This window comes from Emydura macquarii, unplaced genomic scaffold (genome assembly GCF_026122565.2).
Source record: "Emydura macquarii macquarii isolate MOO-44397 ecotype Brisbane River unplaced genomic scaffold, CSIRO-AGI_Emac_v2 contig_1043, whole genome shotgun sequence".
NCBI classification, from domain to species: domain Eukaryota; kingdom Metazoa; phylum Chordata; order Testudines; family Chelidae; genus Emydura; species Emydura macquarii.
This window is the reverse complement of record NW_027131180.1, coordinates 2858160-2930248: the sequence shown is the minus strand read 5'-3', so window position 1 is coordinate 2930248 and position 72089 is coordinate 2858160. Positions and strand designations below refer to the sequence as shown.

General features: G+C 40.3%; 1 protein-coding gene across 3 annotated transcripts; it reads right to left on the bottom strand.

The window, feature by feature from the left end:
* Nucleotides 1–36063: 36063 nt before the first annotated feature.
* PTCHD1 (patched domain containing 1) lies at nt 36064–70840 on the bottom strand. Of its 3 annotated transcripts, XM_067545031.1 has the most exons (4): nt 70155–70840; nt 68475–68939; nt 54411–55071; nt 36064–37783 (listed from the first exon to the last, which is right to left on the bottom strand). In XM_067545031.1, exons 2-4 carry the CDS (start codon nt 68901–68903, stop codon nt 36129–36131), a joined length of 2745 nt encoding a protein of 914 aa, XP_067401132.1. In that variant the 5' UTR covers nt 68904–68939; nt 70155–70840; the 3' UTR covers nt 36064–36128. The 3 variants fall into 3 exon arrangements, with proteins under 3 accessions (XP_067401132.1, XP_067401131.1, XP_067401133.1); XM_067545030.1 differs by lacking the exon at nt 70155–70840 and having other exon boundaries at nt 68475–69908; XM_067545032.1 differs by lacking the exon at nt 70155–70840 and having other exon boundaries at nt 54411–54879; nt 68475–69908.
* Between the last annotated feature and the right edge of the window lie 1249 nt (nt 70841–72089).

Here is a 72089-nt window from a genome sequence, read left to right as displayed (position 1 = left end):
TTTATAATAAAAGGTTAAAATTTAAGTTATAAACCAATGTGTATAAACACCTTGGTTCAAAATAATCTTCAGATTTCTAAAAACTATGTTCCCTTATCAATTGCATTTAAATGGTCCCTGAGCATTATTGTAAGGATCAAGTCTTTGAAGGGATTTTCCACACTATGTTCTCGTTTTTGTTGTGTTTGTGTGTGGAGCTCCATGTGTAGGAGGCTCATTTCCTGACAGAGTACCAGCAAGTCCCAAATCCTCTCTTCATTGCACTGAGAAACATTGAAGATGAACCCGATTCCTCCTGAGAAGTCTTTTTGGAGTCTCCACGAGGAAGGATCTAGGTGTTCCTGCCAAGTTCCAAGCAGTTCCAAATCTCTGGGAGCTTTTGAGCCAAACTTTATTCCCTAGTCTCAGTTTAGGTAGTGCTTTTTTTCTGTGCTGAACATTAAACTTTTATTGCTGAAATTTTATTTCAGCATCCTGTTTTCAAAAGTCTTTCAGGTTGGGCCACTTAGGTTAAAGCTGTAGAGGTGCCACAGGTAAAGGTGTCCTTAGTTGTCTTCCTATCAGAAATTTTGCTGGAGATACTCGAGACACAAGTGGTATGATGCAAAGAGTGCTTCATATGGTTTTTTTTGCAGAAACAAAGTCTGCTCTGTTTTCTCCACCTCCCTGTTGCTTTGGAGGTAATGTAGACTACTAGTACAATGATCAAAATCAAAATCCTGTGCAAATGCTAGGAATATTACAGAGGTAAACTGAGGCCTATTGTCAGATATGTGGACTTCAGGAACTCCATGTCTTGCAAATATTCACTTTATTTTCTGGATGACCCATGCAGATGAAATCTGAGTAGGTATAGTTAAGTCTATATATCTGGAGAAGTAATTGACTACAGTAATGTATGTGTGTTTCTTCCAGAAAAATGTGACTACCTGCTGCCAAAATCTGTTGGGTAGTTTTGTAGACAGCAATTGTTCTGGTGATGGGTTTCCCCCCCCTTGTTACATAGCTTGCAGATGTCTACTAAGGTGGGAATTTGCCTACTCAGACCAGGCCACCATACGGATTGTTTTGCTTGTGTCCTGCACTTGTTTATACCTTGGTGTCTCTCAGGGATTTTGAAGAGTATCTTTTTCTGAAGTACCATAGGGATTAGAATGCGCTGTCCTTTCAGAAGCAGGCCATCAGCCACGTGACGGTCATTTCGGTCCTGCCAATATGTTAGTAGATCAGTTCGAAGTTGACTCCTTCGAACCCACCCTCTTTGGCAGAGTTGAGTCAGTTTCTGCCAGGTCTCATCCTTTAGTTGTTCATCTCTAATATGCTGAAGTTGAATGGCAGATCCTGGAATTGTTGCCAGAACAAAGTCAGTGTAGATTTTGATATCTTTCTCTAGAGCCTTTTCTTCTCCCATTGGTGGCATCTCAGTTGGGGCTCTCAATAGATGAGATGAGGCTTTGCTGCTATGAGTACTTTCCCTGGTATATGTTCAGTGTTGAAAGAAAATTATATCAGCTATAGTCAAAATGTTTGTATCCTAGGTGGAAGGTCACCCAGTGGTTCTGAACCCAGTAATGCCCCTAAGGGCCTGTAGTCTGTTTCTATGTCAATATTCAAGCCAAACAGATATGCACTGAGCTGTTCACAGGGCCAAGTGACTGCTAGAGTTTCCTTTTGGACTGAGCATACTGTTGCTTAGTTTCTGTGAGGCTTCTGGATATGAATGCAACTGGTCTTTGGTCTCCTTCTGGCTGCTTTTGTGTGAGCACTGCTCCTAAACCATATGAAGATGTCTGCTTCTACTGTTGTTGGATGCTTTACCGACTATTATGCCAAAACAGGTGGAGATGTCATTAATTTTTTACTTTATTAAATGCTTTTTGTTGTGGGCTGATGTAGATTCACATATTGTGACCATTAAGGAGTTCTCTTAAAGGTTTTGTTAGACGCGCCACGGTAGGTAAGAATTTCCCAAAATGATTTGTTATATCCAGGAATCTTCTTTCAGCAGGAATATCTTTGGGTTCTGATAAAGTGAGTAATGTCTTCAGTTTGTCTGTATCTGGCTGAATTTCCTGTTTGCTAATTATGTGTCCTATGCATTTTATCTGATCCTTTCCAAATTCACATTTCTCATTCAGAGTGAGGACAGTTTGTTGGCAGAGTCTCAGTACTGCGTTTAGTCACCCATCATGATAATTCTTATCTCTACCATTTATCTACCAACATATCTGCTTTTGCCAGGCCAACTTGATAGATTCCAATCTGATAGATTCTGTTTTGGAAATGTTCTGGTGCTGAAGATATGCCAAATGGAAGATGACTGAAATAGTATCTTCCACAGAAGCTGATGAATGTAGTTAATGCTATGAATTCTTTAGCAAAGGAGATTTGCCAGAAGCCTGCTGTAGTATCTAACTTTGCGAAGACTTTGACTTCTGATAATTGAGCTAATGTTTGGTCAACTGCAGGAAGCATGTCTTTCTCTGCACATGCTTTTATTAGTTGTATAAGGGCCACAGAATCCAGATTTTGCCATTGGGCTTTGGTACTACAACTGTCTCCCACACCAGTCAGTGGGTTCTTCTATATGGGAAATAATTCTCATATCATCCATTCTCTTTAATTCTTCTTTGACTTTCCCTAGCAAGTATGTAGGGATGTGGCGTGGGTCTGTGACAACAAAGGGAGTCAGTTGTTGATTACACAAGTTTTATTTTGTACTCCCCTGCTAGCTTTCCTAGACCTGTGAAGATGTGTGTGGCTATATCTCCTGTATAGTTCACTTTTTGCCATTAATTAATTTTCAGTTTCTCTGCTAGGTATAGCCCTTGTATTGCTGGTAACCCTAGTGGGGAAGTTGTCAGTCCTTGTCTTACATATATTATTTGTTGAAGAACATTCCATCTTTTCTCCAGTTTCCCATGGAACTGGCTGCAAACATCCAATGTAGTGTTTTTAGCCTGATGTAGAATCTTATTTGGTCTTTGCAGATCTTCATCGTGAGATCATTTATAATTCTTTTTTGGAATTGTTGCCGTATCAATTTTAAATTTAAGGTTTCAACCATTTAGATTCATGCATGTGTACCAAACTGTTGTCTTACTGAGGTTATAGTCCCTAGAAATATGGACTCATTGTCATCTGATGATAACACTCCCTCTTGGATTATTTCCACAGTTCTTGGCAACCCACTTGCTGTTGCAAAATGTCCTGTTTTGTGGCATCTCCTACACCTTGCCTCTTTAGCTGGACACTGTTGCCAGCTGTGGCTTGGGGTCTTGCCACATCTTCCACAGATTTTCCATGCTTCCCTTCTATTAAGGTTCTTTGGTCTCCCACTTTCTAATTGAGAACTATTCTCATGTTGTAAATTTTGTCTGACTGCTCCTTTCAGTTTCTGTATTTCTCTTTACCACGTCAATATTATCTGATGCAGTCTTGCCTATGCTGCTAGCATGTAAATCACATTGCAGTTTCTTTATGGTTTCTTGCATTCTTTTGCTATAGCTTTTGCTAGTGTGACATCTTGGTCTAACTGGAGCTATGCGACAAATTGGTGTCTTTTATACCAACAACTATTCTGTCTCTTATTAGTTCTTTTAACATGCCATATTTGCGGTGTTCAATAAGACTATGAACTGTGGTAATAAGAGTCTTAGCTGTTTCTCCTTGTGCCTTGGCATCTCCTGTAAAATTTGGCCCTTTCATATTTAATATTCTGTGTGCATATGAAATGGACGTCAAAAACCTCTTTCAGTTTTGAGTATTATTTTCCTCATCAGTGAGGGTAGGCACATAGGATACCATTATTAGTATCACCCATGGCAAATATCAGGGCATTCACCTGGTATTTTTGTGTTTTTCAGAAGCCATCTGGAATTGCTCAGATCTACAGCTCCAGCAAGGCCAGCTGTCTGAGCTGCCAAAAATCAAACTTCTCTAACTGAGCCATATGTGCTATGGGCTCCATTGCTGCACTGAGACAGGGCTTTGCCTCCTTCCTGCTGCTGCTTTCACGGGTCTCCTGTCTGATTTTCCACTTTCCTCACTCACTCACCATGCTGACAGTCTGGGGGGTCTCTTTTCTTTCCTTTATCCCTTCTTTAGAGAGAAGGATTTGCTCACTTCTGACACCATGTAGTGTAAAGACATAATCACATGCTTGAAGTAGCGTCTAGAGAACTCCCTAACCAGGAATTTCCCGTTTATTAAGATCCCCGGTGCAATATATCATGGTCCTCGCTGGTAACTCTGGAGGACCAGGAACTCTGTAACCACTCCACACTGACATACCCGTGCTAGCTTTAATCTAGCTAGCACAGGTCCTGGAGCAATGAAGCCAATGCAGCGCGAGCATCAGCATGGACTATACGTACTCGTCTGGAACCCTGAGTAATTACTTACAGGGCTAGCCTGCACTGAAGCCTGTGCTTCCATGGCATCACTGCTCCAGTAGCCACTCTAGATAGATTAAAGCTAGCTCAGATATGTCTACTTCAGCTGCAGTCCCACCCACCGATTGCAGTCTAAGACATGCCCTTTGTTTTACTGCAGTCTAGCCTGGACCATAAACATCTTCTGCAAGCAGACTAAAGCGAAAGTGTAGAGGAATTCAGTGCTTCAAATAGGTACAGGGGGATAAAAAGGAAGATAAGCAAGCCAGATTTTTTAAAAAACAATTTGTCTTTATAATTCCTAGATGGGGTGCTGAGAGCCATTGAACCAAACAATAAACCCTGTATGTGATGGAAACCACTTCAAGACAGGCGGTGTGGCAGCACGCCCAGCACCCCTAGTTTCAGCATCTATGTTCATAGATTGTCCATTACCAGGTGTATCATCTTTCAAGGGAGTATTTAGGCTGACCAGAGGAATCTTTATAGAAACGAATACTAGTTTGCTCGCAGTACCAAAAATTGTAGAACATGAAGTCATTATTCAGACATTATCCTTCCAGGGTTTGTATGTGTATATAGTGAGCCCTGTAAATGAAAAATGAATTGGAGAATAATTAAGCAAATATAAAATCCTGTGGGTCGTTTTGGTGCAGAATCATTTCAAATTGCTCATAACTCTTATTCAGACTAAATGCATTTTCATTGCTTAAGGAAAAACATCCTGTGGTAGCAGGGCCATAACAACAAGACAGCTTCTGTTGCTGGATAACACTTTATTGCACAGTGAGTAGCCCAGAGCATTTAATGAAGTCCATATTTCCTATAAATTAACTGTGCAACATTAAATTTTATTGATAAGGAATAGCTACCCTGTCCCAAAAGCATCTTGGTTCTGGTTTTATTAACCTGCGAGGTAGCTACACAAGAAGCACGTATATAATGACATGTCAAAAAAGATAATTACTTCACCAAAGTCATACTTTCCTTTAATTTTTCACATCATAAGCTGTAGAATTGACAATATAGTAGCTAATTAGAAAATAACTTTCAAAAGGGGAATAACACAAATACATTTTTATTAACCTCTTGGAGGGAAAACCGCTGGCAATATTAAGGTATCTTTAAAATGTTCCAGAGTATCTAATAATAAATCATGTTTTTATACATGTTTGGCACCTTTCATTGAAGGGTCTCAAAGCAATTCACAAACATTAATTAAAACTCCTAAAAACGCTCCTGTAAGTTAGATAAAATATTCTCATTGTGTTAAAGATGGGGAAATTAAAGAACAGCAGAATTGAGACAAACTTTCACAGTTGCTGACCTCAGGTTCTGTTGAAGTTGATGGGAACTGTGGGTGCTGAATACATTTGAGAATCAGGCCACAAGTGATTGTAGAATCAATGTATGGTAGCACAGACCTCTGCAAAAAAAATATTGGACCACATTCTCAGCTGTTGTGAACTGGGATTGCTTTATTGACTTCAGCTCCGCTGGTCAGCATGTAGGGACTCCAGTATTTGGGGTACTGGGTGGCTTGGGGGAGTAAATGACTTCCTAACCTAGTTCTTGCATGGGCTGTGCAAGTGGGCAAGAAGCTCCTTATTTCCAGTGGCCATGTAGGGGTCTGCCAGCATTAAGCCTATATAGAAGGAAGTATGTGTTCAAAAACCAGAGGAGGGTATGAGTTAACTCTGTCTGGTTTTTGTTTCATTATTCAGAATTCCCAACTTGTGAGTCTTGCAGTTTAGTGGCTTTTGTTTTATAATCTGGCTCATAGAAAGCAGGTTTGCACAGTAAAAAGATGCATTTTGTACAGTTCGTGTTTTGTTCACAACTGGACAAGTTGTAGAGATCTGTTTGAACTAGATTTGCTCAGTCACTTTTCATCTGGAATTGTTCTCCCTGCTCTTTACATAGCCTGAAAGGAGTGAAAATAAGAACTTCTGTACTTGAAGGAAACCAGCACTAGTTATAGAATTGATCAGATTGAAAGGAATCTTTACTTCTTGCTTAGAATAAAGAGTCTTTTTGATCAGTATTCACTGAATCATACTGATGATGTATTGATGATTAGGAAGTTATGGCTTTATGTTATTTAAGGGATCCAGGAAAACTTCAGCCTGGTAACCCGCTAGAGAGAAAGACCTGGGAAAGTTCTGTCCTATAAACTATGAACTGGGTACCTTGGTTACTCAGCCATAAAGACATTTGATCGTAGCATAGTAATAATGATTAATAATCTGTGCTTATCCAAATACCTCAATAATGGTGTCCTTTGGATTGAAGATAAAAGCCTCTCATATTTCATTAATTCTATAACTTCTTTTTGATCTTGTGAGGAAAAAAATAGAAGTCTATCTATCTGAGGCTCTTATAGCATTCCATGCAGCCACCATGATTATAGGTGATGCAGGACGCAATGCCTATAGTTAAGGTTACCTGACACTTTCCATTATAAGACCTTGTTTTTAGTCGCTTGGGCTTAAGTTTTCCATACTGAGTGTCTGCCTCAGGCTGAATTGTTCTTGAAAGGTTAAACTAAAATGATTGAGCTTCTTTTTGAGAATGAGATTAGGGAAAAAAATACATTGCTTTGCCCATGTTAAAAATAAGTTTTAATTTTTTTTTTCATTGAGAAGCTCTAGCACCTTCATGCCTTGGGGGAGGCACTTAAAATTTGGCAGGGAGGTTGATTAGGTGTCGGGAATAAGCCTTGCCATCCTTGTGAAAATTCATCCAAATTTTCCTAAGTTATAAGCCTCTGAAAAAAATTTCATTTGCAAATGCTCAGAAGAGATTGGTTAGAGGTTAGCACCTAAATTTGCCAAAGATTCTCTTTGCGCTGGGCATGCTCCATTCCAGAGTTGCAGGGGTGGAGCAGGACTTTCCTTGTAATTGCTGTTTCCTGCTGTGCTGCTGGACATTGGAACTCAGAGCAGTGAGGTGTTCTGCTCCTGTGCTCTCGGTGTTTCCCCTGTTGGCACCCATGCAATGAGAAGGAGGAGAAAGCAGCCTGGCTGAAATGCAGAGAAGTGAACAGTCAGGTCGGGTGCAGGGTTGGTGAGGAGGTAGACTGGACAAGGGACTGCAGGGGTGAGGAGACTAGGACAAGGGGTTGTGGGATGGGAAGCCTGGAAGGGCTCAGGGACTGGAATGAGGACCAGGGCTGGGGGGTTGAGGAATCAGCAGAGAGGTGAATAAGCATTGGGACACAGATTTGTGCAGGAGTACAAGGACTGGCATGAAGAGCTGAAGGGAGATGGGGCATGGAGACTGGGCTGAGGAGCAGAAAGCATCAGGCGTGGAGTGGGTGAGGGGGGACACAGGGACAGAAGGTCTGTAACCACTAGAGAACACTCTGCTTTGAAGCTAGAATAGAAACGAGTTCCACAGTTTTTAATTAGATGATCACATACTATTTTTTCCACAGGATCCCTGCCTCATTCAGTGCATGGGATGAATGGTGCTCAGGGAATGAATTAGGGTTATGCACTGAATGACTTTATCTTTCAGGACCCTGCTTCATTTGTTGCAGGGGTCTGCAGAGAGACAAAGGGATAAAATCCAGTTCTCCAAGGTGGTGTTCACCATGAGATCTGGATTCTATTCCTGCCTCTGCCACAGAGTTCTTGTATGATGTTAGTCAAATTACTTACCCCAGACTATTCACAGGTGGTATGTTCTTTATTTTATGGGTGCCTGACTTTATACCCTGGGGTCTGATTTGCAGAGATGCTGTGCACTCACAGCTGCACCTGAAGCAGGGAGAGCTGTGCTTTGAACATATCAAGAGCTATAAAATGCTAAATTCTTTGAAAAAAAATCAGACCATAGACCAGGGGTGTCCAAACTTTTTTCACCAAGGGCCATATGCGATAAAATACACAAACAGCCGGGCCACTCACTCGAGATGAAGTACGTATTGCCTCACCTGGTTTATTTAAGTAAGTAAACTAAATCAATCAGCCTACAACACTGCTTTTCATGAATGGGATTTTTTTTTTTAGAACAAAAAAGGTTGGCAGTTCATTCTCAAAACAGCTGCCTCTGATTGCTTCTGGATGGTGGTCCTTCTTGACAGACCTGGAGGGGGTGGGGATATAAAATAAATTATATACTATATTTCAAGCTTGTTATGCAAATAAGTTTGGATTGTCAACAGATCAACTAATATTTGTTTTAAAAATGCTATCAACATAAAATGATTACATTTATTAAGTAATAGGGCTTAATAACACATGGAACGTGTAATATATTTTGAACTCAGGGGAACACGGTTGCGCTCAGTGGGAACAATGAAGTTGCGCTTTGGCTTGCAGGATTGCTGGCAGGTCCGGAGTCAGTTTTGTGGTTGAGATGCGAAGGACGTCACAGAGATGGTCGTTGGTCATTTTGGTTCTCAATCTGCTTTTGTTCAGCGTCATCAGAGAAAATGTTTGTTCACATATGTATGTTGAGCCGAACAGACTCATCATTCTTTTTGCGTGGCGTCTCATCAGAGGAAACTTGGCTTCTTCCAAGCTCCGGTAGAAGTCAGGTAAGGAGAGAAGCTGATGTTGATTCTTCAGAGAATCATCACACTGCATTTCTATAAGTTCTAATTGCAGACTCTCTTCCACTTCTTCTGCATTTATCATGAAGGGAGTTGCGAACAGCTTGATATCGTTCTCAATGGTAGAAAAATCTTGGAAGCGCTGAGAAAATTCTGTCATGAGAGATGTGATCACAGACACATATTTCCCCTTTTTATCAGTGAGATCGGCCTTTGGAAACGCAGATCTGATTTTGGACAATGTGGGGAAGTGCGCGACATTGAAGGTGCGCAACTGTGCCTCAAACAGTCGGAGCTTCACACAGAATGCTTTCATGTGTGCGTGAAGCTGCGGTACGAGTTGGTCTTTGCCTTGTAGGTTTTTGTTGAGTGTGTTGAGGTGTTCAGTGAGATCAACTAAAAACGCCAGGTCTGCCAACCATAGAGGGTCACTCAGCTCGTGAAGAGGTCGGTCCTTTTCTTTCAAAAACTGGTCGATCTCTGATCTCAGAGAATAAAACCGCCGAAGCACGGAGCTGCGACTTAGCCAGCGTACTTCTGAATGGTAGAGCAGGTCCCCATATTCAGCATCAACGTCAGTTAAGAAAGTTTGAAATTCTCTGTGGTAGAGTGCTCGTACTCGAATTATGTTTACCGTTTTCACAACAGTGTTCATCACATTGCTAAGCTGTACTGTCTTGGCACAGAGTGCTTCTTGGTGGATGATACAGTGCATTTTAACTGCCTCACCTCCGCTCTCCTGCACCTTGGCACACACCATAGAGGCCATTCCTTTGCGCTCGCCTGTCATAGCTGGAACTCCATCCGTTGTAACTCCACACAACTTGTCCCATTTAAGTCCTATCTTGTCAATTGCATTTGACACAGCTTCAAAAATGTCTTTACCCGTTGTTGTGGTATTTAGACTGCTGAGATCAAGCAGCTCCTCCGTAACGCAAAAGTTATTGTCAACTCCCCGCAAAAAAATTAATAACTGTGCGGTATGTGTGGCGTCTGTGCTCTCATCACATGCAATGGAGTAGAAATCAAAAGCACACGTTTTGTCTGACAGTTGATGTTTTATGTTGGCTGACAAGTCTTCGATTCGCCGCACAACTGTGTTTCTTGATAGGCTAACGCTGTCGAATTCTTGACTTTTTTCTGGGCACATTATTCCTGCGACTTTAGTGAGGCACTGTTTTATGAATTCACCATCTGAAAAAGCCTTCCCATGCTGGGCAATGAGTTGAGCCACCTCATAGCTGGCTATTGTGGCATTTTCTTGAGTTTTTTTGGCACAGGAAAAATACTGTTGTTGAGCTAGCAAGATAGTTGTCATCTGCTTAACCTTCTGTTCTCGTTCCACGCCAGTGTAGGACATGTAGGTCTGATGTTTGGTTTCGTAGTGTCGTCTTACATTGTACTCCTTCATCACTGCGACACTCTCATTACAAATCAAACACACACACTTCCCCTTGACTTCCATAAAGAAGTATTCATTTTCCCACCGTGTCTGAAATTTTCTACACTCACTTGCTATCTTGCGTTTCTTTGGTGTTGTCATTTTCAGTGCGCTGTGGCAAAATTTTTCTTTCCTTAATTTTGTTTTGTAGAGGAACTGCCTTGATGAACTCAGTAGCTCCACCTAGAGTTAAAACCAAGAAGTGCAATACCGCCAGGTTTCATGTGCGGGTCATATTCTGGTATATTTTTGGAATTTGCTGCGGGCCAATTAAAAATGGATCGCGGGCCGCAGTTGGCCCGCGGGCCGTAGTTTGGACACCCCTGCCATAGACATCACAAATTGGACACCCAAAATGTATAGATCCTTTCAATAATAATGTCTCTGTGCTTCAATTTCCATCTTTAAAAAGAGGATAAAAATATCCCTCACCTCCCAAGGGTAATCTGAAGATGAATTCATTAATGTTTTGTGAAGTACTTAGGAACTATAGTGTTGTGTGTCATAAAAAAGCCCATAAGGAAATTAATATTTCTGTCTTCATGGTAGAGTTTGAACTGTGTGCAATAAATGAAGCAGGAGGCCACATGTTGAACAATGAGGTTAAAAGAAAATATTGAGTGAGCCCCATTCATCCTGTGCGCTGAATGAAACAGTGGTCCTGTGGAAAAAATCATGAGTGATCATGCAATTAAAGGCTATATGATAAGGTATATGCACAAGGGAGTTAAATTAAGGTCGTATGGGCAACCTTAATGATGTTCTCTAAGTTTGGGCACTTGACTGTGGAACCTTAACATTCTTTTAATGTGTTTTCTTAGATTTAATAGTTGCTGCCTGGCTTGGATATTGCCAGCTGTCTCCATCTATGCTTTCAGGCCTGAGAGAATGGCAAATGACTAATTGTTTTAGGGTAAATATTTTGGGGTGCTCTACAATGTACGGTATATACTAGTATATGGAAAAGCACTCATATACTGCAGAGACAGTTTCAGAATGTAGATAGAATGACAGTAAGTGTGTTTACATTTAGTAAGTAGCTGTGTGTGTTTAGTGACAGGATTAAATTTGAAAATTAATTAATGTTGTAGCTAAATTAGATAAATTTCATTATTTGCAAATCTTTGAGCAAGATCTTGAGTGCCACAATCATGTGTATCTGTCAAAAATGATCATTTGCCTCATTTACTCTGAAATGAACTCCATATTTTGAAATGCCACCTCCCCTGTAAAAGTTCAGAAAATAGTTTTCATTTGGAATGTCTAAGGAGCCCGAGACAAAGAGTAAATACTTGGGAATGGATCAGAAGCTGTTCCTAATTGAATTTGGTAACAAGCAGATATTCTTGCTTAGTTTCCATCTTCAGAGCTAATATATAGCCCCCTCTGGCAGATGTACATGAAAGGACAATTATGCATCAAAAAGACACATTGTAATCAATTGTAATTATAATCATGTAGAGAGGAGCAGGAATCAGATTTGATGGTGTTAAGGAATGAAATCCCAACAAATAATTTTTCCATAAGAGAAATCTATCTGGGAAATGTTAAAGAAAACTGGGGCCAAGTGCTGCTTGCCTTAATCACAGGAGTAATCCTACTGAAGTTAAGTAATGAGTAAGGCGGGCAGGATTGGCTGCTATCCATTTAAATCAGGTGGGAAATGTTGTTGTATTATTAATGTCAAAGGGGCAGGCTGGAGAAAGAAATCTCCATTAAAAGGAGAAGTCAGGGATAGAAATGATGTTTAGATCTTAAATATAGCAAACTCTGCAGGAGCTCCTCACAGTACAAATAATTCTATATTTTGCAGATGGAATGTTATGGATAGTATATAGTGTTCAGGACAGTCAAATCTGGCACTAACGTTTCATAGTGTTCTTTCCTGAAGGGTTGCGCACTCTCGCATCACATCCATGTTCCCCACAATTATTACATTCTACTTGCTGAATGTGACGCCTAGGAGAATCTGCTGGGTTGTAAGATCATGATGGAAACATGAATGGAACCTCTGAGGGTATTTTGAGTGCAGCCATGGTGCCCTTAGGAAGGGAATAGAATTTAGTTTATTCATTTAATTGGAATTCCACTTACCTGACCCTTTAATTATTTTGATTAACTGTATCTCTCTTAATAAGGTGACCACTTGTTCTGATTTGTAATGGATGTCTCTTAAGGTCCCATAACCCATATTGATTAAGGAGATATTAAGCATTTGATTAGATAAAAATAGGTTTTTATGTAATAATCATGAAAGGATATAATGTGATTCAAATACATGAATTTGTATTAGGAAAAAATAATCTTTGTTCTGTATTTTTCATTCCGTTGCTATTTATTTTCTTTAACTATGGATCATCACTCTCCCCAGTGAGCATCTTTGTGAATTATCACTAAGTATTTTACAGTGTAAGGATAGATTCAAGTCCTCCTTCTTTCATTAATTTGTGCTTGAAGGCCTTGATTTTAAAGGGACCTCAACACTGCTTCCTACTAGGGTGGCACAGATTGTTATTTATGTATCTAACTACCTAATTGCATAGCCAGATAGTTACATATCTAAATACTATAATTTTTACCTTCAATTATTTGTAGTCACAACTAACTGTAAGTGTAAAACTGCATCCACTAGATAAGAAGCTGAAAATCCATCTTCTCCACTAATTGGTATGTAAGCATTTTATCTCTCATCACCCAAAACAAGGGAAATATAGTGCAGTCCACAGATTTGGAGACTTCCTGCAGATTTTACTGGGTTGCCTCATAACTAAGCTACTATAAAACCAAAAAAGGTTTTTAGCCCTTTTCATTAACAAATCAGCCCTGAAAATTTAAACGGTTGTGTTTTAGTGTCTTGGTAATACACTTAGAAATAGTTACATGGAGAGGTATTATTGTCTCCAATTTATGTCAATGCAACAGTAACTTTGAATCCTTGTTCCGAACACACTTATTTTGCAATATTGTTCCCTACCTCACTGTGGCTCCTCAGACCAGAAACATCTAATGGAGGGGCTAGCTACTGCATTAGCTCCATGGGTCATGGTGTAACCATTCCAGTCATTTGAATTGACATTGTATTAAGGTAAGACTGCAAATCTGAGGAAGGATTAAATAGCTGAATAATTTTCAGTAATTCAGATATTTGCCCCTGTCCTTTGAAAATTGGGGGTGGGAGGAAGAGTTTTTTCTTTTCTATACAGTTTTGTAGCTACATTGCAGAAGACTCATTGTGCATTCATGAAATTTGAATGAATTTGCAACACTTTTCAGCTGAGAACAGTGTCTATGGACAAAATAAATAAATAAAATGTGGTGTTCAATTATGCAAGCACCAGGAAGAAAGTACAGAAGAGCTAACTCAAGGCTAGAGGACCAGTTGTCTGAGACTGCTGTGCTGCTGCTGCTGTGTCTATTAATGATTATGTACTAAGCACAGACCATGTGTGCTTTCTGCCTTCTCTTCAACTTGAAGTGTGTGTGTGTGTGTGTGTGTGTGTGTGTGTGTGTGTGTGAGTGAGAGAGAGAGAGAGAGAGAGAGAAGCAGATCTCTGTATGTGCCTTCAGCATAAACAGGTATTATAGACCCACAAATAATCAGACAGCCAAGCAGTACAAGTGAGGAAAGAAAGTTATGTTTACATTTTCAATGCAGAAAGAAGGAATAGGTTCAAATGTTGTCCTTCTGCATACTCTTAGTGACATAAGTAAGATATAAACACATGCAAGGACCCATAGCTTTGATTTCAGGTAGAGATTTAAATGTCTTAGCAAAATTCCTATTGATTTCAATGTGGCCAGAATTTCACCCCAGGGATTTTGACATTATACTTTCTTTTAAGTGATGATTGTTTTTTAACTTATCATTTTCCTCTATATTTGTCTTTCTTCTCCTTCCTTTTTCCTTTCCTTCACTTATTTTCCTTCCATTGAGAATATATTGTGGTGTATTTTCTTTCTTTTTTTTCCTGTTTCCTCCAAAACATATTTGTCTCTACTGTATATTTCTGTCCCTCTATTTCACCTGCTTCCCATCTTTTCATCTTCTGTTATGTTTTTAGTATCTTTTTTCTCCTTCCTTTTCTCTGATCTTCCCCATCCTTCCTTCCTTGTTAGTCCCAGACATGCCCTCACACAAAAGCATTCATTTCTAATTAGTCCAACTAATCACTCTATAGATTCATGTGACTTAACTTTAATACATAGGTGGTAACAGAATGATCAGTGGTCTTGCCTGACATCTGGTTTCTTGTAAAGAAAGCATGCCTTTTACAAGTGACATTCTTCCATGGATCAAAGTGTTCTTGACATTTGTGAATGACTTTTTCTGGCAGTTTGAAATACAGAAACAGGTGGTCCCATGTGTACTTGGGTTGAAGATCATTCTGCAAATGCAGGTGATGCACTCTGTATAACATAGCTCCTGAATGCAGGGTATCTAACTTATCTACTGAAAAAGTTGCAAAAGATAATCTGAAAGAAGATGCTGAGGTGTTTAATGGACTGAGTTATATTAAACATATAATACAGCAGGTGTTGCTGTGTACTACTAATTGCAGCACATGTATTTCATAATGTTTACCTTGCTGCAGTGCTTAAATATGTCCGCTGAAATCACAGGGAAATTTATATAAACATCTTCACTTAATGTCATCAACAAAAGGAACTGGACAGATCTGGAAAAATTTGTAATCCTATTTAAATTGAACCCCCCCTTATGTCTCTCGTTCTGTGAATGAGCTTGCTGGTGTCATTTCATCCCTTCAGATATGCATTGCCATCTTCACCTCATCACCTCTACCTCATCTAAAAATCAAAACAAAAAATGCATGGCCTGGTGACTGGTGGCACGAAATCTCATGGAAGAGGCAACTTTGATTTTTCTCATCTCAGACGTTTGTGAAGGAGGGAGTAGAATGAAAGCCCCTCCTGTTGGCTAGTGTACAGAATAGCATCAACCTCAAGGAAAGGTACTCACTAGCCTTCCACTACAGGAGTAGAGCAATCATATACGTTACATGGAGAATATAAAGATGGATTTTTGTGATGCTAGAATGAAATGGAAGGGAACCTTAGACGCCCCTTGGACTAGCCCTTTATTTTACAGGCAGGCGCCTTCCATTGCTTCTGCTGAGGTCACTAGCAAAACTCCCACTGGGTCAGAATCCCCACTGCCCTGAGCCTTTTGTCATCATTTATTCCTGTACAGAGCGAGTGCAAACGACTACACATGATGCAGCGCAATGATGGATTAGGCCCATTGACTCTAATGGGAGTAGGACAAGACGCCAGAGATTCGAAATGTGGACCCTTGCAGGAGGTGACTGAAAGAAAAAATTAAACATTTTCTTTGCATATTCATTTTAAAATGCACCCTCCTGGGTCATGTTCATGTCCCCTTCAATATTTGCTTACCGTGAACATTTGTGAAATTGAAGTGAATTGCTATGAGAGTTCCAGAAAAGTCAGTTTCAAAAGTCTCATGTGCAACTATTCATGGAAATCAAATTTCAAATTCAGATCTGTGAGTATTTGGGCCAGACATGTTCACATGCGCATCCAGGGCTCAATCCTGCAAGGTATTAAGCCCCTTTTAATGATCCAGCAAAGCACTTAAGCATTAGCTTAACTTTGAACATGTGAGTAATCCCACTGAGTTCAGTGAAGGCTACTTGTGCTTCAATTTCAACACATTCTTAAGGGCTTTGCTTGATAGGCCACAGGTAGCTCAGAACCTTGCAGGCCTGGGATCCCAGACAGAGAACAGAAACAAGACCTTGAGTCTTACCTGACCAATCGTAACTATGCAACACAGCTCACCTAGATGTAAAATGGAATGTAAAATTCACCTTTATGCAGTAAGCCCCCACCAGACCTACGTAGCATGTGTGTCTACTTAAGCTTTGTGAGTGGTATACAGCTCTTCACCTGAGTGAATTTCACAAGCAAAAGAGCAATTGCAGTCAATCCACAGAGTTAAAAAAAATTAATCAATATTGTGTTAAATAATATTAAATAATTATGAGTACATTTGAGAAAACTGATCTGCTTGTAGATATTATATGAACAAGAAAAGAGTCCAAACTCAACAGATGCATTGTTCATTATGTCTATGTGCTTAGGTAGTAGAACCTGGATGCCTAGTCACTGGGTGCCTTGTTCTCCAGAACACAAAACAAGCTCCAATAACTTTTTTGGGTTTGTAAGTTTGAGTTTGTGCTGGATAGTAGCTCACAGATGGGGCAGCTGAGTCCTGTCAGTTTTGTGTTCTTTCTCCTACCTGTGTGCAAAGGTTTTAATTTTAAAATAATTTTTGGTAGGCCCTTGAGCAAATGACCCCAAACTTGTCACCCAAAAACTATCCCAGACCGCTATGCCAAATTTAAAACCAATCTAATTATGTATGTGGACTTCAAAGAAGTCCCTAATACAACCTATTGAGTCATTCCTGTTCTTCCATCATCTAATAACTTGTTTCAAAGCTAATGTTGCAACCAGTGATGGAGAACGACTTCACCTTTGGCTCCTACTTGTAAGCAGAGGAAGAAGACTTAGCTCTGCTTCTGAGTCATCACTATTGATACCAGTTTCTTCTGATGAACCACCTGAGCTTCACCGGAGGGGAAATTCACTCAGACTAACCAGATCGGGTTAGTCAAAGTCAGACTCCTGCTCCACAAGGTGAAACCTCCCTCTAGAATTGAGAAGATGATGGATAGAGGAATACGGATGTTCCCATCCTTCATTCCCTGCTCTCTGCCCCAGCGTCTCACTTCCCCACTGATTCTTCTATGACCCCGCACATTTCTGTGCTCTCCTCACAATGTCAAGGCGCAATGGTGACTTCCCACAGTGCTTCTTTCTGGTGTTGAGGCATCCTGGGAGGAGGGTAAGCAGGGCTGTGAAGGGACAGAGATGATTGGAAAAGGGCAGGTGGGGAAACAGGATGTGTACTGGCCTGCGTGGGAAAGAGGACTATACTGGGAAGACTGGTGCTAGATAAAGAGGTGGATGGATGGATGGAGTCAAGGGCTCCTTTATAAGCACTGATGTCTCTGGACTTTAAAGACTTCTCCTGCACGCCTGTCTGTCCTCTCTCAGTGGCTCTGTGGGAAAATTTTCAAGATCTGATGTTTCGCAGAGGGATTGTGCTCTCCTTTCTAGTTCCAGAGGCAAATCCCAGTCTCACCAACACAGGGCTTCCTTGCACACAACCCTCATTTCCTTCTCTTAGCCCCACCCAATGCTTAATTTGTAATGAAAGAGATACCAGGGCTCAAGCAATTAGGTGTTGGGACTCAAGCAATTTTTTTTACTTTCATAACTGACGCAGTAAGTCCAGAGGTGCTGGGGCTATGACCTGCCACGCCCTGGTACAAATTAAACTTAGATGTGCTGGGGCTCAGCCCTGGCAAGCCCTGGCACCAATTAACCACTGGCCCCACTCCCTGATCCTTGCACAGAACCCCCTTTTTTTCAACATTCTGATCTAAAATTACCTACATGTGGAAGGGATGTCTGATAATAGAAAGTTCTTTGGTCTATCTACAATCAAGAAAGAGAACGTACTTTGGTTAAAAGCCCATCGTGATTAAAAGGAGAAGTGGAAAAAACATGGAAAATAGAGGAAACAGACAGCAATTAGTATAAACCAGAAGTAATGAGGTGTAGAAAATTGATAAGGAAAGCTAAAGACATCAGGGAAAATGCCATAGTTGGCAGGGCCAACGACAAGTTTTTTTTAAAGTATATCAGAAACAAAGGAAATAAAATGGTATAGGCCAATACCAGATGGATATGATAGCATTATGAATAATGATGCTGAAAAGGCAGAAATGTTCAATAAATATTTCTGTTCCATATTTGGAAAGATGCAGGATGATATACTCATATCACCTGAGGATGATAAAGTATTTTCCAGTCCTTTAGTAACTAAGGAAGACTTTAGACAACATCTACTGTGGATAATCATTTTTAAATAACCAGGCTGCAATAACTTGCCCCCAGGAGTTATGAAAGAGCTGGCTAAGGAGATCTCTGTCCCAGTCTTGTTAATTTTTAATGTCTTGGAATATTGGGGAAATTCCAGAAGACTAGAAGAGTGCTAATGTTGTATCAATATTGAGAAAGAGCAAGAAGGATGACTTGGGTAACTATAGGTTATCCTGGGCAAAATAATGGAAAAGTTGATATGAGATTCAATTGATAAAGAATTAAAGGATAGGAATATAATTAATGCCAGTCAACAATGTTTTATGGAAAATAGATCTTGTCAAACTAACCTGATTTCATCTTTGATGAGACTACAAGTTTGATTTGATAGACTTTTGAAAGGCATCTGACATAGTACAGCATGCCATTCTGATTTAAAAAATAACAGTATATGATACAAGCAAAGCACATGTTGAATGGATTAAGAACTGGTTAACAGATTGATCTAAAAATGGTTGTCAGTGGGGAATCATCATTAAATGGGGGTGATGCTATTGGGGTTCTGCCAGAGTCTGTACCAGGCTCAATGCTATTTCCATCATTGATCTGGAAGTAAATATAAAGTCACTGCTGATAAAATTTGCAGATGACACAAAGATTGGCAGAGCAGTAAACTAAGCCCGGTCAAGCAAGATGCATTTTAATGAAGCCAAATGCAAAGTTATACATGTCAGAACAAGGAATGCAGGCCATACCTACAGAATAGAGGCCTGTCTCCTGGAAAGCAGTGACTCTGAAAAGGATTGAGGGATCATAGTGGACAATCAACTCAACATAAGGTGCTAGTGCAATGCTGTGGCAAAAAAAAGTAATATGATCCATGGATATATAAATAGGGTAGGGGTAGTGAGGTGATTTTACCTTTGTATACAGCATTGTCTAGATAAATAATGGAATACCACGTATAGTTCTGGTGTCCATATTTTAAAAAGGGTGTTGAAAAAATTGGAGAGGGTGCAGAAAAGAGCCTCACAAATGATGTGAGGACTGGAGAAAATGGGCTTATAATGAATTAAATTGATTTGGCTTATCAAAAAGAAAACTGAGAGATGATTTCATTAATACCTGTAAGTATCGTCACAGGGAGAAAATACCAGCTACTAGAGGGCTCTTTAATTTAGTCAAGAAAGGCACAAAAAGAACCAATGGCTGGAAGCTTATCCAAAAACATTCAAATTAGAAATTAGGCACAAATTTTTAACATTTGGAACAAACTACCCAGAGAAGGGGTGGATTCTCCATCTCTTGATGTCTTCAAATCAAGACTGGAGGCCTTTCTGGAAGATATGTTTAGTCAAACACAAGTTATTGGGCTCAATAAAGGAGTAACTGGATGAAATTTAATGGCCTGTTATATAGAAGAGGTCAGATTAGATGATCAAATGGTTCTTCTGGCCTTAAATCCTATGAAGGTATGAACCCATTAAATTTGCAAAGATTTATTTACTGGGAGGAAATCAGGAAAATTCCGCTTTAAGCTGTCGGTTCTCTTCCTCTAAACTTCTAACAACAGTCCAGCTAGTCAGTGAATTTTCTTCTTATTCTGGTAGCTATTTTTGTACTGTTTGCACTGTCATTTACTAAATATATTATGACAAGCTATTTATTTCAATCTGGAGCTTTGAGACCTTTGTGTGGTTCCCCCTTAGGAATTTCACAAATCTCTCACTGTAAATATGAGATTACATCAAAAGACATTAAAGGACATTATTTATATTTTCTCTGTTCAGTTGAGGCTGGATTGCAAGAAGTTTCCCAAAATGATAATGACAATAAAATTACAAAGGTTTTTAAAAATTAGCTGCAAATTCCGCAAAGTTCCATTATTTTTCCAGGCCCAAAGTTCAGAGACCCAAACTTTCATGTTAAGGAATGGGCCTTATTTATATATATAGAATGGCATTGGACTACATTTCAAAAGTGAATAGTGATTTTGGGTGCCTCTAAGTGCCCAATTTGAGACTCCTTAAAGGGGCCTGGTCACACTACATCCAAAGGATTATATTGGTATCTCATAGGGATGCTTCTGAGGTATACACAACTGAAACTAGATGAGTTGAGCATCAGAGGGCATTGCTACTTTCCTCTGCCAAATGTGGTTGAAACAGTATTTGTCTGAAAAGACCAGCCATCATCAGGCTTGCCGCTGCTGACACAGAGAATGTGCATAAAGTGAGCATCTGAGCAGCAAATCTACACAGGGCTGGAACTTCATTTGAATGTTTGGTTGATGAAAAGTATTTCTTACTTCTGATAGAGAAAAGCAATTTATAACATATGTTCCTTTGTTGTTGTTTGTTTTTTGTATTCATTGCAGTAATATACTGTGTCTACACATAATCATATTCCTGTTCACTGCAAGGGCACGACACTACAACACTGTTTCAACTGCCATAGTGAAAGGTTTATTTAGCTACAACTCAGGACAGATTGGTCTCCTAACCATCTGGCTCAATCAGGAGTTGTTGTCCTTGATGGCATCAGGCAAAAGGGGCTTTACCTTTAGCTTTGCCATATAAAAGCATTTGTTTTTCTTTTGCCACAAAAAACACAACAGTTCAATTTTCAAGAGAAAACACAGGACAGATTTAAAAAAAAAAAAAATAGAGCAGAGGGCTAAGGCTCAATATATAATACATCCTATTGGGACAAAGTACCTCAGAGATTTTAACACAGTACACTAATACTATAATAGTCACTTTTTGCCTGCAGATACCATATATAGAGCACAATTACTTCTTCTAAGAACAGGTAAAAAACGGCTCTCTCAGAAACGGCATAGTAAGTAACCACTGGCAAATAATGATTTTTTATTTTATTTTATTTTTTTAAGTGGTGGCCACGATATCTGATCCCATGCCGATATTTGCATGTTAAGGGGTGAGTAATGGAAGGAGATTTATAAAGGAGTCAACTCTACATTTCTTCTCTTTGTGATTAGTTTTTATTTTAGTTAAGGCCAGAATCTGGCAAACACTTATTTACATGCTTAACTTTAAGCAAGTGGATAGTCCCATTGTGAATCCATTGCATTTGCAGGACTAAAGCCTTGGTTTGTTTGTAAGGTAGTAAGTCTCCATTTAAAACTACTAATAAAAATGTCTTATATGCATGGTGCTAGATTTCTTACCAGTGCTTAAGATGCTATTCTTTGGGCCATATGCTCCCCTACTCTGGTGCTTTCACATGGAAAGAGGAGCATGTAATCCTATTGCATGAAAAACATTGTTGACTTTCCATTGAAATGAATGGAAGTTGTGCCCATTTAAGTCAGAGCTGTATTTGGCCTGAGAGGTCTGCTGTGTAAATGTAGGAATTGACCTACGTGCTCCCTTTGCTGTGGTATATCCCACAAGGAGATGTGGTGGGTGGGGGGAGAGAATGAGAAGTGAGGAGGGAGAAACAGAGAGAAAAAATCTTCATAAGAGTGAGAGGAACATCTTTTAAATTCCATGGAATCTAAGTCTACAGGGAAATATCATGCTCTAAGTCCATGGCTCCTGAGGCAACTTGTTGAGAGTCTGGCTCTCCATACTGCTCCATGTTCTCCTCCTCCTCCTTTGAGCACCTGTGCTGCTTGGCTGTCCCAGTGCCTTATCCTCCCCTCTGACAGTACAGAAGACTCAGGATGGAAGTTTTGCTGCTTTGAACAGCATTAAGCCCTTGGAAATGTCCTCATGGAAAATCTTCTGAGTTTGGAAAGGAGCCTGCTGCAGGTAGCAGCTGTCCCCCAAGTTCATCCTCATGAAGCCATACTATTCCCTCAAACCTCTAGACATCCCACCAGTTGGTATCCTTACAGTGACTTCCACTGGCTTATGGGAAGGGGAAGGAGTGTGTGATGGTGTCACTCATCCTCCACTGGCTTCATAGCTTTTCAAGACATTTTCCTTTCCTTTTACTCCCACACGTGTTGTGTAGCAGAAGGGAGAATCTAGCTTTATAAACTCTTCAGTGCTTCATTATCTACCCAATGGACCATAACAACTTTCTTTGAAGCATTGCACTCTTCCATGTGATGACCTAGTTAAGGTGTCTCTAATCAGTAGAATCTTGGTTCCTTAACAAGCCAATTCTTAATTGACATGATGGGCTGTAACAGCCCCCCAAGGAGGCTATGAAAGGATGTTGAATTAATATATTTTTGCAGTTTAATGCAACCTAATAGTCATTCCATATTTCTCAAGATCAGCTTCATCCCATCTTTCAGCCTCTCAGAAAAGTGCATGTTATTACAGAGCGACAGTAGAAAAAATCATATTTTTAAATGTGTGCTTTATTATTTTAAACCTGTAGAAATAAATACAAAAGGACAAAGAAGTTTATGTTTGCTAAACATTGCGTTTGATTGTATGACATTACACAGTGTGTCACAATAATTCAACTTGTAACGGTGTCCTTTTAGCTTTTGGTGCAGAATTCTATAACTTGTAGGGTACAGTTAGTCCTGGACCTGTATCCAGCCGCCCTTTTAGTGGGACCCCTGAGTGCTTACAATTGCAAAAGTGTGTTCAGGGAGCTATTGAGCCACAATAGCTGAAGACTGGGATTTTTGTAAGGGCAAAACAAGAAGGGGTTGGGGAGAGTTTGGCTAAAAGGAAAAATATATTAAAGTAAATGCTGGGCTTTGAAACATTTTTATTTCTGATGCTTTTTTTCTCCCTTGGAAGTTTTTTTGTTTTTTTTTTTAAACCCTCTAAAGAAATTCAAAATGAAGAGATATCATGAATTCATTTGATTACACTGTTCAATTACCTGATTCTTTTTTCATGCTCCCTGAAAGCATGCTAATGGTGAAGCCTCCCATGGCCAATATTTATTTTTGGCACTCTTTATCAGAGTTGGATTACATTTTTTGGTGGGGGAAAACTGTAATCAGCCACTTCATGCAGTACTAGTCCTCCAAACAGTTCATTATTCTCAGCCAGGGAAGGTCAACTGCCAAGGTTCAAAGATGAACTTTGGGGTCATATGCATTATTTCTTTTTTCTCTCTCTCTTTTTTTTTTAATGTAATCTGTACATCTTCCCATAATTCTCTTTAGATGGATCTGATTAGAGATACTTTATCTTCACAATTTGAGCTTGTGAAATTATTTGTTGTGAACAGTTTGGTCATTTTATTTGGACTGGGTTTTTTTTATAAGCAAATTGCCCACAAATAGATTCTGATTTTTACACATTTGTTCATTATTCATAATTGTTAAATTATAACAGTATTTTTATGAATAAACGTGGACCTCTAGAATGTTTGCAAACTCTATGTAGCAAGTGCTCCTTTACGCAATCCATTTTTGGTATTTGCTATGTGAGTTCTATGCGTGATCACCTCGTTCATGTGGTATGGTTTATGTTTGCTGGTTGGATGACCTAATATATAAACAGGAACTGTCACGGTGCCTAAAGACATAACTGAGGATTTGAATCTGAGAGAGAGAGAGATGGAGCTACTTCAATGAAAGAGGCATTAAGAGGTGGTAAACAAGTCTAAGAAATTTTAGGACTTTGAAGAGATCTTCCTGTTCTTTTTTTGCACAAGAATGAGTATTTGGTAACATATGGTGGAGTCCAGATTTTACAATAGCCAGAATCCTTCCTTACTGAGGGATAGAGAAAGCTATAATCCAGATTTAATGGCTATCTGCATTCAATTCTCTGTTGTCACAGTCACACCAGGCAATTGCTGTTGTTGGCCTCCTCTTTCCTGACAGATACTGATGCTTGCTGCGCTCCCTGCCCCCTCCTGTTTTCCCCCTGTTAATGGAGTTAGGGCTGGTGACTTTCATTCCTTGTAGCAGGATCTTGAAATCAGCCTGATGGATATCTTTGTTACCACTGAACACTTTAGAGATTGTTCCTAGGGCAGTTGTGTCCAGACACTGATTCTCCAAATGCCTTGATATTTGGCCACATTGCAAGTACCTTGCTCCATGGTTTGGGCTGAAACATTTAAAAAAATGACTTCAGAACAGAGATTCTTCTGCAGTGGCTTCCCCTTTCTACCTACCTTTATCCTCTGTAATTGCAGCTCATGCTGAGTGGTCAGCTATGTTTATTTAGGCCTCTTTTTTTTTTGTCTACTGATTTTATGTGCCTTAAGTTTTGGGTACTCAAAAGGGCTGGTAGATAACTTTCCATCAGAGCTTTTTTTCATGGAAAATTGGGTTTTTGACAAAACAAAATTTTCTGCAGAATGGGTCTGTTTCCTCAACATTTTTAATTTTTGATCAGAAAACTGAAAATTGTTAGTTTTCATTTTTTTTAATGAAAAGTCAAAATTTCTGCTGAAAATTTCAAAGAAAGCAATTTTTTTCATGTTTGTTGATATTTTCAGTGGGGAGAAATGTTTTCCAGTTAGCAGTAGTATTCACCCTAGTCTGATTTTCAGAACTACTGAAAACCCTAGGTACCTGTTGACTTCAGCTAGATTTGTGAGTGTTCAACATATTTGAAAATCAGGCCATAGGTACGTGAAGACAGCTAAAACTGATGCACCTGAATCAGAAGCCACTTTCCAAATCTCGGCCTTTGTTTGTTTAAAAAAATTATTTTTTGTATTCCTATTCTTGTCCTGCCCCTCACACCCTCATTTCCAAATACATAAACCCAGTATAGGTAGGGTGGGTAGATGAGCACTTGTAGTGCAAAATACACTAGTTCATGCATGAAAATACTTATTCACACACACACTTTGAGAAGAAAACCTTGTCACATGAATCTCAGGTGGCTTTCAAGGTACCAAGCCAAAGAGCTAGAGAAGTGCTAAATGAGAGCCATCAAGTGCTAGAGAAGTGCAGACATGCAGTATAGGTGTCTGTTATTGCTTTTATTAAATAATATAAAAGTTAAAGAAAGACACAGCCAGTTTTTCTTGTAAGTTTTTTAAAGAACATCTTAAAAATAGTTCCCTTTAAAAATATGAACACTTTTTTTTTTTTTTTAAATGAAAGGTTAACTAATGGCCTTTTGCACTTCCAAGTGGGCTCAGGTTGTTTCTCCTTCAACAGCTGACGATCACCTATCCACTGAGGTATTATAGGGATGCATTTCTTGTCGTTCCAGCTGTTCCAGTCAGTATTAAGAGATACCACCAACTTTAGAGGAGAACCTGATAAACCTACACTTAGCCGTTGGGTAGCTAAGTGAAGGAGGAACTGATATTGTTTAACATTAAGGGCCAAATTTTCAGCAAGTGTAAATCTTTACAGTTCCAATGGAGATACGCTGTTTTACACTAGTTGAATTTCTGGCCTTTTAATTTTAAATACATTTAAATTTCATCTCTTCACCTGCACCCCCAGACTCTCAGTTTAAAGTGGTATAGGCTGTAAAAATCAATAATTTAAAATTCTTACCTTATTTTCAGCAAGCTGATGGAACCGACCACCTGAAGATTTGTTCAGGATTGTGAGTATATTTGAATGTTCTTCTCTGCTTGGCTTTTATATCATGCTCTTCTACAGTTTTCTCTAAAATAAATCTAGGTGTTTCTTGATTTCACTTTTTGTCTCCACTTCACTTGTCTTTCCTGTTAACTACTGATTTCAAACGGGTGTTTGTTATCCTTTCTGAGAAATACTTACCCCTAAATGTTCTTATTTACTTTTCATTCTATACCTTTTTAGACTGAGCCACCTTAGTTTTTGAACCACATACAGGGGGGAAATGATCTCTGTAAGCTTCATCAATCCTTTTCATCATTTTGAAATCTCATTACATCAACTCCAAGTTTCTCTTTTCCCAGAGAGAACAAGCCCAGTTCCTTTAACCTTTCCTTATAAATCAATTTCTTCACGCTTGTTATCACTGTTTGCAAGGCAGTGATTTTTCCCTCATTTCTGCACAAGGCATTTCAGATGTGTCCAACACATAGCTAAAGTGGCATCACCTCTTTTGTTTTGTATTCCATTCCTCTGCTGGTGCCACATTACAATAGTCTAGTTTCTGGTTTGTTTAGAAACTACATATACATATACATGGGTAATAAACAATAACAAGGTGTGTACTGGACATAGGGCTTTGATGATTTCCCCAGAAGAACCCCAGTAATCTTCACAGTGTCAATTACCCCCATAACAGAGGCCTGAGAGCAGCACAGTGTCTTTGACTTTCCCATGGTAGTTGCAATAGGGTCTCTCACAGTAAGAACAGATGAAACCATCAGCAGAGATGGAGAGATTCAAAAGTCACAGTCAGAGTCATGGTATATTGAAGTGTTTAGTGCTGTGAATAGGCAATGCTGAGGCAGCTCACAATTTGATCAAATAAATAACATGCTGAGGAGACGAAGAAAAAAAGAGGGAGAAATTCAATTGCAGATGATTCGGACTCAAGAATCTTCTAAGAGAGTTGACATTTTCCACTTCCTGTGACAGATAATGTACCACATAGACTCACTTTTGATCAGGAAGAAAGATTGATGACATTTAAAAAAAAAAAAAACCTCCAACACATCCATATTTTATGGGGAAGGTGTAGGTTTGAAAAAGGTTAAGTCATTTACTTCTTTGGAATTTAGAATCCTCAATATATCCTTTAGATAGATAGATTGATGATGATATATAAAAAGAGGATATAAATCCTTTTGCTAGGATTCTAAATCTCTCTCTCTCTCTCTCTCTCTTTCTCAATAATTAGAATACAGATATTAGGAAGGGGAATAATTGGCCCAGGAGTTTTGACCCAAAGCATTATTAGATTGTTCTTTCATTCCAAACTATGTTATAAATATCAGCGAGGAGTTCTGTTTTGCGTTCTCCAGCATTTAGTTCTTCATCTGGGTTCAGCTTCTGAATGTCCATGGTTTACCCCAAAGCTCAGGGGTGTTAAGTCTCTCTGATTTGATTTTATACGTTATTTATATAGGCAGCTGTGAAATTTGAGGCCCCATATAATGAGAGTCAGGCTGGAGCATCTTCTATAGTCACCAGCACAAATAAGAGATTGAATTATAGACTTTTTTTTTGTACAGTATAATGTATGTTAGGTATCCTTAATATATATATTCCAGCTCCATATCCTACACACACACTCAAGAAATACTATCTCCCTATGCTCACCAATGCATCCTTTCTCTTTCAAACTCAACAGCTTCTACACCATTTCTATCTCGTTCACCTGATAGTAACCACTGCTTTTATTTCTTCCTTAATAGCTCTGGCTGTGCATCTTTGCATCCTGCTTCTCTTTTCCTAAACTCTTTGACAGCTTCCCTGTTGCTCCCCCCCTTGCTGATTCATTGCTACTTTCAAGGCCACTAAAGTAGCTTTGCCTATCAACATTCAACACTGCATTGCTGGACTAGCTGTTTCTGCTACTCTTATCAGTCCAAGTTGAGTTGGCCATATGAGCTGAAGTGTATTTAACATTTCATACTGCAATCTGTGTGTGTGTGTGTACATATTATATATAAAATACATATGTATTTATTAGTTGGGCATATAGTTATTAAATCATTTATCTGACAAATTTAACCATTTTTGCTTACAGTATCAGCAAATTAGAATTTTCTCAAATGTAGTGACTTTGTGAAAGCATTTGATTGATTTTTTTTTGATTAATTGATTGATCGTGAACAGTTTTCTGTAAATATTTGGCATTTGCTATTCAAGCTGGATTGTTCAGTTGTGATATGTCAGATAAGTCACATGGTATTGCTTCTGTTCCCTGGTTGGACAGTGTTCAAATACTTCTGGCACAAATATTTATATGTATAAATTTATAAATTTTGATTCCATGTAAACTCACTGATGCAGCTTTGAAATTTGCTTTCTGAGAACATTTGTGCCTGCTCAACTCAAATACAGAAGAGGAGTGCCCATGGCCAAATAGAACATTTATGGAATATTTTTGCATAACTTTATACTAATGTGTTATATACGCATAGGACATGACAAATGGCAAGATAGAGTCGTATAACTAAAGAGCTATCTTTTTTAGGTGTAAACTTTAAACTGGATCTTTACCAGCACATATGTATGTGTGTGTGTAAAATTTCTTATGCACTTTCCACATACAAATACCTGCTTCAAAGGTAACACTTTGTACATGAGTTTATCTAAAATGGGCAAGTATTTATATTTGCACCAACAAAATAAATCCAGTTCTTTCTAATGAGATCTGTAGGTGCAAATGATAACATTTGCATATCCTTAAATGGTGAGTGCAAATGTTAGCACACATAGGTGTTGGTATGTGCACAGGCAATTTAGGCCTTGTTTATGTGTGCAAGTTGCTGTAATTGCTTATGCAAATCAAGTAATTGTACAAGTGACTAATTATGATAATTTGTAGTTTAAACTATCTGATTTGCATGGCCTAACATAGGAATTGCATATGAAATGTAGGCATGTAATTTGTGTGCAGCTGCTCACCTCACTTACTTAAAAACCAGACCCAATGTGCCTGCCTCCTAAAGGTCAGACTATAGGCAGAGATGTGTGTTTCAGGAATAATATACTAGTACATTTAAAAAACGGTATTATTACTCAGTTACATGCACGGAGAATTAGTCACACAGCTCTCGGTAATGTTGACAGGAGATAACCATTAGCACCGTGCTAAAATTTTGTTCCTTAAGTTTCTGAAAGACAGTGTAGCCTCTCTAACATTAGATTAGCAATCAAAAAATCAATATTGTTTTTTTGTTTCAGCCAGAATTTCTGCCATCGATGCATGAAAATCTGGGTTTTAAGATAATTTGATAAAGAATGATTGAAAGGGACCAGAGCAGCAACAATAACTAAGTTGATCAATCTACCTCTGAATTTGGCATTTGACTTCCAGACTCTCAATCTCCATTTCAATTAAAGTGTCCAAGAGCAAAACTCTGGCAGTCAAACCCTCTGCAGCTCCCAGACTTGCTGCTTCTCATTGTGACTTGGGCTTGTGTCCGGCTCACTTGCTCTTTTGAGTAGATATTTTTTCAGCTGATTGCTGCAGCCAGGTGTGACAGAGCAACTGCTGCTAACACACTTGTCACTCGGTGTAATGGTTTCCTTCAGCTCTGAAGCAGTCAGTCTAAATGGACCTCAAGGAATAACAGTCAGCTCAGGGAAAGCACTGAGGAAAGCTGGCTTCTGGCTTTACAGTGAATGGGTGGGACTCTATGAGTGGAAAAGGAGGAAGATGAATAAAGGTGGTAAGTGTTGGGCAGATTTGAAAAAGAACTCAGCACCCAGCAGCTCCAATGGCCATTTCACTTAGATGTGTAAATGGGAGCTGAACACTCTTAAAATCTAGCCACATATGACAGTGCTTTGGGAATCCATGACTGACCTGTGTGTGTGAGGGGGAGGATGGAACGCCATCACAGGAAGATCACGGATGTGAATGGACAGTGACCTGCCCTCGTGTCCTCAATTTTATCAAACGTCAGCAGGAGTGTATCTGTCAGGTCTGGAGATAGTGTTAAGAAAGATTTGAAGAACAGTACTATTTGCAATAATGGTGGTACCATTGTTCAGGTGATCAAGATAATGCTGCATTTTGAGCCACTCAAACTGATTGCAGCTATCCCCAGATTTTTATTTGAAATAATTGGTTAATCAGGGTTGGGCTAGAATCCTGCTTCGGGAAGTGACTAAGGCAAAGGAATAATATGATTGTTTACATTTAAAAGGTAAATCCTATGAACATGGAAGGACCTGCTTGCTGTGGAACTGTATTTGTTCCATTGCACCGGGTCGTGGGGCTCGTATGAATAGAGTGAATTTCCCCAGCTGTGTACTGTGAAGCCTTCTTATAGGGCATGATGAGGCCAATGGAGGAGAAGTGTGCGTGTGTGTGAGAGAGAGAGAGACACAGATCCACTAAGGCCACAAAGCTCAGTAGTTCTGCTGCTATTCTGCAGCCTTGAGGGAAGATTCCTTGTTCACTAGGTCCTCATGGAGAATTTAGTGCACAGCTTTAAGACTTGGCCAGATAAATCAGTTTGTTAATTCAGGGACAGACTAGGATTCTGCAGCAGTTTGGGAGCACAGGAAGCAAAGAGAGAGAGAGAGAGATTTTATTTTAGGCATTTGCTGTACATTGAGATTTGTTATACAAGTTTGTCCTAAATTAATACAAAAATAGTAACCAAAAAAAAAAAAAAAAATCACCTGAAATTTTGCAAGACATTAATTTACCATATGGATTAAGATCTTTGAATATCTTGGAGCTGGAAAATTCAAAATGACCTGGAATTTTTTATATCTGTTTTTTTTTCCAAACAAATGGTTGTGAAGATGTTTAGAAGGCAGACTATAAGAGACAAATTCAAGTCTAAGAAATATGTGCCCCCCAAATGGCCACGCAAATGGCCCCCCAAATGGCCATGCAAAGGCATCGTTATTGGGTGTCCGTCCTCTGGGTAGCAACAGCTACAAGCCTGACTACACTACGTAGGGCTGTGTGCGTGTGCACGCCTCGGTGCCACTTCTGGATAAATGGGCATACCTACAAAAATATGTGGGCCATGCCGCCTGATTCACTGTACCAGTCAGGAGCGCTTCTCTGCATCTGCTGATAGGCAAGGCCTGCAGAACAGCCTCTGCCATGGCTTTAGCCAGAATAAGATCAGCAAAGTTCTGCCCTGAACTTCCCCTGTGGTGAATGGATTTCATGGGTAGAGGGTGGTTATATGCACAATGCTCTGCCATAATTTAAACCTCAGGCCCTGATCCTGTAATCAGAGCCATGAAGCCACTTGTGTGTGGGGTGAATGCAGGATCAGGGCCTATATGTACACCTACGGTAGATAGATTAGCTGTTAATTTCTTCTGATGCTACTGGTCCAATTCAGCAAAGATGTTGTGGGTAGACAGTTTTCATGAGTGGGATTAAAATGAACAGATGCTGTTCCTAATTTAATAACATTCAAAGGTAGATAACTTTATCACTACTAATATTTGTCATTTTTTACCAAATTTAAGGATTTATAAAAAGAAAAAGGGGAAAAAATCCATCTTGTATGCAGGTAGTAGTACCATTTGGTACTTACTGTATTAAGTATTGATATCTAGAAATACTATACTGGAAATTTGGGTCCAAATCCTCTCCACGATGCAGTCTTAAAAACATAAAAAAACCCAGGAAGCGGGCTTATTGATGGTTTCCCATAGCAGTCACGAATGCAGGGAGCACCTTCTCCACACCTTCCCCAGTGTATACCCCAGCCTGGTTTCCAAAATCTACCACACTAGAATAGTGGGAGCCATTCTGTTATGCACAGGGAGCCTGGACTCCCTACCCATGCCCCTCTGCTTCCTGTTTCCACATCCCTATGAAGTAGAACTGTATACAAGGCCTACTATGGGACGATTTGGCCCATAGGAATTTTATCTACTTTCAAACTTTAAGAAACAGGAAACCACTTAGTTGTTAACATTTGAAAGCTAAAAATAACTAGAGTTTTTCCCTTTGTAGAAATCAGCCTTAAGAGAGGGCTTTCCTGCTCTTTTGTTTAAGGATGGGGGCATCATTCCTAACATGGACTGTCAGGTTTTGACATTGCTTTAACTATTTTATTTTTTTAAACGAATTAAATCAAATTGTTGGTGGGGGTAGGAAGGAGGAAAGTGAATCCAGAATAGCTTTTAAAAATACTGTCACTTTACAGATAGCTGCTTCTTCATCCAATTTGTCTGAATTCAGCCCTGGACCGGGAAGGCTCTTGGGTCTGAAGCAAATGCTAGTAGGTTTCATAATAATATCAGGCTGCTTCAGTGATGCACTCTCCCTTTAGGCTCATAAAGCTGACCTCACTGAGATTTTGTGTTGGGGAAAAAAAGCTGCTTTTCCTTGCCAGACAGGTTTTCCTCAGCTTTCACAGATCTAATTTTAATCTCACTAGAAAATTCTCTGATAAAGCTTTGAGCAGAAAATTCTGTCATGGCCAATTTATGTTTATAGTGAAATTATTCCAGATGTTCCAGTTTTTCTCTCTCAATGTTTTCCCAGAATGGAATACTTGTAAACTGAAAATTAACTCATGTTAAGCCACCATCGGGAATAATCCTGCAAGAAAGACTAGACTGAACTTGATGGTTACTGATGGACTGAACTTGATGGTAGGGCTCTGTGTGTGTGTGCACGCCTCGGTGCCACAGCTGGATAAATGGGCATACCTGCAAAAATATGTGGGCCGTGCCGCCTGATTCACTGTACCAGTCAGGAGTGCGTCTCGGTTTTTCTTTTTTCATTTCGGTTTTTCTTTTTTTACATGCTTGTCCATTAGTAGAAGTTTGCTCTGAACAATTATGTATTAAATAGAAATTTTAACGTTTGTAAATTTATGTTCTGAGTGGAACGGTAATCCTATTTAGCCCTGTTTAAAATAAAAGGTCTGAATAATAGTTTAAAGAATAAAACTGAGGATAAAAAATCTCTCTCTTAACTTTCAGTCAGTACCTGACAGTAACAGTGTTAGACACTGACTGAACTTTTTTTTCCATAAAAGAGCTCTCTGTACTGCAGTTAAAGACACACTGAAACCTGTGGTAAGGGCCAGACACTGGTTGCTTAAACTAAGATGGCCTTCTAAAACAGGATGAGCAGAATTTTACACAGACACTTGGGATGTTCTGTGGTTGTCTGGTAAGGGTAACAAGGGTAATCTCTTGTGTGTGTGTATGAGCCTAAATGAATTACACATTTTAGTCAATATTAGTGGTGAATATAGCCTGACGTGGGCCCAGAGCATCCTAAGGAATCACGCTGGCTCCCTGACTGTACCTAGCCAAATCTCTTTCTGAAGGTGGGGAGTAAGAGCGGGAGAGTCAGGATGAATGTATATGTGAAAATTCTTCTGGGTCTCTCTGGGGAAGTGATGCTGCAGAAAGTAGCTCTTTCCTGCTCTGCCTAATCTCTGATAAGCCATGGCTTGCATACCCCGAAACCTAATTACATGGAGTTTTTTTGGAAGGGCTTCTGTGGGGCTGAGGGGAATGATGCCACTTTGCCTCAACAACCTCTCTCCAGCAGACAAAAGAGCAGGTTTTCCAACTTTTTTTGGTCTTCTTCCTTGGAGATATCAAAAGGCCTCACTCTACTCAGATATAATAAGAGACCTATAAAGCTACAAGCTTGAACACCTCTCTCTTCCCTCAGCAGCACTTAAAGATGGTCCCTGTTATTCATTTAACTTAAATGTAAAGAGGTTTATAATAGTGTGTGTTAATAAATCTACTGATAGTTAATACCTATTTATTCAAGTTTAAAAGCTAGCGTATCTGTCTATCTGAACAGTTGTAATGCTGGGTAATTAGGTGTTTGGATGACAATAGTGACTGTCACACAAAATTTGAAATAAAAGTGCATCTAGGGACCTAATTTAAAAACGTACCCACATCAAGCTCAGAAACAGATATGAAAAATTGAACCTTTCAAAGGACTGTCAAAGTTCAGCTCACAAAAAGCAACAGTGTGTTTAGAGTTCCGTGGAAAAAACTCAAAGTGGAAGTGAAACTGGTAGACAAGAATCACAATTTAGATAATCACATGACAAATCTTTGAATTTTTACTAAAACAAAGCTGATTTTCTAGGCTCATGACTCTCTCTCTATCCCCCATCTGGCTGGAAACTATAGACCAAAGCTTGAGCCTAAAGAAAATATTGAAAAGGAAAAAACCCAAAAAACTCAGGCAAACAATAGATCCTTAAAGAGGCTATTCTAGTGCCTCTCAAAGTACCTCTCCATCCATCCCCAGGTTCTGTTGTCTTTCTATAGGCCTGAGGATGTCTGACAGTTTGTCTGCCAAGAATGAAGTTGCATTAGAGCTTCCAGTTGTTCCACCTTAATCATCAAACTTGGTGTAAACAAATAGTCTGTGAGGACTGGGCATTATGTAACTTTTCTTCTGGGCAGGAATGAGGGCTATCAAGGGGGAAAATTGTTCCCAGTTGTACTGCAAACATCTGGTTTTATGGCAAGAATGGCAAAATTTTGCATTAGAATAAAATGTCTGAATGTTTGGCTCAGAAAAAAAGTTGTAGAAATATCTCTTAGAAAATTAAAATGGAATCTGAGGATTTAACACAGGCCTAGTGGGAGCCATTTTGAATGAGTGCTAAATAACGGTACTAGGCAGCAATAGAAAAAACTGCCACATTGTTACAATAGACGCAGAAATCGTTGTGTAACATGTGCAGTCTCCTGAAGCCAAAGCATCCTAGTTAGCCACACGACACCTAAAAACAGTGGTTTGAGTTCCAAAACCCCTGATTTAGGTGAACATTTAGCCAGTTATTGAAATGCTTTCACATACTTTTACTTTCTGGATAGATGTTAACAGGGAATAGTCACTAGGACATCTCATGCAAAAGCCAGATCCATGTCACTGGGTTTTAGCTGACTAACTGGAATGCTCTAGCAAAACCTAGTCAATTGACCTATGTTCCCAGGGTTCTAATTTGTTATAAAACCACACAGCAATGTCCTGTGGTTCTTAGGGGGGTGAGGGTGAATATGCTTCTTTATCCACATTACTCCACATCACAGATGCTGACATAATTATTGATTTAGAACACAGTGCTCCAAAAAGATTCAGTAAATGTAAAAAAATATTAATATAATGTTTTCCATAGGTCCCTTTGATACAGGCTGGTTGGGGAGATTGTTAAACATGACACTGTTAGCGTGGTCCCACCTTTGAACTGTAACATAACTCACATTGTGGTCTCCTGTCTCCTGGAAGAGCCCATAACTGTAAAGGTGATTGCTTTACAGCTACTCTAGGAAGATTGAGGGATTAAGTTATACACTACGTAAAAGTCTCCATTGATCCCCTTAGTGTGCATTACTAGTGAATGGCCTGAAATAGGCTCTTATTAAAAGAGCCCTAACATTCACTCTTCCTTGATGACATTAGGTATTTGAGGCTTGTTTCATGGATTTTGGTGCTGAAATATTCAGTACACCATCTTTTTATCTGCCGTTAGAGCTGCTGGCATATGTTAGTGCAGTACTAACAGAACCACAGTTGGTAAAGCAGATCCCTTGTTTAACTAGTAGCAAGACATTCATAAAATAGAATTGCACATTTTCTAGAGTACCAGAGTCACTGACATTTTTTGTTTTGTTTTGTTTTTTTTAAAAAAGGAACAGCTACAAAACTATGACTTTAAAACTGTTCTTGGGGATAAATTATGTTTTAAAAGAACTATATTTTTAGAAAAGAAAGTGATTTGTAACCCAGATTTGTTCTGCAAGTGTTGGGTTGCTGCATACAGCCTTCTTCCCTAGTTCAATTTGCTTTGTTATACAGACTTGCATAAATGTTTTCATTTGAGGAGAAGAGAAAAGAAAAGTTCAGTGTGATGGCTAAGAGCTATCAGAGCTGACTCATTGAGCTGAATTATTGCTGCACAGAAAGTTTGTAAAGCCTTTACCTCCGGATGAACACTGAGCGTTACTTCAGCCTTGACAGTTGACCTTTCAATCTGATTGGGCTCAGCAATAATAATAGCAGTATCTGCAGTATAGAGAAGGCAGAATAGTGCTTAGTAACCCATCTTCTCTTATTAGATCTTACCTCAAGTAACTAAAATTCACACTCTTTGCACATGTGTATAAATTCTTTCACGAATAATACCTTTGTTATGGAGGCCAATCAGTGTACAATTTCCCTTTTTTTCCCTCCCACCATTTTGGCGATTAGTGGTTTTAGTTTAGGAAAAGAAAAATCAAAAATCCAATATTTAGTCAATAATGATCTCTTTTCTCTCAGTATGACCTACTGTGAAAAGACAACAAACAAACAAGTCAGACTGTTGTAATTTGGTCAACAACTCTGGTACTATCCATATCCACCATTTCGACACATTCTATTTCCTCACGGTTTTCAGGATTCTTCTTCTCTTTCCTTTTTTTCTTGGATGGTGGCACAAAAGTCAGTATCACAGGTAAAATGGCAAAGCAGTGAAAGAAGGTGACTAATGCTATTAAAAACAAGCACCTGAACAGTGTACGGGTCAGATTTGAAGGCACAGCTGCAAGAGGAATCAGACCAACAATATAGCAGAGGTAGCTCTGTAAAATAGCTACCCCGTGCACTTCTAGGGCATTTTTTACCCATTTAGTTCTTGTGAAATCTTTGCCCAGGACAAAGGTTGATAACAGTGGAGCACAGTTGTCAATTGTATAATTAATCCCATAAATTAAGCACAACACAGAAATACAGTCCAGTTCCACTTTCCACAAGGTCATGAAACCTATGACTCCAAATTCAACTGAGGCAACAGTTAGAGTGAGCCAGACATTGATTAGAGAGTCTGCCACCAGGAATGCCGAGAAGAAGAGCAGAAATAAAGCACTGATGCAGGAGTTTTGTAAGGGGGCTCCCACTGAGGAGGCATAACGATCCATGTACACAAATGATGGATTGAAAACGATGAATTTCACCTTGGATGTGAGAGAGAGTTTCCTCAAGGTTTCCAGGAGATCATAGAGTTCTTCTCTCTTGGTTTCCATTGTCTTAGCCACCAAAAACATCCTAGAGGCCACTACATCAACTTCGTTGTTGTATTTCTTGGAAAAGATGATATCCTCTGAAAAATGGGCATACTGGGGGGCTTTCAGGAAAGAGTTCCTTAACATGTCAGTAAAATTCTTTTTGGGCAATCCAGTAGATATGTTGAGTTTCCTAAGATAATTTAAGTAGCTCTCAAACCAAGATATCCTCACAAACCCCTTGGTATACTCTAGCACATCTTCTTGAACGCTCGTGTTCCAGTATTCTATTGACTCATAGATATAAAACCCAATGACTGGGCTGTAGTTACTGAAATACTTTTGCTGGGCAGTAGTGTATTCAATGGTTCGTGTCGCAGTTGCTACGATGTTACTAAGGTCTGACCCTTCATTGACCTGCAGGTAGCCCATTAAGGCAAAGGAAATATAAACAAGGTAAAAGAGAACTACAAAAGGCTTGACGTAAGTATTGGTTATCCAGTCACAGTAATAGCGTTTGAGGAAACACACCAAAAGATGACTTTCGTAAGTATTTGTTTCCTCTGAATCGGCTGTGTCCTCGCTGAATTTGGCTGTCAGAAGAAACCTATACCACACAGGCTTCTCTTGCAATACCTCTGGCTTTGGTACCTTTCTACAGAAGATACTATGCTGGTAGTTGTTTTCTATGTAGCCAGTAAACACCAGGCTGGAACCATAAAAGGAGAGTACATAGAGGTAGTTGAAGAAAATTGCAATACAGGAATTGCAGCAGAAAATCCTAGCTGCTTCAATGTTAGTGAAGGGACTGGCACCTATTCCAAAAGTGACCAGGTACATGGCAGTGGTGAGAGAAAAGGAGAGCATGGAGTCTGCAAACACAGCTGCAGTTCTCTCTTTAACATGTTGGTCTTCTCTAGTTTTCCTCCAGGAGGACAACATTTCAAAAGTCCCATATAACCCATGACCTAGAATAAAGAACAAAGCAAGTGTTTAAGATATGTATCTTTTTAGTCAGCAAGGGCAAAACTGCATGGAGAAATTTTAACGTGGGCATGCTAAAAGGCAGAAAGGAGCTATAATTGGCCCCCTTTAATTTAAGTAGCAAAAATCTTGTGGAATAAAAAATATTAGGATTTTAAATTACAGAACCACATAAAATGATGAAAAAAGTAGTTAGCAAATCTAAGTATCTTCATCATTGTATTTTTGGTAAAGATCAACATGGGGAAGCATAATGTTTTTGTCAAGAATTCACTAGAGTCTCCATGCATCAGTGTTACTGAATCGGTGGTAAGCAGGTAAAATATTTGTTTTTCCCAGCCACTGTTTTTAGTTTTCAAGAGTGCCTGTGATGGAGGATGCTTTGAAATTATATAATTTTGTAATCTTTGCAGATGGTGGGATCTGACTAGTGGTTAGAACAAAAGATTGGAAACCAGAAGAGTTTGGGCATTATTTGGCCTTCTTGCTGAAAAACTTGGTAAAAAATAAAGTGAAGGAAAGATGCTATGTCTGAGTTGTTTTGCTGGCTGAATCAATCACAGACTTTCCCAGTCCCTTGTCACATCCTCTGGCTAAAAAAAAAAGATAAATTATAGAAATGTAGCAAACACAAAAGCATGAATACATTTTACAAAAGCAGAAAGGCAAAATTAATGTGGATTATAACAAGCTTCTATGTACAAAACTACCTAATGCTTTTTCTTACTTTAATGTGTATACTTACACAGTTTGTAAAACTAAATGCAGCTCCATTTAATTTTTCACCAACTCCTAAATGTTGTAATTTATTTAATTACCTCTTAAAATAAATATAGTGTTCATGAAAGAGCTAAATTGAAAGACCTGGAGACTGAAATCCTCTGTTTAATCACAGAACAAATATAGGATGGGCAAATATAGGATGGGTCTCTGGTTCTTTTGTTCTATATGCCCATTAAATCCTTGGTCTCTCTATTGTGACTTGCCAACAAAAGTACCAATTGTGATGAAGGTTTTGGTGATGCGGACACCTGTTCACTTGCAGTAGAACTAAACTGAGAACACAGAGTCATTTTGCATACGTCACCAAAGAGCCCTCTGATGGGAACAATTATGAGCCACAACTAGATATAATTTAGAAAAGAAAAGTTCTCTAAAAATAATACTTGGAAATAAGTTCAATTTTGTAAAATGCCAGATAATACCTAATCAATCCTAAAAATACACTCCTGTGAGATAGATAAGTACTAAACTGATTTGATATAGGAAAACTAAGATCAAGAGAGTGACTCTACAAGAAGCCACAAGGGAAGTCAGTGTTTAGAGCCAGGATTTCTGGGATATTAGTCTGAAGCTTAGACCATTTACCAGTGTCTCTGCACTCCATTACCAATTCCTTGAGCCTCCGCCCCCCCAAGGCCCTCAGAGTAAGTGGATGTCAAACTCATTAAGAGGAGGGGGTACCTATGTTCAAATCCTTTCCCCCCCTTAGAAGAGAGAGAAATTGAACCTGGGTCTTCCATATCCCCCATGAGTATGCTAACCACTCAGCTAGAAGTTATGGGTGGTGATGACACCACCTCCTCCAGCAGTTTTATGTGGAGTGAGGCAGGACCTAGCTCATTCTCTCAGAAACTGACTTAGGTGCCTAAGTCCAGACTTAAGGGAGATGCCTATCTTGCTAGAGAGCCATGAACCAGGAACCTCTCTCTCAGTCAGAAGGCTTAGGTGCCTGACTCTGAGAGGGGTAGGGTTTAGGATATTCTTCTCTCATCAGCATCTCCCATTGGCTAGTTTAGATGACTCAAGACTAACTTCCTTTGTGAATCTGGGCCCAAAACTTTAGTTACTTGTCATTCATTGATAAGTCTTCCCCTCTTTAGGCCCACCACTTTATCTGCCCTTTGTTTTTCTTCCTTTCCCTTCTTGCTTTTTCAGTTTCTCTCCCACTCTCTTTGTGAGTCTGCTCTGCTCTTTTCCCTGCATTTCCTTCTCTTCAGCAACTCCCAGTAGGCTTTGCTCTCATCTTGATCCTCATTCCTTCCATTAAAATATTCAGCGATTAAAAAAATACTTATTGAGGGCCACAAAAGTGTAAATTGGACTGTAATCATTCATACAGGGTCAGAGGCATTCACATCTCTGCATTATTGTTTCGGACAGCCTGCACACTCAGGCAGACATCACTTCATTGGTTACATTTGGATCACATTTGGAAGCTTATCTCTACTGCCATTAGAACTAGAAACTTTCTTAAAGAATAAATACATAGTTTCTTGAGCATCTGTGTGTCATGAATGCCATATAAATACATCACATTGGCTAGATCTGGCCTGTGGGCTGCATGTATGACACCCCTGCATAAGTAGTCAGTTCCTTTCTAGAATTAGTATATCTACAACACTGATTTACCATAGCCTATAATAACCCTGTTGCCTTGTTGCAGGAATGACCATATATAAGTTTTGAGCTGATGGCATGGCTAATCATTGTGGTAATACAGAAAACAATGAAATCACTAGTCACAGATATTTTTAAACAAAAGAGAAATTCACAATATGGCACTAACATGAGCTCATGGAACTAAGTGTTTTTTCTCTCTAGCACCTCTTATTTACAGTAACAGTGCCTGCCACATGCAGATGAGATTTAAGAGAAAAAGCTATATCATTCTTTAGAGTCCTGGTATAAAACATGAATATCCATTTTGTAGTAATACTAGTCAGGTTTCCAATGAGGCATTTATCTTAATTTGTCTCAATATTGTTTTACAGCCACTTCTGGAGGCCAGGGCAGGACTGTCAATTTGATAGCTAGTATGGTGCCCCCTATTAAAACTAATTGGGAATACGAAGAGTCCCCAGACATAGAAAAAGCAAAAAGTACAACCAGCAACTGACACCCTGTTGTTAATTATGTTTTAAATAGTTATGTTCTAGGCTCAGCAGGGAAAACTATTAAGCTTGCTTTCACTGTGTTCTTGGTAAAGACAGATTGACCTTTATTTAAACGTAACAGATCACTTGCCAAAGCAAGGAATGAGAGGTTTAATCTCTTTATGGTTCCCATAAGTCTTGCACACAGGCATGTCTGACTATGCCACACAACATCATGAGCATTAGCTTCCAATGAGCAAAATACTATAAAAGGGTGTAATCAAATATTACAAATTACTTTCATCATAAGCTTTAGTTGTAACACATTTTTTAAAAAATACTTCAGCAAAAATAAGGCCTTGCATAAAAATTTCAAATAGAAGCATTACTTTGGCAGGCCTTAGTCCTTGCAATACAACAAAATATAGCTACAGTTAGAAATGATGCCAGGTCTGATTTGTTTGTTTGTATGTTTCGGATAATAGTAATGCCTGATGACATTGACTTCTGATTGCCACTTACTAAAAGGACAAATTATAATAGAATACTTAGGGATACTTTTTTACTTAGCCTCCACAATTACGTAAAAACAAACTTGAAAAGGAAGAGGATTAATAGAACTGTTCAAGTAAATAAGTTAGGCTCAAATGCATATAATTCAGAAAGCTAACTGAAAAAAATGGTTGCCTTGCACATCATCCTATTTTATATGTTACTTTTATTGTCTTTTATACAATCTATATATTAAGGATTGGTATTTTCTGTTTGAATTTTGTATATTTCTTGACTGTGCTTCGTATTATGTACAATATTTGTGAAGGGTACTAAAGGCCTAATTTTCAATATTGCAGGCGTGCAAAGGTGTTCTTAACTGACTAATGCAAAGTCATGGTTTTTGCATACAGTCTCACTCAGTGCCTAACACAGTGCCTACTGAAATCCATGGAAAGGATCAGGACCTAATTTCATATGCTAAGTAGGCACACTATTTTAAAGATTAGCCGTTTGTTATCTAGTGCATGGAGGGAGGCATTTTGTAAGAATTTCTCTCTTCTTCTATGATCATGCTGGTTTCCTGTTCTCCATTTTTACCACTATCTGCCCATTCACCTTTGACTCCTTTGCTCCTCTCTTGGTGTTACGTCTGTCCTAGAAACCACCAACTAGAGGTGGTCAAATCACTCCTTCTAAACGGAAGATCTTTTGAATCTTTATAAAAGACCCATGATCATAATCACAAATCCAGGCATGCCCATATCCACCCCATTTTATGGTTCACTCTTCGGTTTATTCTTTATGGATCAAAAATCTGAGTGCATTGATTGGATTTTCATTGACACCAGCTAAGAATCTGGCCCCTTTTCTCTGGACACATTGCTTGTTTGAGTCTTATACTGTATCCATTTGGGAAAAAAGGAACAGAAATTGAAATGTTTAACAATATCCACCTAAATAGTGGCTGTCATATTTGACTATGTTGCAGCATTTGCACATGGTTAATTAATTTGTCTAACCTGTTCTTAAAACCTGACAATGATGGGGTGTCCACAACCTCCTTTGGAAGCCTATTCCAGGGCTTAATTACCCTTACAGTTAGAAAAATTTTCCTAATATCTAACCTAAATCTCCTTGCTGCAGATTAAGCCCTTTACTTCTTGGCCTATCTTCAGTGGACAAGGAGAACAACTGATCACAGTCCTTTTTATAACAGACCTTAACATATTGGAAGACTGTTAACAGGTCCTCCCTCGGTCTTCTTTTCTCAAGACTAAACTGTCCAGTTTTTTTTTAACGTTTCCTCACAGCTCAGATTTTCTGAACTTTTTATCACTTGGTTGCTCTCCTGTGGCCTCTCTAGTTTGTCCCCATCTTTCCTGAAGTGTGGCATCCAGAGCTGGACACAGCACTCCAGCTGAGGCTTCACCAGTGCCGAGTAGAAGAGGACAATTACCTCCCATGTGTTGCAGATAACATTCTTGTTAATACATCCCAGAATGATAACAGCCTCTTTTGCAACTTCATCATCTTGACTCATATTGAGTTTTGATCCATAAGCCACCCCCTTCAGCCATTCTACTGCCTAGCCAGTTATTCCTCATTTTGTAGTTATGCATTTGATTTTTTTCTTTCCTATGTGCAGTCTGCAGCTGGGAGAAGTTCTGTGCCCCTGCCAATTGGCGGGGCCCGTGCCCCAGCTTGCCCTACCCTGTGCATGCTCCTGGTTAGGATGCATACAAGAAATCAAAATACAGCTGATAATGGATTTTGGTAGTGTATAGGACTTATGTGGGCTCTCTGCACTGGGGTGAATTTCATCCTCAATCATTTGGATGTTCCAAATCAGACCCAGAATATTTCACTTGTCCCGTGTTTCTGAAGAATGCACCTTTTTTAGGAAGGTGGCATAAGGCCAGCTTTCCATTCGGAGGTGGAACGCTTAATATTGGCCAGGCCATGCCCTTTTTGATTTATGCTTTTCCAAATGTGCAAAAAGAGTGCACCAGCAAATGAAACTCTTCCCCCAATATTCCCTATCACAGAAAAATGAACCCACATGAGTGATGTTATCTTTATAAAGATAAAAACCAAAATATGTATATAAATTAGAAAAGTCTATAAAAAGTCTATAAAAGAACTAACTATATGTTATCTGTATTACCATTCAAACCAAAATTATTCTTTAAGTCCTTAGTAAGTATGTACAAACACGCACACACAAGTTATGTATACTTCTTCATCTCCATTGTCTCTCTATCCCGATCTATACAAGGGATGGAGAAACATGGGAAAGGAGAAATATGTGAAGTACTGGAACTAATTAAGAACAGACCAATGGTCCATCTAGCCCAGTATCCTGTCTCCAGCAGTGGCCAGTACCAGCGCTTCAGGGAGCGTGTAGAGAACAGGGCAACTTTGGAGAGATCCACCCTGGCTTTCCCTCCCAGCTTCTGGCAATCAGAGGTTTAGGATTGCCCCAAGCATGGGGTTACATCCCTGACTATCATGGCTACTAGCCATTGATGGACCTATCCTCCATGTACTTATCTAATTCTTTTTTTTTTCTCTGACCTAGTCTCAGTCTCTCTTCCTATTTTTACCATGATCATGAACAATAACAGCAGAAACATATGATTTGATGGATTCTCTTTTATGTTTTAATCATTAAACTTTGAACACAATATGTATATTTTAATCATGTCCACTTTAAAAAAATCTCTGTCCATATATTATGTTTTTCAATCAGTGTCTGATGCAGCATTACAAACCCAATTAAAATCAATGAACAAACACTCTAAATATGGTATTGGTATTATGTATAGGTATTATGGCCCTGATTCAGCAAAGATATTTGCATATGGCTAACTTTATGCCCTTTGAGTAGTCCCATTGACTGAGAAAGTCAAGAGATTGATTGGGGAGACTGGGTGTTAGGAGGATTTTATTTTTGATGTGGGTTAGAACAGTTTCTTTTGGAGCTTTCATTTTTAATAGTGATCCAATGCAATGTTTGTGTTTGTTATTATAATGACAGCAAAAAGTCAGCACATTTTATAAATAGAAAAACATCTGCGAGACAAGTTTATTTTGAGAATCAGAGATAAGCAAGGCAAGATATGGGTCAAAAACTGCTTTTATTTAAAGTGAATATTTAATCTGGTTGCATAAAACCATTTGTGAGCCACTTCTTCCTACAGTTCAAATATTGTCCTAAAAAAATAATCCATACGCTTCCTTGTCAAAGGCTTGTTTTGGTGTTTAAATCTCAGGATGTCCATTCTATTTCAATTTGTGGATTATCCTACTTACTCTGATAGAGAACTGGCTGAGGCTGAAATGTCAGATCATGTTTCTTTCAGCACATTGAAAAAGATTTGTATATAAGTACTGTACTGCTCTTTAGCTGTGTGCTTTTAGCTGGCTGATTATTTATGTATGGTGTTGACTATCCAAACTTTTTATATGCTTATCTGAACTGAATCTGTGCTTAAAGTTTTTGGAGACTCCCTGATTACTAATAAATACCAGTCTGCACTTCAAAACAAACTTTTGGATCTTCAGAGGGGAGATCTTCAAGGGCACAAAAGGCAGTCAGGGGTATAACTCCCCTTGATGGGATTGGAGCCTAATTCCCATTTTGTGCCCTTGAAAATCTGCCCCAGGGTGTTCTTTCACACTGAAATGTGAAACATGTGCAAACCCCCTTCAACACACAGTCCCCTGGCTGAGTTCTTAGCTGAGGAGAGAGCATGGAAAGAGCAGAAAGAGAAGCATTCTGTTTGGCTAACTACACACCTGCTATGGATAGAGAGAGGAAGAGGGGAGAATCCTGTGGCTTCGCGTGATAGAGGATGGTGCAGGGGTTCGGACTACAGAATATCTAAGGGGTGGGGATACTTGGGGATTTTTTGCCTTCCTCTGAAGCAAGGGGCACAGGTCACTTGCTGGTGGATTCTCTGTACCTTGAAGTCTTTAAATCATTATTTGAGGACTTCAATAACTCAGTCATAGCTTAGGGGTCTATTACAGGAGTGGGTGGGTGAGGTTCTGTGGCCTGTGTTGTGCATATCAGACTAGATTATCATAATGATCCCTTCTGACCTTATAGTCTAATGAGTCTACTTTACTTTGCATTAAGTATGGGGTTAGTTGCATAGAATGTGAGAGAGTTTAACTATGGTGCTAGGAAATACAAGGGGACCCTGGCACTTGCAGACATGCAGCAAAAACACACAGAAAAAGTTTTGCTAGCATTCAGGTGCCCAAACCACATTTAAGCAAGAGAGAAGAGCTTTCAGCATGAATGCCAGCAGCTGGCACAAAGTAGGGCAGACCTCCAAGACAGATTCCCATTGCTGTCATGTCACCATATGCAAAGCAGTACTGATTCTTACTTCTGTATGTATTACACACTGAGATTCAAAGTACTGGAGATTAGCAAATGAAAATTAAATAAAATAATAGTATTAGACAGGAGCAGCAGAAGATTCTGTGAGCTGACCTTCTTCACAGGAAATAAAATGAGTTTTCTTGACAGACCTTACATGAGATATATAAAACTGAAGCTATGGCAATCAAAAAGAAAAATGAGGCCATGTCAACCAACCCATGTAAAAAATAAATGTTGCTTGTGACAGAACAGCTAAATGCCACTGTTTGGGTATGGTACACAAGAATATCTAAGGATGGAATGAGGCAGGATGTATTTTTAGTTTGGGCAAAATCTTAGGTAATGGGTTTTGGATCTGAATTCAGAAGCCAAAACATCCTTGGTTCTGGGTTATGTTTTTTTTCTTTTTGGATCCATGGTCTACTGGAATAGCTTAAACTCTTCCGATTTTACCCATCTCCCTCATAACACTAAAACCAAAATAATTCAACAATCCTCTAATTTTATTCCTTTTAAATATTTTTGCCCTCTTCTCGGATAATGACTAGAATAGAACAGCTTAACATGGAAAACCACATAAAAAACTACCCTTAACACTGAAACACTTCATTAAAACAGGAGACAAAGTAAATTTAGTGATGGGGAAACCTCACATTTAGAGATCACCTTGGATACTTAGGTGAAATGTCCAAACTTATGAGCAACTCCCAAAAGCTGCCATGAACCTCTGTCCCTTGCAATTACCCTTGCCCCAACAGGCCTTGTCATAGACTCTTCCTTCATCTGGTGTGTCCTCTTCATGGAAGAGGTCCAACTGCCCAAACATAGGAGGCTTGCACATACCTCTCAGTTGTGTCTCATTTTGAGAAATGTCACTCACTTTAGGTCCAAAATGAATTATATTCTGTACAAATTTGGTGTCTCTTTTATTTTTGAAAATGATTTACAAGATCATGAAACTGATGTCAAGACTTGAGTTATTTACACAAAAGGAAGGATCCCCACAGCATTTTACGTTTCCTACATAAATAATTGTCCATGTCCCTCCTTTTGGGCCTTTGTCATACACTGCATCCTTGGGCTATGTCAGGTTGAGAGACATGGGCCTGCTCCCCTGTCTGGTATTTCAGGGGCACGCCCTGTCCTTCACAAACCTGTCTGACATATGGGGGACAGACCTGAGAAAAAAGAGTCAAATTGGTTTCTGCTGACTCTCTTGAGCACCTGAGACAGGCTTAGCCAATCAGCAAACGTGAATAAATACCTTGTAATCTCCCTTCCTGCCCAGTGGCCAGCCCAGCTCAAAATTCAAAATGCACCACAAAGCTGCCTCCAACTGTTCACAGATTATAGAATTTTTTAAGCGCCCCCCCCCCCCCCCCCCCCACACACACAAAGTTTCATGTCCAACTTTGATTAAATTTTTCATGGACATGGACCATTTTGGCATGAAACATCAGGAGAAAAACATCAAGAGATCAAAACCAGGCTGATTCTGAGAATGTTTAATTTTGCCTCAAAGGTTGTATGCCAAAGCTGATGCCTCGATCCATGCTAATGCAGCACACTGAGCCATCTATGCACTGTTTTACTTGGGACAAGGATATGTATCTGAATACAATGTACTCTTGCTTCCTGACTTTTTAAAGGGGGACACCACAGTTCTTGCAACACAAAACTTTGCTGTGGATCTCACTGCAGATTGTCAGCTATGTATTTTCTTTGCACTTGAAGGCAGCTGGGAGAACATGGCAAAATATTCTGCAACTATTTGTGTTTTTAAATACATTCTTTTCAAATGTGTTAGTGCCTCCTTTGCATTTGCTTTCTGCAATGAACAGGGAGGAGAAGATCAGTTGATAGGTGGAATGGAAAGCAGCAGTTGTTTGGGGAAGATGGATGAGCACTTGCCTGCGGACGTGGGGGTAGAGGATGAATTTGTTTGGAGAACTGGGGAGGACAAAGTATAGGTTGAATGGGCATGGCTGGAAGGGGGAGATTTACGCTCATCCAATCAAAGGACTAGAAATATTGCTTCAGGACTGATATGGGAAAGATTGCAGAAGATGGATTGGAGGTCAGAGAATTTGTTAAAGTGATTGAGGGGAAAAGGATGGATTGGGAAGAGGAATATGATTGGGGTAGGTAGAGAATCAATTGATTAGGGAGCTCAGAGAAGCAGAAATCAATTGGGGACAGAATCCAGTTGGAACAGATTGGATTGAGAGGGCAGAGGAGGGACTGAGGAGTTCAGAGCATGGATTGATCAAGACAGAAAGGACTTTTGTTGGCAGAAGATGAATTGGGGCTAAGCAGAGGTGGGAGGCGTGGAGGGCAGGCTAAGGAATTGATTAGGTGGTTTGAGGAGGTAGAGATTGTATTTGGAACTGTAGTGGGGGCAGATGATGGATCAAGGCAAAGTACTGTTAAGGGGCCAGAGCATGCATTGAAGAGAGTAGGGGAAAGGGGAGAGTAAGTAATTGGTAGGAAAGTAACAATTGGAGAAGTCTAGGGAGCAGAGGTTGGATTGTTTAGGCTGGGGTTTGCTGAAGTTAAATTGGGGGCAGAGGACTGAGCTGGTGGAGAACGGGAAAGAAAGGAAGGTGAAGTCAAGAAAGAGATGGGAGCCTAAGCAGAGGACAGGAAAACAGCAAAAATGATGAGGAAAATTTAGAGAGAGAAATCAGAATATAGGGTTGAAGTGGGAGCTGGAAGACAGACCACTGGGGGACAGTAAACAGGGAAGAGAGTGGGGGCAAAGGAAAACAAACCTGGGAAGAGTAAAGGGATGTGAGAGTGAAGACTGTGTGGGGAAGTGAGAATACGAATGAATGAGGTAGAAGGGAAAGAGACGGAAACTTGGGGAGAGACACATTTAGAGCGGAGATAAAATTCTGAGAGAGACAGGCTGATAGAGAAGGAAAGAAAGCTGAATGAAAAGAATAAAAACAAGGGAGACACAGTAAGCTTCTCATTTTTATTAATTTATGACAAAGATTGGAGGCAAAATACTCTACAAAGTCAAACATTTGTGTGTATTGTACCTTGAAATGTGGAATGAAGGGTATTTGGGAGAGCTGTTCAGGAACTGGGTGTGGGACACTACTGTTTCTGTATATAAAACTAATGTTGATACTGGGTTTTAAAAGAATACATTAAAAATTTTGTGTCTGACGGACAATATGATGAATTTAGAGCTTTTAGGGCCCAGGATATTTTTGAGAACAATTGTGTTTTAACATAATGCAGTTCGCCACCAGTTGTTTACTTCAGAGTTCCAGAGAAATGGCAGGCACACTACTTGTTTAGTCTAATCTTGCTCTAAAATCTTCTAAAATGCAGGAAATTGCACCTGGTATTTCAAACTGTGCTGAGAAGGACCACCTGAACCTCAACTGCTCTTCACATTTTTCTTGCCACTCTATACTCTCCCTGATTTTGTTTAGTTACACACGGGCTTAAGCATCTTTAGACCTTTAGAAGTTCTTTCATTTCTACTTTTCACTTTCACATCCTGTCCTTTTCCTTCTCACCTTCAAACACAGCCAACTCCTACGCCCACATTTCCCTTCTCCTGCTCACAACACTCAAGTCAATCTAGCCACCAAAATAATTCCCCAACTTCCTTCTCTTGACTTCACAAAGCCCTCTCTCCCATCTCTAACTGCTTCTTCCATATATCAATGGGCCCACAGACTTTCCAGATCCCTCTTTTCTAGCCCAAACCCTACCTGGCTGATATTCAAGAGAAGGGTCCCTGGTCTGATAGTTTGCTTTTTGGGCTCTGTCCAGTCACTCTGCTAAAATTTCACATCAACTAGGCCTTGAACTGCCATGTGAACTACCCTCTCTGCTAAGCCCATGGAAGTTTGAGAAGTTGCATATTTTGAAGATAGCTGCTGGCTTAGCAGAGATTCCTCGACCTGCTGAGCCTGCAAAGAATGGTTTGACAAAGGAAAGAGGCGTGTAGAGGACAGTGAGTCTTGGCACTGCACTTATCTGTATTTTGTCAAACTTAGCAAAATGTTTGATCAGTTTACGGATGGCTGAAAGTTCAGGCCACTCTTATTTCTGATGAACTGCTTTTTCCATGCCTATTTTAATGTGTTAATGCACTTTTAAATCAGAAGCTAAATATAAGCCCGTGGAACATTCACTGCATCTTTCCCCATATTTGGCAGTGTCTGACATCCCACTGTTATTTTACATGGATGCTCCTTTCAGTGAACTTGGCCATTTAAAAGAGCTGAATCTTCTTGAACCAACTGCACAGTTTTTTGTTTTTTGTTTTTTTTTAAAAAAAAAAAACAGACTGCCTTTTTGAAATAGAAAGACCAACATTTAAAATTTCATGTAAATTGTCTAAGATCAATGTTTCATTACAGCTGTATGCTATAACCTGTCGACTGTCATATGAGCACAGCTTATTTTTAAATGGTATGATACGTAACACACACTGCTTTTGAGGAAGTGGATATACTTTTAAGGCTTAGGAATGTTAAATAACACTTACTAGATATGGTGATCTATGGTATTTTGATACAACAGTTTGAGCTGGGACCAGCTGACAAACACCACTAGACTTTGGTTGGGGAGGCTATGGCAGAACAAAATCTGAATCTCTGCTTTGCAGCTCATGCCCAACCTATATAATTTGTTTAATATAATTATGAAGAATTTGATTTGTCATTACGTACTTCCTGAGGTTAAAAGTGTATAGGCTCCGATTCAGCAAAGTATCATGCAAGTACTTAACTTTAAACATGTAAGTAATCCTATTCCTATTTAGCAAAGCATTTATGCACATGCATAAGTGTGCTGATGAATTGGGGCCATAATGTTTACATTATTGTGCCATATTCTGCTCCCAGTTACATTCAGGAAAAACTCATGGAAGCCACTGGGGTTGCACAGATGAAACAGAGCAGAATTTGGCCCACTGATTTTTTTTAAAAAGAAAATTGTTTTGCAAGGAACACCTTTAACTGAGAGCTGTGAAACATTCCCCAAGTTTACTTCACAAAACATTCACAGTGAAAACCGAGATTGTTGCAAAAATTCCCATATTGAGCTCAATGCTTGAGACAACACCTCATCAGTGCCGTATACGATTCCTCTCTGTGCAGCTCTTTCTTCCCCCCTACCCATAAAACCTCATTCTTACATCGTGAGAGTAGAACCTGGCCCTTTTGGGACCAGGTGGAGAGGCTCCTGCTTTACTTCTGACTAGGGCTGAAGCTCACTGAATAGCATATCTCAGGAGCCTGTTGGTTTCAATGACTTTATTTGATTTCTGCTTTGTTTTAATAAGCAACTGATGAACCCTAACACTGGTAAAGAAGCCTGTCCACAACATAAAAGCCATTGCTATAATCAAGACTTAATGAGTCCAAGGATTCAATAGAAACAGAAACTCAGCTACCTTTTCTGCACTAAAGGGTTGTTCACTGTTGGAGAGGATGGAGGCTGACGCGAGGTAAATAATTAAGAGAAGGATTCATCAAGAATCAATTAAAAAAAGTACACAATTAATTGCATACTTTGTTTTGCAAATATATGGCCTGACTTATCAGTCTGGCTGGACAAGTGGGCAAATAGGCTAAAAACATTCAGTGAATAATCTGAAAAATATTGTGAAATTTTTTGAATAAATAATTTGTGAAAAATTATTTGACCAGCTGTAGTTGATCAGAATGGTGGCATAGTGGCATCTGTGTAAGATACGGATTTGTATCAGGAATAAATATTTTTTTCTGTCGACTTTATGAATCCATGGTCTCATGACAGCAAGCAGAGATTCCAAAGCTGGAAGGGACCACTGTGATCATCTAGTCTGAACTTCTGTATAGCACAGGCCATAGAGCTTCCCCAAAATAATTCTTAGAGCATATCTTTTAGAACAACATCCGGTCTTGATTTAAAAACTGTCAGTGATGGAGAATTCACTGCAACCCTTGTTCCAATGGTTAATTACCCTCACTGTTAAAAATGTACACCTTATTTCCAGTCTGAATATCTCTAGCTTCAATTTCCAGTCATTGGATTGTGTTATACCTTTCTCTGCTTGACTGAAGAGCTCATTATTAAATATTTGTTCTCCATGTAGATACTTATAGACTGTAATCAACTCACCCCTTAACCTTTCTCTTTGTTAAATTAAATTGATTGAGCTCTTTGAGTCTATCTCTGTAAGGCATGTTTATAATCCTTTAATCATACTCGTGGCCCTCTGAAACCCTCTCTAATTTCTCAAAATCCTTCTTGAATTGTGGGCACCAAAACAAGACACAGTATTCCAGCAGCTGTCGCACCAGTACCAAATATGGAGGTAAAATAACCTTTCTACTCCTACTCGAGATTCCCCCTGTTTATGCATCCCAGGATCGTGTTAGCTGTTTCGGCCATTGTGTTACTTTGGGAGCCCACGTTCAGCTAAGAAAACACAGGTAAGTAGCAGCTATCACACAAAATCACAGGCCAGAAATCCTATACCTCTGAAGGTCAATTAATCTAGGGTCTGATCCAATGCTCACTGAAGTTAAATGAGAGTATTTCCACTAACTACAGTGGATGCTGGATTGCACCTCTAGCCTTCAGTTACCTAAAGGGAGACTTTGTTTTTAAAATGGATATATGTGAAATATTTGTCGAAATCTGTGCAGAATCTTTCTACGTCCTGCTTCATTTTGCTGTCAGAATAAAAAAATTGTTTTTCCAACTGTCCACTGGATTAAAAAATCCTCATTACAATTTTTTTTAGCCCTGCTGTACGTGTCCTTCATGTCCATGTCTGATTTTTAGGCATTTATACTAAGCCACACAAAGCACATGAAGGATTCAAGTGAAACGGGTTCTTAGGTTCTGACAGTTATTTAGAGTTTAATTACTTGCTAGAAACTCACTGCTAAAAACACAGTAACGTACGTCAATTAAAAATAACGTTGGTCTACAGTGTTTGGCAATAAGTGGAGATCTGGAGTAAAACTATTTTACCTCACCTACCTCATCTCTCATATATACTGGGACCAACTCAGCTACGACAACACGGCATACAAACTTACCACAGTTAACTTTGACCTCCACCCCCTCCCATAACAATTGCAGATCACGTCATATTCATTGCTAGTGGATTAAAAGTGTGAAAGGTTGTCCTCAGACAGTGGGAGTCTTGATCCCTCAATCTAGCTAACACTTCATATTTCAAAGTCACTCCATGCAAAATACTTTCATTTCTGTGGATGGATTTTTCGATTTAATTTCTGCAGTGGCTATTCTCTTTGTAACACACACAGGAAAACAAGATATTTTGCATAATCTCCTTAGTTTGATCAAGGCATTTTTACATTACACAAAATCAAACCTAAGAAAAACAGGGCAGATAGCTGGCCTCCCCGTGAATCAAAATTTCTGAAGGATATTTCCTTTTGATCATACTATATTTTATTTTATATTTTTTAGATGTGATTTGAAAATTAGAATTACATGCTGCCTCTGATGTGACATTTGAGGGTCTGCTTTCTGATTCCTTATTTCTCACTAAGTATATTCTGTACCTAAATGGCTGCTGTGATAAAATGTACCATCCTTTTAATTAAAACAAGTTGGGAGTACAAGTATACTATATACATATCATAGTGGGCCTAGTTTTGAATATAAAACAATCCTACTGAAACATGTACCATCACTACATGATGTGATTTAGTAATTGGAGCTCCACTTATGCTGATAATTTGAAATAGTACTGAGCACTGATTTTTAGCTGGGAAAGCTGTTATCAAATTAATGCATGAGGTATTCTTCACAAATGAATACTGTTGCGAACAAGGACGTATCAGACACCTGCAGGGTACAAAGTTTTTCCTACTGTTCATGAACTGAACACAAAAGCAAATAGTGTGAACTTTCCAGATATCTCTTTTGTCCACTAGTGAAGTCCTCTAATTGCTCTGATTTAACGCTCAGTTTCCCCAAAACGGGCCTGATCCAAAGACCCTGGGAATCAATAATAGTTTTTCCACTGACTTCAGATCAGGCACAATCTGACTCCCTTGGTCTTGATACCCAAAAAATTATGGTGGATGAATGGAGTATAAAAATAGAGACAGACAGATGGAAATCTCTGTAACGCCACCAACCTGCAGCCCAGGAGGTCTGCAGGGGACAGTCTTCATAGTCTGTCAATACTTTAATCATTCACAGGGCTTGATGCTGATTGTGCAAGCTGGCCTGGTTAGTAAGAAGCAGAGCTCTTCAACTTAGCAGTGCGTAGTGCTACTTAACCTTCCTTGGCAAATTCAGACTTTTCAAGTGAAATGCCACAAAGAAACTGCCTACTACTGCATTTATTCCCTAGACAGACTGATTAAAACATAAGCCAATGGTAAAACAGCAGTGTGTCCTCAAAGGGAGTATAGTTATTGTTCTGTAAATGAAAAATGCCCCTTGTATTAATCAAGACAGCTGATATTTTAATTTCACAAAAGGGACTGGTGCAAAGGTTTATAAAGCTGAGAACCAAAAAACATAATCAAATTTCCACAGAGAAGCTGCTGTTGGTTTTTGTCTCTTGCATAACATATTTCACTAGCACAAACTTGTCTCTATCTATGAGCAGACTGTCATACCAAATGGTGCTATGGAACAACAAAGCCCCTCTGGAGTTTTTTTAATGTCTATAAATATTATTATTACAAATACCAGATGAATTCATGAGGAGGATGAGTACACTGAAGTGTGTCAGTGAAAGGGTACTGGGATTCATGAAGTGTTACTTGGCTTCTTTTCTATTGGTCATGAAATACGTCAAAGAACCAGAAACCCACACAAAAAATAGAATGAGATAGTTACCTAACATGACGAAGGGAATTCCCAGGAATGTGGAATTGTATTTCCCACCAGTTAGATTGATGATTCCAGCTGCAGTCAGAGTGGCTAAGCTCACCGTTAACAATCCTAAAAGGCCAAGCCAGGGTTTGCTGCGGACACAATCCTGCATGGAACAGCAGAGTATGGCCAAAGTGACCACAAGGACCAGGCTTGTGATCAGATAACGTTCTGACACCCTGCTAGTCTTCTGGAAATCCTCCCTCAGCGAAGACGAAGTGAAGGGATACATTTTGACTTTCCTGTTGGATTTCTGGAAAAGTTCGACAGTGTCACAAAAGATGGATTCCCATTTTTCTGCTACCATGTCATTCAGGGAGTTGATCGCCTGCAAGTAGTAGGTGAGCTGGATGGCTTCTGCAGACTTCACCCGATCTTTGCTGTGCACAGTAACCCCGCCAAGTTGGTGCCCGTTATACACTTCCCTGCCATCCTTTAAGTGAGTGATTGGATATGTGATAGCAAAGTTAGTTCGATTAGACGATCGAGCAGTCTTCAGTTCCTCCAGGACATGCACTATGTCATCCACTATGCAAGTCTTGTCATTATTCAGAATACATATGTGAGCAAATGTGTAATTGAAACCAGGTCTTTGTACTTGGATCCTGGTCACAGCAGAGTGCAGCTGCAAGGGGGACAAAAATCACACACGTTATTCATCTTGAATCATAGTGGGCAAACAACAGCAGCTTTGTCCTCTCAGTCCATTTCTTATTTAATCTAGGCAAAAAAAAAAATCTAATTGCTGCAACATGAATAGTAAGCACAGTTATAAAAATTCAAAACATGCATGAAAATACTGATATTTTTCCCCCATGTCCTCTACTCATAACTCAGTTATGTTTTGACTTCTATAACTGCTATGTGCATCTGCTGTTCATCCTCTCCAGAAACAAAACAAAATATCATTCCAATAAAATAGACTGCTTCATTTCCAAAAGGGACAGCTACAGAAGAACCACATTAAGGCAATTTAATAATAATCAGGATTGCTAAATTACACTGCATCAGATAACTATCAGGAAGGCAGTATAGAAAAGCAACATGGCAGGTCATTTCAATGTGCCATTTTGCTGAGGTAGAATAGACCCTGTGGATTGGTAGTGGGAGGGTTAACCCTCTCTCAGGACAAAGGAAAGACCGCAGCTGCATGTCCTAAGTGCCAGGATTGTCAGGGTAGCAGGACCAAGCTATTTGGCGTTAATTAAATTGTAGTCTCATCACCCCCCCCAAACTACAGCAAAAGAGTTGAGATGATGAGGGAGGCTAGAGTCTCTTGGAGGGATATGTTAGCTGGTAAAATCTCTTTTTTTAGGGGTTGCTGGTTGGGACCTGCTGTCATTACAGTTGTGTCACAGCTCCCTTTCTGAGGTGCTTGTATCCTTCTGAAGCATACTGTTTACACTGAAATTTTCCATGCTTAGTCTCTGACCAAAAGTGGATTGTTCTGGAAAGCAATAAAAGGCTGTTGTTTTTGAGATAAAGGAAAAGAGTGGAAAAATTGCACTGTTCCCATGGGAAAAATCAAATCAAATCGAATCATGTGGTTCTTCTGAACCAGCTTAAACAGGTGGTGTTAGAAGGTTGAAATTTGGCAAGGAAATAGCCTTAAGTATAGTGAAGGCCCGTTCAGTATTCTGGTGAAGAGATGTTTTAGTCTGGCACTGCTAGGAGTCATTGCAAACTATATTGTTTATTTTGCAGATGATTCCTTGATAAGCTTATGGAGCCAGATCCTCGGCACCAATTAAATCCTCTGTGCTGCTGTAGTGGTGCAAAGAGTACTTAAACCTGCCTTAAGGAAGCAAGAGTCCATGAAAAGCCAGCCTTACGCTAGCCTCTCGTAACATTGGGGATGAGAATGGCTTGGGCTAGAACGTCATGTATTCTGACAAACCTGGCTGACGGAGCAACCCATTGAGGCCCGTCATCTGCTGGTGCAAGTTAAGAAGTGCTGAGGCTGCTCTAACTTGAACCAGGAGCTGGTTTGGCCTTTAGCAGCTGCCAAAATCAGACTAGTAGAAAGACGTCCTTCCCATCTTCTCCCCGTACACTGCTCTGGCTCACCTGGGGATCTAGCACAAAATGCAGAGCAAGTCCTACACTCCATAGGCCTCTGAAATGAGCAAGAATGCTGTGTAAATGGTTCAGGGAAACATGGAATCTGGTCAAAGGGACCTCTTTGCTTTTCTAAGTGTAGGGTAGTAAACATGTGGCTGGGAGCCAGAATGCCCCAAGTTCAATTTCCACCCCTCGTCCTGCTGGTCTTAATAATTCAATGTGCTTCCCAATCCCTGTTTTGTGAAGGCTCATAACACCTGTTGCAGGAAGCCAGCAAACATCCTTATTACCATTTTTCAGATGGTTTAATCAAGGCATAAAGCTGACTTAACTTGATCGCTTGGTGTGTGGCAGAGCGGTGAACAGAACCAGGTTATAGACCCATTTCTCATCCGCTAGAGCACAATTCCTCTCATTAAAAAGGATCCCAGTCTAAGTGCATGTGTGTGTGCGGTCTGTAAAACATGTCTACTCATGCTTGCTTGACACATTTGTTGTTTTTGAGATCTATAGATGGAAGAGCCCTTTGTAGGTGCTCATTAGGTCAACTTTAAAGACAGGAAAATTGACATATGGAAAAGCTCAATGACTTGCTTGTAAGATGCAAGGGTTTGGCAGTAAATCAAAGGCTCTTGGTTCTCATGATTCTTTGGCATTGGGAAAGTCTCTTGTTTCCTCATCTGTAAAACAGGGATATTAAAATGTATCTACCGATGGGTTAAGAAATTGAATTAGGAATATCTCTAATTTTTTTTTTTAAATAATGAGTAATTATTATTTGACCTGCTGCTTGGCAGGACAGAGAGCTCTGTCCCAGGGAAGAAAAAAAATCCCTCTCTCTTTATATGCTCTGCCATCCACAGAACCCAGAGGGAATGGGAGATTCTCACTTCATACAGAGAGAGAAGGGACTGAACTGAGGCAATATTTGCCACAAATGTTTCCTGTAGAAGAAAAACTCTAATTGAAAAAGAAAATGGGAGACGGTACCCACAATAACAATGGAGCTTGCAAGGTCTGTTGGTGAGGATGGATTAGTTGTCTAAACAGTGTGAGTAAAATCTTGCCTCTCTGGAAGTCACTGGGAACCCTTGACTTCAATGTAGCCAGAATTTCACCATATTTGTAGAAAAATGTGCATACCATATATTATTTATTTTACCAGAGATCTGATTATCTTGTAATTACTTTAAATAGTCCACTATCAGGATAAATCTAGTTTAAATTGTCTTCAATTCTTATGATGATATAAACAATATATTACATGTAGGAAGATACAAAATTCCTGCTTATCCAACTTTTGTCTTGCAATTATGTGGCTTGTTTCACTTGCATTTGAGTAGCTTTTATTTTCTGCAAAATTATAGAGCAATATTGGCAATGTGAAGCTAGGCAGGGAAAAGGAAATGAACCAACAAATCTCTCCAGAGGTTTGGAAGGATATAATGTTAATCAGGGTGAGCAGGCCAAGTTCTCCCTCATGGAGAGATTATAGATAGAAATTTGTGGTGAAATATTTTTGCACAACAGTCCTTCAAAACAAAATAGATAGAAGAATTCACAGGAAAATGCTGAAGGGAATGGGTCATCTTCCTGTCTTCCGAGACTGTTCCAAGTTGAAAGGCTTCTACGCTGTTAGAAAACTAATGGAAGAGTTATTTCAGGGCTATATCCCTCAACTTCATGTTGTTATGGTGTTAGGGAAGTGTCCTGATTAACTGAAATCAAATGAGGATGTCTGTTTATACTGGTGGTAACAGCCAATAAATATATTTCATCAATTATGTTTGTAAAAACAAATGCCATTTATAGAAATGTAGCTGTCAAGAATAAAAGATTTTAAAAAATGGAATTATTTGCTGCCAGCATTAGACTAACTACTGATCTCTTTGAGGAAGAATGTACTGAGTGGGATGCTGCAATTTAACCCCTCTTCCCCGCAAAAAATGACATAACGTTTTAACTAATATTTACTCTCTGTCTATACTTACCTATTCTGCCTCAACTCTGCTGCATTTCTTTTTCTTAATATTTAGGTTAGAAAATAATTTGTACAGCCAACAATTCTGTTGATCTTTACTAAAAAGCTTAGTAGCTAAACATGGTATTTGAAATACTCATTCTCTCTGGAGACCATCATTTCTGATTCAGGGACCAGAATACATCATGTCGTATGGTCTTTTCTCTGCTGGATTGGCAGAGCAATTGGGTTGTAATGCTGGCTTAGCAGACAGATGGGATATTTCCTGACACAGGGAAGGCTCAAGTAACCTAGAGCTGGATATTATGCTTCCCCACTCTGCCAGCATAGGGGGCATGCCAGGGATGCATCAAGGAAGGAAGGGGAGCACCCAGAATGCACTGTGCTCTGGCAATCTCTGGACAGTATAGCGGCCCTTAGAGGTTGTTGCAAAGTGGGGCAGCACTGAGGCTGCTCTAAATTGTGCCGAGAGCCAAATTTGCTCCTGCCTGGCCTAGGATCAGAGATGAGTCAAAAAAAGGTGTAAAACCACCTTTCCCTTCATACCCTCCCTGCCCCCATAGGTGCACTGAGCACTGCTTCAGCCGTAAAGAAGGTTGACTCATGCCTTCATCGTGGAAGCAGATACATTCAGTACCCTGCAGTTTACTATGTACTGTTTTCAGGCCAGATCTTAGAAACCAAACCACTTTTGCTTGTGTGGGAATGCAGCAGCCCACAATGCACTCAGGAAGAGTTTGATTTGGTGCAGTAGCGTCACAGAATCTCTCTCTCTCTCCACATTGATCCATTAGCCTGTGTCCGTGGGCTGCTGCCCTCTTCCCCAGAGACGGTTGTAGTTCAACGGCTCTCCCTATATAGAGGCATTTTAGGAACTTGATTGTTAGATTTGCATTGAATTTTTCGCTTAGAGCAGGAATCCAACCTCTTTGTTTCATATGATATAGAACATGTAAAGTGCTTTGTGTTGAAAGGTGCTACTAATTTAAATGATTACACTAAACACTACTTCATTTGAACATGGTATATTACGACATTCCTTCAGGAAATTGCTTAGTTTAGTGAATAGTACAGACTACTGCTTAATTGGGACAGCATTAGCACACATTTAGTCATTGCAAAGTAGTTTAATGGTGAGTAACCAGGATTTAAATAGATGTGACATTCGAAGCTTGGACGAAGGACGTGTCAAGCAGTCTTACTTACTCCTAGTCAGTTTGCCCATCTCTCATTGTTTTATGCCTAAAAAGGGAGAATTGAAATAAGAAGATAATGTACACACACATTTTTATACGAGATCCTCAAAGGGATACTGGTTTGTCATGTCTTACACTGTCAGTTAACTGAGAAAGCTGTAACTTTAGAATCCAGTATAATGCTGGTGCAGCAAAGCACTGCAGCATGCGAATTGTATAGTAGCACTTCAGCCATGATAGCATGCTGGTTTTGCTCTTGTCCCTGAAAGTGCACCTGTCATGAATTAAATAATAATTTACACCTTTCAAGTCTTCTCGCTTAAAGGGACATTGTCAACTGAAATTCACATGCCCAGTCCCCCAACATTTGCCCCAAATGCACTGCCCTATAGGTATTTCTGTTCCCCAAGACCCATAAGAGGCCTAAGGGAAGTAGAATGTAAAGTTGCTACAGTTTACATTAGGGCAGAGCATGGATTCATAGATTCCAAGGCCAGAAGGGACCACTGTGATCATCTAGGTCCCTGCGTGGCTCCAAATCTGGGGAATGCAAAGGTAGTTTAAAGCTACTTTTGGCTCCCAGTCCCCCCATATCTGCCCCAAGTGCAGGAATGAAGAAACTGAGACTCAGGACCTTTCTCTACAGTCAGTTTCACTGTTCTGATGCTGGGGAAGTCCTTCTCCACGAGCTGTAAGAGGGCAGTAACCTGTAGCAGCAGTGACAGCAACACTGGAACTGAAAGCAGAGGCAGCAGTCAGGTGTGTGCTTAGAAGAAAGGAGAGAGTTTGTTTTTGCTCTCATGCTCATTCAAAAGACCTTTTTAAACACAGAAAGGGGAGAAAACCTCCCCCTTCACTTAAAAAGGAATTTTCTTAAATGAAACTCAGCACATACTATGTAAATGGGGCTCTATCAAAAGATAGATTTTAAAAAATCAAGTCTGCAGTGTCCCTTTAAAGTAAACTAATTATACTCCAGCATGGAAAGGTTGAAACTGCTGATTCATTAATAAAATGATGCATTCCAGGAAATCCTGTAAAACCATGCTATATAACATGGAACTGTGATCAAAGTCATGGCTGAACAGCACAGAGAATGCATCTGAAGAGCCCCAGACAGTCCTGCATCTGGCACAGGTTTTAGGGCTCTGTGGCAAATGGTATAAATTTACTTCCAAGCAAATGAGATACCAAAAATCAACTGGAATCTTAAGGCCTAATTCAACTCCCATTAAAGTCAATAGAAGGAGACTCTGACTTCAGTGGAATCTGATCAGGGCCAAAATGAATAGCAACAATCCGTTGTTAATACTAAGCATGTGTATAACTAGCCAGGCATAATTTGGATAGTGGTAATGAGTGAACTGAACTTTATCTGATTCGCACACTGCTTGCAGCTTTCTGACCACCTATGGGTTTCAAATATGTGTGTGTGTTTGTTTGGTTTTGTTTTCAAAGTATAACATATAATGTTGTATGGGGTGATAATACATGGCACCACACTGAATTATGCTGTGTCACTTGACATATGGTAGCTAACTAGATAAAATTAGCTAGATGAATATATTTTCTTCCTATAACACGAGGAATTTGACAAAAATAGAGATATATTTCATTAGGAGTCTGATCTTTGTGATGTCATATCACAAATATAATTTGTTTTTTTGTTTAGTGTGTAGAGGTCCGTATCAACGGGTGTCTGATGGTCAGAACTGGAGATGGCCTTATAGTGTTCCCAACTCTTGTGATTTTATTGTGATTCTCACAGTGCTTGATGTTTCTCTTAAAGCCCCAGCTCCTGAAGTCATGTGGTTATTTGAAAATCTCAGCTTTCATTAAAAAAAAAAAAACAGAATAAAAATTATACCTTCAGGGCTGTGGAGAAAAGCTTAAAAACCAGAAGGCAAATAAAGAACCCAAAATGTACTATTGTTAACAATCTCATGGTTTTTTTGAATGCTTGAGGCTGGCATTACTACTTAAGTCTATGGTTTCATTTTTAGTTGAAGTTGTCTTTGTTTGGTTTTTGATGTTATCTTTACAGGTAACTTGTGGCAATGGAAAGGAAAAAGGGGAAAAAACCTCTATGCGACTATTAATTTTTTCTGTTTTTCTATAATCTCCACCTATTTTTGCATAGTGCTTTTTGGTTGAATATTATCAGGAGATTATCCCAGTAAAGAGGAATGAATCCATCTGAATTAAGTGAGGGAATAAATCTACACCACTCTCTTAATTTACCGGGGGAAATACCTTGCATATTGTATAAATATGAACAGAAATGAGCCCTGAATCTTAGCAATGTTTTAAATAAGGGTTCTGAAAGATAAACGCATGCACACCTAGAGGGTGAGGGAAAGGATGGGTAACTGTGCCATAAATATTTCATAATGGGACAGATTCTGCTCTCAACCTCACTTTCGTGTCTCCAGAGTAACAGTGTACACCAGTGTGATGGAAAGTAGTGGCTTGCACAAGAAGTTCTTGCATACCTTTGTAATCTGCATACACAGCAGATGGATGAAACCAACAGACTGTAACAGCTCATAAGGAAACATTAAAGACTACGAGGTCACTCACCTGTAACTTGAGAATATGCCATATAGAAAAACTATGCGATATTGGGCTTTTTTAAAATATATATTCACTCAGAATGTAAAGTCTCTGAAAGAGACATTGCAATTAATTGAGGAAGTCATGTTTTCACCAAGAGTATTTGTAATTTGCACAAAAACTGAGGTTGTAGGGCTGGGGGAGGGGGGAGGAAAACAGATTTATATTTGTCCCAAACTACCAAACAATTTTCAATGTAATTAAAATCCTTCAACAATTTCCAAAATACACACACAATTATGTAAGAGCTGTTATTCACATTAAGAATTGAGTGGTAGTAGGAATGTGTGCATTTCTAGTATACATATTTCCATCCATTTTCCTAGTGGTTTCATATCCAAGGAGACTGCTATGCATAATTTTCTTTTATAATCAAAGGACTGTACCCAGTATGGTCTTCATTTCAACCAATGTCATGACCATTCAATGTGAACGTGTATGACACTGAGCTAAACACGTTCCAGTTTGGCTACCCTGTTTCAGACCCTGTTGCAGCCAAGATAAAATGCTGTAGTTTTAATGCTCTGATGGGATGATTTAGCTCCCCTTACTCCCCCCCCCCCTAGTTTTTTCTTCTAAATCTTGAGCCATTATTAAGGTAGGCTGGCAACTTGGTACGCGCCTTTATACAGGGCTCCCACAGTGCAAGTGTCCCAAATAAAAGTCTCTCTCTGTTTGAGAAAGGAGTCTGTCACAAGCTGTAAAGTCCTACATTTTAATTCAGACTTTGATCCGTGTCATCCCCTCCCCTGGAAGAGAAGCGTTACTCAAAGTTCTGTGCCTTTGAAGCCATGTGTGCTCCTGAGGCATTATGCTTTTGAGGTTGTGCCATGAAGTTTGCCATCCCATGGAGGGGATAGTGGCTGTTGTTGAAGATCATCAAACGGGCCAAAGGAGAAGTTCAGAGGGAACCTCTTTAAGGCAGAGTAGCTGGAGGAGCTATTATTAAGTGGTGGCAGAAGGAGATAATACTGGGGCACACACGTGTGGGAGTAAATTAGAAGTGTTTGTGAATCAAAGGCAGCAGGTAACTTTATGGTTTCTGGTGCAGCCAGACCTGCTCCTGAGAGCTTCAATCATCTCACACACAGAAGTCACTGTAAGTTAATGCTGATATTGATATTTCTGCACATGTATTTCCATGCTGTTGTTGCACCATTGTTCCTATGTATTTTTCTTTCTTACTTGGCTATGCCCAGATCTTACCTGCATATCTTAGTTCCACTCTGTTTTTGAAGAAGGCACATTTTAACCCCGTGGCATTGTACTGCTATGACAACTGCCTTGCACTTCCACTGCTTTCATATACTTTTCTCATACATTTAGGATTCTTTCCCTCTTCCTGCATCCTTTTTCTAAAGGCATGATTTGGTCCTTTATTTTCAATTCACTACACAGTTTTCCATGGTTAGAACTGTTTTTCAACTTTTAAGCAAAATAATTTGCTATAGTCACATCCACGCAGAGTGTCACATAGCTATATTTCCTGTACATTTGTGTGTGTGTGTGAGTGTGTGTTAGTAAAATAACTTTACTAGTAACTAACAATAGCTGAGAGGTGGCCAAGATGTCAAAAATGGATACCTAAAATTACGCTCCAAAATCCTAGGAAGCCTAATTTTCAGAAGTGCTGAGCAACCAGCAGCTCCCGATGACTTTAGAAAATGATGTCCTATATGTGCGGTATATCTATAAGATAATGATTATAGATAACACCAACATTGGAGCGTAACGGAATTATTTTCCCCATGAGTTTCACCATCTGTAGAAATTATCCATCCAGAATATGAATGAGGAAATCTTAGAAAATAGTAACTATGATATGCAGATGTAGATATTTACAGGCTTAAATAATTATTTAAAAAACCCCAACCCATTGTAGAAACAACAATCAAATAACAATGGGTGGGTACAGTGGTACAAAAATCCTGCAGCTAACCTGTTTATTAGTAATTAGGAGCTGTGAATTTCAGAAATAAATATTTTATCCCAATTTTTACCTCCATATATATCTAGATATTTACTTAAATATCTGTCTCTAACTATGGTGGACTAAATAAAAGAAGCAGTAAATAAACATTACTGCTGAAAATGTGAGATTAATATACTTCTCCTTAGAAACTCACCACATCTCTATCCTTTTTGCTGCATTTCTTTTTGCTACAAGGCAGGTTAGGGTTTATTACTCTCTTACTTGAGCTTTAAGCAACTTTAAATTTAACACAAATATTCTTATAGTGTTTGTTATAAATATAATAAGATTTAGAGTAGAAAAATATTAATTTAAAATGACTGTGCAGTTCTATAGTACAGTGGGCTCACTGTGACTAGGGTCGAGCAAAGGTTCAAACAAAGAGGTTCAAACAAAAGACCCAGACATTGACATCAAACTCCAGCTGAACCTGAATCAAACATTTTTTGAGGGTTTAAAAAAAAAAAGTGACTAGTGTTTTTGCAGATTCTGTGTCCCTTAGTTTTTCTGGCTTCCTCTGCAAAGTGGCAATACCCTACTAAAATAGAAGAAGCTCTTGCAGTATTTTCATCTTCATTTCTACACTAAAGAGAATGGGATAAGCTTTGCATAAGATCTGAACTTTTGGATGATTACTTGAATCAAATGTCCAAATAATTTTTTCTTCTTGCAGTTCCGTGTTGAGCTGCAGATGTTAAAACAACTTCTTTGGTTATATTTTTATTATATTTCTCTCTCCTTCTCACAATATAGTGAATTTTTGAGAGAAAAAAGGGTCTGGAATGACAATACGGGATGCCAGTGTCCTGTATTTAAATATCAGACAGGAACGGCATAGCAATGGAAGTATAAAATTCCTATGCTGCCCAACCATTATGTCTCTATCTCAGTGTGACATGAGAGGGCAGAGGCATTTCATAAATGTCGCAGGCCTGTCAAGCTATTTTGTTGCTACTTTGTAATTTCTATGCCATTTCTGGGAGGCAACAAGCAGTGTGTTTAAAGCTGGTTTGTGTGTTTGTGGAGGGAGTTAGGGAACAGTGGATGGAGGCTTCCTCTTAAATAGGAAAAGGGTAATCCGCATTGTGAAGCCAGGCTGTAATACAGGGTGAGATGTCCTGATTCCCTAGAGTGCACTAGTTACCATCACAGAACTACTAGTCAATGTGTAGCAGCTTGTCTATTCAGCAGTCCTTGGGTCTGAGGCGTAAGCAGCAACACCACACTAACACTCAACATGCCAGAGGGGTGGGTGGGCTGGGTCTCTAGGTTTGGCAGCACTGTCTGAACTGATCCAGTGACAGGGTGCCTCAGTCTCCTTTCTATTCTGTTTCATATCTCACTTCCCAGACTGCCAAGAAGGTGGCCTTCAGTGCCTGTTGTGAAGATAGTTTCTCCCTCCCCTCTTCCCTGATGCAGACATTTGTCCACTGGGTATTGGACTCAGAGCACCAAACCATTTTAGATAGGCCACCAAAAAGCCATTAGATGGTAACTATTAGCGCTATCCACCTTCTTCTGATTCCAATCAGACAAATTCTTTATATCATTACCAGGACGACTGTGTGGGAGCACACTTATCTTTCTGCTAAAAGCAGGGGGAGAGCTCCCCGCTTCTTCTTCTGTGAATGGGGGAGCACATGCTCCCCAAGGCTCTCCCCCTTCTTATTGGCTGGTGAGGCAAAGACTGAGCAGGTAGGGGAATCTGGAGGAGACTCAGCAGAAGAAGCTGGTGCCTGGCAGGATTTTCTGAGACTACCAGTATTCCAGCCAGTAGCAAGAGCAGCAGCGGCAGCATATGATGTGAGAAGAGAAGGTGTCCCAGCCTGAAAGGTTCTATCTGTCTCTTCTACAGCAAGACCTGTCCCTAGGCTAACTTCCCCTCCTCTACAGAAGGAAAGACAAATAAACAATGCAAAATGATTTATCAAATTCTCCCTTTGAAATGTCTTAATCTTCTAACATGCAACATGATCTGATCATGTCTACATGGCAGCGCTTATAAAAACGGATGGAATGAGCACCTCGCCACCACACACACATGCACCCACAGTACTTTGTTTGGATGGCTTTGGGCTGGCCTGGAGACATGAACTCCCCCTAGATACATTTATGCTCTTGTTTCTTTAGGTGCTCCTATGTAGTGGTGATGGGTGCAGCATAGAAACCTAAAGATAGTTCTCATTCTCTTGCACTTGCTGCGTCCTCTCACCACAAAATGATGTAATGCCGCATCACCAACATAACAGAGCGAGCTGGAGCCCCCCACCCCTTATTTTGATCTGTTTAGATCCACTACTCATAACCAATCTCCTGAGCCATCTACAGGGTTCTATCTAGGCTGCTATCTATGCCTGGGTTTGTCCACAAACAGACAAATAATTAGAACCAACGTATTTTTTATTTTCTGTAAAAAATGTATTTTATACGCTTGATGGTGTCAGTTTAACGATAAGTAAACCAAGTCAAATGACAATAATGTGGTTAACCTTGATCTCAGTAAATGAAAAATAATCATGTTGTGGGCAAATTCCATCTATATAAAAAGAGGCAGCATTTAAAACTGACAGAACTTTATAGCTTTCTCACTGATATGATAAATCTAATACAGAAGTTTGCTCGTGAAAAGATTCAGAGTAACTATTATTTGTGTGTCACTATTCTATTGATTAAACTACAGAGCTCTAGAGATAGGACTACATGGAAAAAAATCCATTATAATTTTTAATCTGTGACTGAATGAATATGCACGTACTGGATGCAAATGCAGTTCAGAAAGATTGGAAAATGAAGGAATGAAATTTGTCTTCTCTGGAGTTTTCTTATTTACCATTACAAACGTTACTAGACTTACAGAGACTATGCTCATTAAATCTATTTGCTGATTGCTGTTTGTCTATATGTCAACAACAGAAAGGAAAAAGATTAAATACTTGGGTGGATCAGTGCAAGACTACTGGACGTGGCTGTCGTGGAAATAAGAAAAAATAAATCCACTGAAACACATTTAGTTTAGTGAAAAGAGTGAAAATCTCCCAGAACTGTGTTAGAATATATTTTTTTACTTATTTTCTCATTCTAGGAGAGACACTCACTACTGCTTACATCATTAACATTATCTTTTGGATGTTTTGATGGTTTGACATTCAGAAAATAGAAAAGTGTTGACAGTCTGTATGCTTTCTACAGGGGAACAATGTGAACATGAAGTCCCACAGTTTAATGCTAAAGGTGTGTAGATTCTGAGAGCCACACCTCTAATATTTCTAAATGTTCCAGAGATTCTTTTTTCTTTCTGGAACTCAACCCTCTTGCTGCCCAATTTTTACATCTATCTTCCTTTCCCTCCTTCCAAAAAACCTACTCAAAGCTATTGCAGTATAGGTCAGATGATGAACTTAAAGAAATTCGTATTTATGACATGTTAGGCTATAGGGTATTGTGAAATCTCACATTACATCAGAGTACATATTCCATGCAACATAAATGATATGACAAGATGCAACCTGAAATGACTTGATCCTGTACATCACAAACTGTACAATGCCTCAAATTTACAATCACGCTGTTTTTTCTTAAAAGATAGGTTTGTGAGGGTGAGTGGAGAGGAAAATACTACCAGTGAGAATCAATTTGGTTCCAAGAACAGTGAAATGGAGATTTCAAGGTGCTATTCTGTACCCAAAAGTCACAGGCACTCCATACCTGGCAATCCATACAGGGCAGTCCCCCGAACCCTTCTAAGCAGTTTGGCACATTTGTTAACTTAACTTCAAAACCAGTTATTGAATTCTGAGCTACCTTAACTCACAGGCATGACTCTAAGAATAATAAAGAGTACTGGAAGAATTCTTTAACAAAGTACCCTCATCTCCTTATTCACAGAAATGCACAACTTCACCTGGGTTATTTCAGCCAAATAAGGGAGATTTCTGATCTCCTTTAAAATGAGTAGTAGTCATCCCAACTGTTGCAGGGATATGATTTAGTAGCTGTGTCCACAAGACACACAGTGTCTGTGAAAGGCAGAGCATACACCAGCAGGCATAACTGTGTATCTGGACAGTGTCTCAACAGTCTCTGAGTTATAACACAGATTGGGAGGGTGGGGAAGGTTGGATCGAAGAAGAGGGGTGGGACCCAGAGAGAGATTAGGTGTGGAGGAGGTGACAATTCCTAGTAACTGGGAATACAGCGCAGTTTACCTTTAAGATCAGATCAGTATGATGTTGGTCCAGCATGTTCGCCTTCCTGAAGGATGTGATGATGACCCTGCCGTACCTCCCAGGGGTCTGCAGGTCAGAGTAGAGCCGGTGTTTGGAGCGGTTCACCGGGAAAAGGCTGTTCACCAGGTTCCTCTCGATCTTGGCCAGGCTGTGTTTGGGTGCCAGGAGATACTCCACGCTTTCCTCGATCTGGTACCTGCTGAAGCTGGCCCCCAGCAGAATTGAGATCAGAACAGGTGCGGAGGCGAAGAACACCGGGTGACTGGCAATGAAGTGGCCGAGTCTGGCGAAAGACGTCCTCAGCCCCCTGTGCAAAACCTGCCGCAACATCCTAGTGCAGAGGGAGCTCAGGAGGGCGAGGTGCACGCTGTGGGATCTGAAGCTCTCCCAGAGCCGAGACAAAACCATCGGGGAGCCCAGGCAGACGGGAGCTGCCCCTCCGGCCTGAAATACACCAGGCAAAAAAAAAATAAAATAAAAAAGAACAACAGTAAAACAAAAAAATCCGGCCGACCCGTGGGGGGGTGTGTGCGGTGGGGTGCGCTGCTAAGGCGCGTCTCCTCCTCCTGTAACGCGGCTGTGCCCGAGAGGAGTTGCCCAGCGCCTCATTGTCTGACTTGCGAACCGCCGGCCAGCCAGCCCGCTCCGGGGAGAATGCACCCGAGGGGGGCGAGGAGCGTGGGGCGGCGAAGGGGCGGAAGGGAGAGGGCGAGAGTCTGCGCCCCCCCGGCTGCTGCCGGCCCGCCGCGGAGTTCGCTGGGGAGGGGGCTCGCCGCGGATTGCTGACTAATCGCCAAGCCCCAGCAGGCACCGAGCAGAGGGGAGCGCCCGCTCCCCCTCATGTAGCAGCGAGGAGAGGCGTGCTTGCAAGAGCAACAACAACAACAAACCTACCTACCCCCCCCAGCACACACACACACACACACACACACGCGCGCCAGATCCTTTGCGGTGGGGGCAGGCAGAGCTGCGGCTGCTTCTCTGGTGGATCCGCGCGGAGCCGCACATGCAAGCACGGCTGGGATTTTTTGTGTGTGTGTGTGTTTGTTTTCCAGGCGGCTGGTAGGCAGGGAATCGCCGCTTCCAAAGGAATCGCAGAGCAGCGTGGGAGGAACTGGAGATGGCAAAGCGGGCTGGAGTGCAGGGCCGGGCTCCTTCCTTGCTGCTCGCCACAAGTTGTTCAGATGGCGCCTCCCCCCCCCGCCCTAGAAAACGATCAGTCAGTCAGTCCGTCCGTCCGTCCGCGGGGCTCAGCGCAGCCGGCTCGTCGCGGTGCCTCCTCAACCCCCATCTTCGGCCACGGCGCCTAATGTCCCGGCTGCTGCAGGCGGCCCCGGGGGCGGCTCGGTTGCATTTTCACAGCATTGCCGGGGGCCGGCCGGCGGGGGCTGGGCTGGGCTGGGGCGGGACTGGACTGGGCTGGGCTGGGCTGGGAGTCCCAGCGGATCGGCGGCAAAGCAGAGGCGGCGGAATCTCCCCCTGGGCGAGCCGAGGACCTGATGCTACCGCTTCATGCCAGCCCCGTGACGCCGCCGCCCAGCAGGGACCGGCCGCCAATCAGCAGCCCAGCCGGGGGCTCTCCGGGAAGGAGGGAAGCCGGGCGTTGCACCGGCACCGGCACCTCCACCCACGCGCGCCGGAAAGTTTCCAGCCCCTCACCTCGCCAGACAGCCTCCGAGCGGCGCGCTGGGGGGGCTCGGCCCCACGCAGGCGGACGCGGGTCCCATGGCGGCGGCGGCGGCGGGATCAGCAGCGCAGAGATACAGTTTGGTGTATTTCATGGGGGCCCACGCGGTCGCTTGGCTTGGCTCGGCCGGCGCAGGCAGGGAGCAGCCGCGTCTTGCTCCGGCAGCAGCAGCCGCCGCCGGAAGCGTCTGGGCGATTCCTCCAGCCCGCCCTGTCTGGCCGCGGGTGTGCGAGCGAGTGAGCGAGCGTGGGTCTCCCTCTCCGTCTGGCTCCGGCTCCGGCTCCGCCGCGCTCTCTCGGGGTGCGCAGCTTGCCCGGGGGGGCGGAACAGCTGCACGATCCGCCCGGCCTCACGCGGCCTTAATGGGCATGTGTGCCCCGCGTGTGGCCGCTCTGCACATGCCAATTCCCCCGGTGAAGCCCCCGCGGAAGCTGCCTGCTGCCTTTCCCCTGCCCTCTGCCCTGAGCTGCAGCAAAACGTCCCTGCCCGCCCCACACGCTGTATGGCGAGGCGACCCGGCACCAGGCAAGGGGGGCGGGGGGGCTGCGTGAGGGCGAGCTGAGCAGCTGATCGGGAGGCGTGAGGAGGCTGGGTGTGGGGATGGGGAGGAGGAGCAGAGGTGGTGGCGGGGAAGGAGATGCGCAGCCGAAGGAATGTGCAAATCGGAGCAGGGCATCGCATTCCCGTCTGGATTTGCAATAGTGGCAGGGTGGGGGCATGCAAAGGGAGCAGAGACATACCCCCCCCCCCCAAAAAAAAAAAAAAAAAAAAAAAAGTTGAAGCTGCCCTGAAACAGACATCCCCAGGTGCCTGGACGTTTCCCCCACCCTGGAGTTAATTGGTAGGTGTGTAGTGATGTCACAGCGGTGTTCTCCCTTGGAGTTGGCATAGCGTGAGATATGGATGGATAGTGAGCAGATGAGTCATTTCAGATTTATAATAGTGGCTCTTGAGTAACGTTCAACTTTTGGTGTTGAGTCAGGTGTCCTTTAAATATTTTCATGGCTGGATTTTTATTTGAGTTGGATGTTTACGGCTTACTTTTTTTTTTATTTCTTTCACTAACAGATTTTCTGTTGCTTCTGTCAAAAGTCTGCTACCTATTATAAACGTTAATGCTTCTGTATATTTATTTATTTATTTATATATTTTAAAGAAAAATCAAAACAACCCTTTTCTAGTAATGTGTAATATCATAACCTATTTTATTTGTATACTTAGCTCCAACTACAGTCTAATTTGAATAAATGGTATAACTTTACCCATATAAAACCATTTTAAAAATTCAGAAATACATTTGGAGCTGGTTTAAAGCTTTCATATTTGGATACCCGTACATCCACATATGTTGATTTCTGTCACAGTTAAAAGTCATTTCTAGCTTCAGCCCCAGCCATCACTGCCCAAAGCATGGAGACTTTATTGTTAATAGACCAATTACTGCCCATCCCTGAAACATTAAAAATCAATGAAAAGGGAAGCTGTTGATGACTATTTTACACACACGGTTGAATCCAATAGTGGCAGCTATTGTACGATAAGTAGGTATTCATAGCAATATCAGGTTTCAGTAGTGTGTGAACTAATAATGTTGATGTTCCGTTGGTGGACAGCTCATATGATCCCCACAAAAAGACAGACCACAAAAACTTGAGTGCAGAGTTGGTTTCTGTGTTTCATGTGGATTAGACCTTGTCCCTGATGATTCCCAATGTTAAAAGCATGGAAATGAGAGCTTGATTGAGCAGTATGTGGCATTACTAAGTTATTGCACGCCGTGTTTTCATTAATTGAAATGCTTCCCCAGGATTCAGACTCTTTTCATCCTGAGACATTTTTCAGGTGCAGTAAATGCAATATCCAGTACTTCGCCTGTGGCTGTAATACAATTTTATATATGTTGTTGA

Bases quoted from the DNA above. Each gene is read 5' to 3' on its own strand.
- PTCHD1 (XM_067545031.1), bottom strand. From the start codon at position 68,903: ATGGTTTTGTCTCGGCTCTGGGAGAGCTTCAGATCCCACAGCGTGCAC. The intron at 55,072-68,474 runs GTAAACTGCGCT...TCCCCCTTGCAG, and splicing joins ATACTGATCTGATCTTAAAG to CTGCACTCTGCTGTGACCAG. The intron at 37,784-54,410 runs GTAACTATCTCA...TCTTTATTCTAG, and splicing joins AATTCCCTTCGTCATGTTAG to GTCATGGGTTATATGGGACT.